General features: G+C 37.5%; 7 protein-coding genes across 8 annotated transcripts; all 7 read right to left on the bottom strand.

Moving 5' to 3' along the window:
- Positions 1-3,703: 3,703 nt before the first annotated feature.
- On the bottom strand, positions 3,704-6,111 carry LOC134653721 (uncharacterized). The gene is made up of 3 exons (XM_063509115.1): positions 6,040-6,111; positions 5,408-5,544; positions 3,704-4,453 (listed from the first exon to the last, which is right to left on the bottom strand). Exons 1-3 carry the CDS (start codon positions 6,065-6,067, stop codon positions 3,704-3,706), a joined length of 915 nt encoding a protein of 304 aa, XP_063365185.1. The 5' UTR covers positions 6,068-6,111.
- A 1,042-nt stretch (positions 6,112-7,153) lies between these two features.
- On the bottom strand, positions 7,154-10,218 carry LOC134653558 (UDP-glucosyltransferase 2-like). Its single transcript, XM_063508940.1, has 4 exons — positions 9,303-10,218; positions 8,709-8,931; positions 7,919-8,135; positions 7,154-7,476 (listed from the first exon to the last, which is right to left on the bottom strand). The coding sequence occupies exons 1-4, from the start codon at positions 10,113-10,115 to the stop codon at positions 7,173-7,175; spliced, it is 1,557 nt and encodes a 518-aa protein (XP_063365010.1). The 5' UTR covers positions 10,116-10,218; the 3' UTR covers positions 7,154-7,172.
- An 8,557-nt stretch (positions 10,219-18,775) lies between these two features.
- On the bottom strand, positions 18,776-22,005 carry LOC134653608 (UDP-glucosyltransferase 2-like). Its single transcript, XM_063509007.1, has 4 exons — positions 21,214-22,005; positions 20,803-21,025; positions 20,152-20,368; positions 18,776-19,043 (listed from the first exon to the last, which is right to left on the bottom strand). Exons 1-4 carry the CDS (start codon positions 22,003-22,005, stop codon positions 18,776-18,778), a joined length of 1,500 nt encoding a protein of 499 aa, XP_063365077.1.
- A 1,758-nt stretch (positions 22,006-23,763) lies between these two features.
- LOC134653559 (UDP-glycosyltransferase UGT5-like) lies at positions 23,764-30,060 on the bottom strand. Of its 2 annotated transcripts, none has more exons than XM_063508942.1 (4): positions 29,201-30,060; positions 25,138-25,360; positions 24,412-24,628; positions 23,764-24,063 (listed from the first exon to the last, which is right to left on the bottom strand). In XM_063508942.1, exons 1-4 carry the CDS (start codon positions 30,017-30,019, stop codon positions 23,787-23,789), a joined length of 1,536 nt encoding a protein of 511 aa, XP_063365012.1. In that variant the 5' UTR covers positions 30,020-30,060; the 3' UTR covers positions 23,764-23,786. The 2 variants fall into 2 exon arrangements, with proteins under 2 accessions (XP_063365012.1, XP_063365011.1); XM_063508941.1 differs by lacking the exon at positions 29,201-30,060 and adding an exon at positions 27,790-28,659.
- A 2,221-nt stretch (positions 30,061-32,281) lies between these two features.
- LOC134653509 (UDP-glucosyltransferase 2-like) lies at positions 32,282-38,712 on the bottom strand. The gene is made up of 4 exons (XM_063508879.1): positions 37,524-38,712; positions 36,592-36,814; positions 34,259-34,475; positions 32,282-32,653 (listed from the first exon to the last, which is right to left on the bottom strand). The coding sequence occupies exons 1-4, from the start codon at positions 38,337-38,339 to the stop codon at positions 32,341-32,343; spliced, it is 1,569 nt and encodes a 522-aa protein (XP_063364949.1). The 5' UTR covers positions 38,340-38,712; the 3' UTR covers positions 32,282-32,340.
- Positions 38,713-44,569: 5,857 nt separating this feature from the next.
- Positions 44,570-47,748, bottom strand: LOC134653720 (brachyurin-like). Its single transcript, XM_063509114.1, has 5 exons — positions 47,524-47,748; positions 46,843-47,107; positions 46,348-46,443; positions 45,465-45,658; positions 44,570-44,680 (listed from the first exon to the last, which is right to left on the bottom strand). The coding sequence occupies exons 1-5, from the start codon at positions 47,746-47,748 to the stop codon at positions 44,570-44,572; spliced, it is 891 nt and encodes a 296-aa protein (XP_063365184.1).
- A 1,143-nt stretch (positions 47,749-48,891) lies between these two features.
- On the bottom strand, positions 48,892-51,963 carry LOC134653719 (brachyurin-like). Its single transcript, XM_063509113.1, has 5 exons — positions 51,740-51,963; positions 51,253-51,520; positions 50,698-50,793; positions 49,899-50,092; positions 48,892-48,996 (listed from the first exon to the last, which is right to left on the bottom strand). The coding sequence occupies exons 1-5, from the start codon at positions 51,947-51,949 to the stop codon at positions 48,892-48,894; spliced, it is 873 nt and encodes a 290-aa protein (XP_063365183.1). The 5' UTR covers positions 51,950-51,963.
- Positions 51,964-70,920: the final 18,957 nt, after the last annotated feature.

Genomic DNA, 70,920 nt, shown 5'->3' with positions numbered 1-70,920 from the left:
TTTAGACGGGAACACCCAAATATTCCGAAATATGTTTTTCCGACTTTCATAACCTCGATTTTCATAATCCCGATTTTTTATATGTCCGAAATATCGAAATTACGACTTTGAAAACCACGAAAGAAGAAAATCACGACTATGCTATTACCGAAAACTTAAAATCCGATTGTCATATGCACGAAAGCTTAAAGTTCCGATTTAAAAAAAATCCGAAAATATTTTTTCCGAATTTGTCTATTCCGAAAAAATCATTGACCGATCGGAAAAAAAGTAATTCGGTATTCAGAAATTCGATCTTTTGTAAACTCGGAATAATGAAATTCGTGATTTTCAAAATAAGATTTAAACGCACTTAGACTTAAAAGTCTATATGTATAACTAACGAAAATCCGATCCGGAGCACCCCACTATCCACGTGGTCTTGTCTGTCCTACCCCTAGAGTGTATGTAAAAAGCCGGAGGCGCGGAGGGGAAGCAGCCCTCGCCCGCTGTGGCAAAGCGCAGAGCACAACGTGAGCCGTAGCGGCTGAGGCTGGTCGCCGAAGGCGACCAGCAGGCCGAAGCTGCGGAGGCGAGCATTAGTGCCTGCGCTTTGCTACGCAAGGGCGAGGGGGCTGCTTTGCCCGTAGCGCCGGAGCAGATGCGGAACACGACTCGATAAATTCGGAATTTTAAAAATGGGGATAGTTAAAATAAGAATCACGTCAAATCGGAATTCACAATTTCGGAATAATGACAATTCGGAATTCGTGATTTCAAAAATCGAAAATGTTAAATTCGGTGTTTATCACTATCGGAATTTTTATATTCGAGATTATGTGGTTCGGAATTTAAAAAATCGTGTTTTTAGCTATTCGGAAATATATACCTTCGTGATTTTCATCCTTCGTAATTACGACAGTCGGAATTTTGATGGATCGAGCATTTAAAAATCGGAATAATAAAGTTCGATATTCTAAAATTCGGCATTAAATATTTCGGAATTATGTAGTGTACCCATTTTAGACATGAAGTTTAAAGGAGTGAAATGAGCCCCAACTTGCCACCCACGCCCCCTCGGCCGCTTAGCCTGAATATATTAATATTAAGTGAGCGTCAGGATGACAGGACCATGATGGCTATTTATAACGAGTGTTACTCCAAGATTTAGTACCTATTTAGTACTATTTGGTACCTGACATCAAATATTTAGTACCTGAATAGAAATCGAGAAATATTGAAAATAAAGTGGCCAGCCATTCTGACGTCAGGTTGACAGGACCAAGTCCAGTTCCCCTATTTGTAGGCGTTATATCGAATCCATCTTTTGACAATGATTTAGTACCTATTTAGTACTTTTCATAATTATTCTTCTTATTTAATTTCGACTTAACGTAAAAAAGTTACAGCTAGAATAAACTTTCTATGTGCACAGTGGTGCAGCCAGTCAATGTGAACCGGGCCTAAAAGTTTGTTCAAAAGTTAATATTTTTGACTACAACATTTACTTTACGTTGTTTGGCCAATCCAAAATTAACCACGAGCGTAGTGAGTGGTTTGAAAGTGGAATCTTGAGCATTGCGAGGATTTCAAGGCATGAGGTTTAAACAATGTTTCTACCGAGTGACACACTACATTTTAAAATTTAAAAGAAGTCAACATAAGGAGGTTTTACCAGCCAACATAAGGAAATAACTCGAATTTATTACATACATACATATAATCACGCCTATTTCCCGGAGGGGTAGGCACTGCCTACCCCTCCGGGAAATAGGCAGAGACCACGGATTTCCATTAAACGGTCGCGGTGCGGTGCACTCTCGCTCACTTTCATGAAAAATCACAAAATTGAATATTTTTTACTAAAATTTTACCCACAATCAATTTTTCTGAGCAGATATGAAAGAAATTATATCATACAAATGAAATAAATCCTAAAACCGCAACTAAATACTATATTTAACCTCTTATGCCACTTTAAACTTACATAACAATAACGGTATTAAAAAGAAAGAAAAGGTACCTTGTGGTTAAGTTACATGATGAGGCATGATGATGATGGAATAGTTAAGATAAACTAATCTTATTTTGGGGTTAAGTTAAGATAGTATAATATATCATCTATTTCTTATCAATAATATATTTTGGTTGCCATTGAAGACAAGCGGCTTTGAGGTTGGATGACCTATAGCAATGCGTCGGATGTTGGCATTTTTCAGCAAAGAAATGGCAGATTTATTGCACCAAATGAAGATTATTCTAGTCAAGAAAGACTTGACGAGGGTAACTTTGATATAATAGCAGGCTACATGGATTTGTAATGTAGGTCCGATGTACGGTTATACCTAATAGGTATTGCCTAGGCCCCCCGACCAGAACTGAAATTATCAAATTAGTTTTTCAGAATGCTAATACAGTTCTTTACCAAACTTCTTTTCCCGTATTGCCTAGGTATTTTTGGAATTTTCAGTCACTCCTCCATAAGCTACCTTTTCTACTAAACTTTGAGAAGACATTACTAGGCTTATAACTTACTTATAACAAGAATAAAATGTAATATGTAAATAAACGTTAAACATTAAGGTTTCAGATCACATAATAATAATAAAATGTGGGATGTTGATTCGACGATCATAGTTGTTTCAGCGAACGGTCTGATAGCGAAGAGTCTCGACCAACATCTTAAGAGACTCTCGCTAAGTGGTTGGATCAATGGACAGATGCAGAAGGTGGTGATCATGGACACGGCGCGGATAGTCCGCCGGTTCCTCTCTCTGCGGCCCTGACCACCGGTAGCTTGGGCCTTGCCCCGCTGCCGGCGGCACCCTAGGTTAGGTTTTTTATAATGTGTTTATATGTATTTTTTATTGTTTTGTAAGTATTTTGATATTTTACTTTTATATTCATATTATAAATAACCTAATCTAAGAAATTAAATGAATAAAAAAAATAGCATTACTTCAACTCTTTTTACAAAACATTTAATATCTCCGAAACTAGAAACCCTCATAAGGTACCTTTTCCCGTGGAACGTTACAAATTGACTTTAAGTGATGATTTTCAATTTTAAGTGAGTATTTCCCTCAAGTTGGTGTGGTCAAAAATGTAGTGTGTCACTCGGTAGAAACATTGTTTAAACCTCATGCCTTGAAATCCTCGCAATGCTCAAGATTCCACTTTCAAACCACTCACTACGCTCGTGGTTCATTTTGGATTGGCCAAACAACGTAAAGTAAATGTTGTAGTCAAAAATATTAACTTTTGAACAAACTTTTAGGCCCGGTTCACATTGACTGGCTGCACCACTGTGCACATAGAAAGTTTATTCTAGCTTTAACTTTTTTACGTTAAGTCGAAATTAAATAAGAAGAATAATTATGAAAAGTACTAAATAGGTACTAAATCTTTGTCAAAAGATGGATTCGATATAACGCCTACAAATAGGGGAACTGGACTTGGTCCTGTCAACCTGACGTCAGAATGGCTGGCCACTTTATTTTCAATATTTCTCGATTTCTATTGAGGTACTAAATATTTGATGTCAGGTACCAAATAGTACTAAATAGGTACTAAATCTTGGAGTAACACTCGTTATAAATAGCCATCATGGTCCTGTCATCCTGACGCTCACAATATTAAGTAAAGCAAATGAAACAAATAGATGCTCGATGTATTAGAAATCTTATGAGAACATTGTGTCTACAGTTACGTACATTGTAGTTACCTATGTATTTATTTTTACTTTCGAATTGTTGTAGTCTGCGACACAATTATCAGCACTGGGATCACGTTTGGGGCCAGTCTTGGCAGTGTTGGACATGTAGTCTGACACACGTTTGTCACCACTTGCAACACTTTTATGGGTGGTGCTGACAGCAGGATCTGTCTTGTGTTTGGTATGATCGTTTTGTTGGGGTTTAGATCCATCATCATCGGTTGCTCCAGGCGGCCAGGAACTGGCGCACTGTCCATACATGCATAAAATACTCCTCTTCGGGCAAGGTCTCGCGCATGACGTCGGCGGTGGACTGAAGTCTAATATAAACGAAGTCTGCGAGCTCGTGCAATCATATTGATAATCGTTAAATTTCGCCTCGATGCTAAATTTCGTTGTCGACGAAGTGTCGGCGTCGGCGTTCAGTACGTATTTCAGAGGATACGGGCCGGAAGGCGAATTGTCGAGGTTAGAAGGCTTTGTGCATATTTTGTATTTACCTCCGTGTCTCACGATTCTGATTAGCGGCATTCCAGCTGGGCAAGGTGGTCCAGAGCAAGAAGGCGGCGGGAAGCAGGGTTTTAGGCAAGGCCTGGAGCAAGGACGGGAGCAGATGGCTCTGGATGAGCATCTAGATGGGCAAGGTCTGCTTGAGCATCTCGACGGGCAGACGGCGCAGATTTCTCTTGAGCCGTTGTGGGCTTCGATTCGGCGGAGTACTGTGCAGGAAATATGGCCGGGCCGCCAACCACATCTTTGCTGCGAATAAAAAATATGATAATAATATGAACTGATCTATAGCCGTGGGCGAAGTTGCGAGGCAGTTTTCTTTCATTATCATCAAGGCTTCCTACTTCCTTTGAAAAGGGTTGCCTCCCGCGATTCCCGCCATCTACCCGAAAATAGGCCAAAGGTATGGTGCAATCTTTTCGAGCGATGGCGCCATAACCTTTGGCCTATACTCGGGTAGATGGCGTTAATTTCAATATTTAACAAATTAACACATGTCAGTGAAAGAATAAGGGTCAAAGTCAAATGGCAAACAGTTTTAATATTCTGTCAAAAGATTGCAGTAAATGTACTGGGGCCACATAATTTACCATTTACGTAACTCTGTTCACTTTATTCTCTTTGATAAAAGGTAAGCATTTGACCACAATCTCATCTGACGGTAAGGCTGCGTTCCCATCGTGTATAGCGAGGGATGTTTGTTAAGAAAAGAACCAATACCAAATTGCCGACTAGAGTTGCGCTGCGATAGGCAAATGAAGTGATTCTATATTGGTTCTTAACAACGCAGTCTATTCACTGATCACTCTCGATTTGAAAATATCAGCTGATTTATACCTAGTGGGCCGGGAAATAGAATAGCAGGAAGGAAGTACCACTCCTTAGCTGTTCACATAACAAAGCTGGACGCAAAACGTTTAGTGCGAATGCTACGAGACATACGAGTGTTTTACCCATAGACTAGGAATCCTCTAGACGGAGTTTAGAGCAATTATTTCATGAAACCGATGCTGCCAAAAATACTGGGGTGCGGGGGACGAGGTGAGCGAGTCCCGTGCCGTGATTGGTCCGATCAAAGACACGTACGTCACACAAAGACACTGACTCGAAAATGGAGTAAAACTACCTACCGTAGGTATATTTGTGGCAGAGGGGGTAGCGATACTATGCTCAGTCTGGAGGATGTCTTGTCTTTGGTTTTACCTGAAACCGAGGAGAAGATTTAGCGCAGTACATCCATCCCATATTTTTAGGCACGGGTCCTGGCTTCACCTCCTCCTTCTCCAGGCACCTGTGCTTCGGCATGTCGCACCGGCCGAGACAGCTGGATGAGGATTTGTCTGCAAACGATTATGGTGATAGGTGTTCTTACTTCTTAGTACTAGAAGTAGGGAACATCTGTACCTACCTGACTATATCACGCAGACTTAGCTAACCTTGAATGCAACAGTGTACCTACCTATAAATATTAAGATAGATTACCATTAAATTTTACAGCTAGTAGGTATAGGTACCTAATAATAATAACATTTTGTGTCAATTCGATGTCAAAGTATGGAAGCGCCAGATGAGTGCCTACATGACGCAATTGACGCAGCACTTCATTGGAGTGGAAACTATCATGGTCACACTCTAGCTCATTAGCTGCTTATTTAGCAGTAGATAAAGATGTAAAATGACGATGCAGCCTATAGCGCTTATAAGGTTATCTAAACTCTTTTCCAAAGTGACTTGAAAAAGGGTCGATGTAATAAGTGCTTAATTACGGTAGTGTTTAGCAACAAGGGGCTAAATTTGGTCGCAATAATACTAGGCGCTAAAATGTAGGTACTTACTTTTGCAGGACTGACAGCAACAAGCCATTTTTGCGATAGGTAACAGGATTTAATAGGGTTCCTATTGGATTCTTTTGGGTTTGGATGGGATGGTTGACTGGTTGGTATTGTTAGAGTAGGGAACTGTTAGTCATGTTATTTGCTAAAACCTTGCCCGGAATAGGTTGTTAGGTCCGCGGTCTTAGTGGTAATATTTTATGATGTTTACATTTTCCATTATTTTAAGGAAATTCTAGAATTATTAGGTAGGTACTTGTTTGATACCTACATTCTGTTTGAAGTGTTATGTTTGACATAAAAAGATTTGTCATTGGAATTTATTTCTTTTTCTAGAAGTTTTCAATATTTAGTGATTTAGTAAGTAGTTGGTGTTGCTTATAAAAGGTTCAAGAATCATCTTGCACACCATGGATCACCATGCAGCAAAGATCTTCTACCTAATAGATTTTAATCCGAGTCCATAATCCTTAAAGTTTTTTCCGTTCGGTCGGGAGTTAAAGAAGTAATCATGCTTTTTTTTATAAGGGCTCTATCTTTACTTAGGTCGGTCGCTAGTTAAATAATAGATGTTTCAGGTTATGGGCCCAGCCCAACACCCTTCCCATGCGAAATATAAAGCAATAAAAAACTTGTTTTTATAAATTCATCTATGTTATATTTCGAGTAAGTACCTACATCACTTGGAGGATACAACTAAACGGAGTAGCCATTAACAGGCTTTCCCCTCTGTCGAAAATGTATGGACTGACGTTTATCTGACATGGCTATTTTTACGTTACGCATACATTTGACGTTCCCCTCCCCCGCAAAAATCGGCAGACTGTTTTGTACAGAAAATTACAGACATGGCGTCTCCGTTTGATTATATCCTCCAAGCTACATCACAATCAGATCACAAATATAGTTCAAAATATAGATATTACCAATCCTTGAGATACCAGGGAGACAGCCTACCACGAGAAACGAAAATTGAAAATTCGTTACGTTATCTACCTCTCTATCACAAGGAAGCATATTCGTACGATAGAGAGACAAATTAATTTCCGTTTTTACGTTTCGTTTTAAGATGTTCATGCACCTAAGTAAAAGCTGCTATATTATTACCTAATATTCTGTGAAAAACGTACCTATTTTCATTCACGCTTTGACTTCTTACTTGTCTTTTTGTCATTTGCTTTGACAGTTTTGACTGTTGGCTTCGATTTGCATAAACTTAACAACAAACTGAAAACTTTTGTTATAACATATAAAGAGATGAACAGTACGCCCATAATATCTAAGTAGAAATGTTGGTATAGAGGTGTATCGGCAGCCGCAGCCCTAAATGTGAAGTTACGATGCCGAGCTGCGTACTCGGTCCAGTAGATGGCTGTGTCTAGCGGACGCATTGGCCGATCATGCCATGCTTTGGAAATCTGCTTCACTCCTTCTCTAAACCTGAAAAGAGGAAATCAATATTAAGGTTAGGGAATGAAACTGTTATTTTTAGGGAATGAAAACGATTATTTCCGAAAATATTCAGTTTATCAAAATGTTTGTTGAAGACCCCTATTCGTTTTGAAAGACTTATCCAACGATACCCCACACTCTAGGGTTGAAGCGAAAAAAAATGACACCCCCAGGTACCCCAAAAAAAATATTTTTTATTGTACGACTTTGCTGAATTTATTGATTTTTATATCCATGCCAAATTGCAACTTTCTAGCACTGATGATCACGGAACAAAGCCTCGGACAGACGGACAGATAGACAGACAGACAGACGGACATGGCGAAACTATAAGGGTTCCTAGTTGACTATGGAACCCTAAAAATTATAGCCGTGATTGGGCGCCATAAGTTGATATTATACCTAAGCCTTGGTAGATATAGAATCTTACTTGGGGTCTAAAACTTTCCGGAATGCTGCCAGGAGATTATCTTTATTTAAATCTTTTATTTGAACTTGTACTCCTAGTCCACTTTCTTCTATCGCGGCTCCATTTGCTGGCTGGTCGCCCAAAACTGGCATGGCAACCATCGGGACGCCGTAATGTATGGCCTCAGTCGTGCCACCCATCCCGGCATGGGAGAAAAAGGCCAACGTATTTGGATGACCTGTAAATAAACATTAATAACAGTCTTATTTTAACGTTTAAAGTGGAGTCCAGACTCCAGACGAGAAAATTTTTCGCCAATCTGATGAAATTGTCCGGTCGAATCAGGCCGTGCGGACGCAAACGCCGATTTGATTCCCCGATCAAATCAGCAGGTGCGGACACAAAAATGCCAATTTTCGTAGTTAGAAGCCGGGGTTTTAAAATTGGTGATTAAATTGTGTACGTGTGGACGCTAGACGAGATTGGCACCAATTATTTTCCTGATCAAATCGGTCGATTTGCCCAGCTCGTCTGGACACGGCTATAGTCTTTTGGGTGGAACTTTGTGGGGGCCGTTTCTATCAATACATTCCCGCTTCCCGGTCACAAATAACAAGATAATGGGGATACTTGGGGGAACTTTAGCAGGAGTTGTTTATTTTTTGATAATCTCTGATACATTTTGAATTATTAAATTTTTTAGAACTCTGAATATCACTAAAGAAGATGTTTAACGTCTGCAATCAATCGCATTACCTACTAGGTAGGTAAGTAAATATTTACAAATAAGTGTCATATCTACTATGCTTACCCAAAATATCAATCTGAGGCAGCCAATTGCCAGTGTAAAGTTTATCGTGAGCCACAGCTAAAGTTTTGTTATTCCACTTCCAGATAAACCTTTGCGGCAGTTGCGACATTACGTCCATAATGGCCTGCACCTTCTCAGGAGACAGAGAGGTTGGATTGATCACGGATCCGAAGCTTATGTAAACTACGCCATGTTTCGCTCCCTCAATGAATGTCTTCAAAGCCTGTGAAAAAACAACGAAGAAAGGCTAATAACTCAGGTAACTGTAACTTTACCGTTAACTTTACGGAAGAGAGCAAAAACTGTTTGCAAATTAAACAAAAAAGCTAATAGTTAGTAGGTAGGTACCTAGAGTTCGCTTTAAAGTAATTGAACGGAACGGGAACTGGATTTACTACTTAGTTAATTACGCGGCAACAGTAGGTAACCTATTAGTCAAAAATGTATGAATAATTTAAGATAGGTAATGATCTAATGATGCGAAGTGCTATGCTGTTCTAGTGGCTGTTATGTTTATCAACACAGACCCTAAAATCTAACATTGGCTAATCAATGATCATCTTCCGGGCGACTATTAATAGTTTAGATACTTACGCCAGCTAAAGATTTTGCCCTTGCGACGTGGTAACCGCCGACTTCAATTACATTAGGCGGGAAAAGCCTGGATCCAGTTAGCACAAAGTTGTGGTACACAAGAAGGAACTTCATCTCTCTAGCCAAATCTTCCAAAGGCGGAATATCATCGTAGTACTGAGCGAGGGTATTCTGGTCGCTTCTTTGCGTTACAAAATAGTAAAGAGTTCTGAAGTACACATCAAATATTACTCTTTCTATTCTTTGGTATAGCGTAGGCTTAGAACCTCCTTCTAAGAAGTGAAAAGGCACGTAGGCCGTGTTATATGGGATGCCTAGTCTCCTATAATGCCAAGGCATTAGTATGTGAGACATCATACCGACTACGGGAGCATTCAGTTTGTATGCAATGCCGAATGCGCAGTCGCTGTTGAATTGTTCGACGACTATCACATCGAATTTAGCTTTAGAATGAACTAAATCACGCACTTTTTTATTCTTGAGCATCACTTCACAGTTCTCCTTACCAGTGGATGTTAAGAATAGTCCAGTGTTGAAGATGGTTTTATATGATTTTTCTATCGGCATATCATCTTTGAGTATTTCTAAGGTACCCGCCAAGCTGATACTGTGATAATTAGGCGGCGGATTCTTTTCCGGAAAGTGCGATATAACGGTGACATTATGTCCTTTATTAACGAGTCCTAGAAGATACACGCGGAACACTAAGAAATGGCTAGTTCCATGATACGGAAATATACCTAGAATGTTGAGAGCATTAGCGGTATGCACTAGAGCGATAGATAAAGTGAATGCCAATATGATTGACTTCATTGCGTTCAAGGCCAAGGATGTAACAAAACACTTCTGCTAAAAACTTTTGTATTTGTTTGTAACTACATCCATGCAATCAATGTCACTAAATAACGAAGTCAAATTTTAATTGTCTCACTTGTTCATTAGGAACTGTTAAATGATATTTATGGGAAGCAACCGGTCAACGCGTGAAACTATAGGTACGTCGTTCGTGTCTTAGAATCGAACCAGACTGGCCATGGCAATGAAGCTCTGAGGCTAACATAATGATCGTAACGGTAAACATGTTGAGGGAGTGTACGGGGCCTGCGCGTTGGGTTCAGTACCCTGTTTGGGCGTAGAGTTGCTGATAAAATTATAAATCATTCAAAAATAGCGCGTTCGAATAGTTATCTAAACGGAATAAATATATAATAAAATAAATAATAAATATTTGAGGCTATATACGTCCCACTGCTGGGCACAGGCCTCTCCTCTCATGCGCGAGAGGGCTTGGGCTATAGTCTCCACGCTAGCTCAATGCGGATTGGGGACTTCACATACGCCTTTGAATTTCTTCGCAGATGTATGCAGGTTTCCTCACGATGTTTTCCTTCACCGAAAAGCTAGTGATAAATATCAAATGATATTTCGTACATAAGTTCCGAAAAACTCATTGGTACGAGCCAGGATTCGAACCCGCGACCTCCGGATTGAAAGTCGGACGTCATATCCACTCGGCCACCACCGCTTATATTTTTTTCTTATTTACTTGTTGGTTTGGAGTTAGATTTATCATAAATTTCTGTTTTTATTTGACTTTATTTCACTATAAAAAGATTACATATGGTTGACTTTTCCTCAAATGACTATCAGTCAACCATTTGGCTCAAGAAAAACATTCACTTTGGTCTAGTACCGGTAGTCGGTACCATGAGTTACTGACAGTGTCAACTATCTCTGCAGCAGACTGTACGTAGGTAGGTACGAGTACCATGGTTTGCATTGCAATAAAGATTTACTTACTTACTTTACTACGTATAATCAATGAACATAGACTTAATAATGGTCATTAGAATAATTACTAAAGGTATTTAAATAATAAAAAGCTATTCAAATTTATATCGGTTTATGAGTAGAAACTCTTGAACCTACATAATTTATTTTATTTTATTTACATGCACTTAAATATTAAACCACGTTACCTAAGGGGTCGTCCAGAAATCATGTGATTTTAGAGGGGGGTGGGGGTAAGGAAAATATCACGAATTATCACGATATAAAATGTAAAGAATAGGCCAAATATGATCACATAATTTCTAGACGACCCCTAATACTAAGTGGCTACGCCATTGTGATTATTTCATACATTTTATATTTAATTTTAAACTTATTTTTTAATATATATCATACATACTACTCGAACGCACCTTTTATATATTTCATACCTGGCAATATCCTTTCCTAACCCCCCACTCCCCTCACCTGCAACCGCCAGTGCAAAATAAAACCTCACCGCGGGCGCGTCCAAAAAGTTTGCATTCCTCCAATTAATCTCAAAATCAAGTAAGAAAGTACTCTAATAAGATCAGTGACGTCACGTGTAACCCTGTGCATTGTGAATTCATCGAAGTGTCGTGTTTGTGCCGAAATACGAACTCAAAACTTGGAGTCGGCGGTCTACGTGCTATCGAGGTTAGTCCTGCCCCTCCAGTGTTGGTCCTTCGAACCGGATCCTACCTATATATATTTCAATATTTCACACATATTTAAATTACTCATACACTCAAAAATATAATTTATACGTATATTTCTTAAAATCACACAACGTGCCATCAACCCATCGTACTTTAATTAGTTCGCATCACGCTTGTTTCATCTTATTTCGCAACTAGTTATCAATAAATACAAGTTATTTAACTCATTCTATAAGATTTAAAGCATATTTTTGGTAAATCACGCATATTTCATATAGTCAATTGTAAAAATTTGTTCGCCGCTTGCACCATCTATACGTACCTACCCGCCATCTTACATTTTAATACGCGCCGCGCACAGTTCGTGTTCGTGTTTTTGATTTTGCTACTCTCATTTTATAATTTTACGCAAATTACGCATACCTAACTTATTACTCATTGACTTATTACCAATATGGGGGGAGGCAATAAATCGAAAGATGGTTCAAGCGAAGATGATGTCATGATTACTTTTCTGGAACATAAAAAACAATTTCTGTTTCAAATAATTCAAGAAGTCTATAACTTGAGCTTAAAGGTTTCCGACGATGTCACACGCACTCAATTCTTAGCTAGGGCTCAATCCGCTGATAAAACGCGTTCAGATTATATTGAAACAGTTGATAAACTTATGATTGAACAACTCAAAGAAAATCCTGAGGCTCTGCCGAGTTATAGTATTTTAAATACATTTGACGAGTTATATTGTTACATTAAACAAAAGGAAACTACACTGAGGCAAGAGCTTGAGGACCAAAAGAAAAATAATAACTTTAACACTAAGTTGCCCCCGCTTCAACTCATAGGTTTTGATGGTACTCCTACTAAGTGGCCAGTATTCTATGAAAATTTCCGCAGTGTCATACACACTAATACTCGCTTAACCAATGCTGAAAAGGTCCAGTACCTAATAGGATGTCTCTCCGGCAAAGCACTTAATGTTTGTTCTGGAATAACCGCTACCTCTGAAAACTATGACATCATATGGCAAGCTCTTCTAGCAAAATACCAAGATACTAGGGTACAGGCTTCTGTCTATCTAGACCAGATGTTACAACAAAAGACTGGACAGTCAGTCGATAATATACTTGATAACTTTTGTTCCGCTGAAGCAGCATTGCAGCGCTTGAAAATTGATAACTTATCAGATTTTATGATAACTCATATTGCCTTAAGCAAATTGGACAAAACTATGATCGACCTGTTCGAACAGGCTCATAGACACATTGACATTCCTAAATTTAGTGATTTGAAGAAATTTCTAACTGAACAGAGTAAACTCCAAGTACTCCACACGCCGTCTCGCTATCAAACTCAAACTTATAATAATAATACTCGCACTCAGATCACTAACAAAACCGCACCGCAAATTAATAAAATTAAAACATTCTGTACTCAAGTTACAGTTCCGCAACCTCAAACTTCCAGCAAGTCTAACAGCTCTGACACTGTCACTCAATCTCGCCCATGCAAAGTGTGTAACTCTCAACTCTCTCACCCGCTATTTAAATGCGAATATTTCTTAAAACAAAACACTCAAACGCGCAACGACATAGTTCGTCAACACACATTTTGCATAAACTGTTTAGGTTTTCATCATATCAATACATGTAAATCAACAAATAGGTGTTCGATTTGCAATAAGAAACATCACTCTCTGTTACACTACGAGACCCATTCGAATACAACGCATTCCCCGCGATCAGCTGATTCAGCAAATGATAATAATAACAACAGCTCAGCTGGCGCGCGCGCTTCAACAGCGCCGCTTCCAAGCACTAGCACCGCGAATCTTCCGTCTCTGTCTCACCCGCCGCGTCGGCCGCGCTCGCCTACGGCGAGTGCCGCTCGCACGCACGGCGGCCAGACAAGCGCTCAGGTGAATAACGACAACATCGCGTTATCAGTTACCATTCCCGCTCGAAACTCAAACAGTGACACGTTAGTCTTATGCCCGACCGCGTCTGTCAACGTATATAGTAACAATCAAACACATCGCCTCCGCGTATTTTTGGATACTGGAGCGGCTACTAATTTCATAACGAGGGCTTGCTGTGAACGCTTAAATTTAAAAATTATTCCCGCACCTGCTATTATTAATGGCATAGGAAAAATCAAAGACCGCACGTTTGGAATAACGCAACTTACAATACACTCTCGATTCGACTCACGCTGTTCCTATACCGTTTGCTGCCGCGTTATGAATGAAATTACGGACATTTTACCTAGCGCCGAGCTAGAAACCACGCAATTAGATCATCTTCAAGGTTTGCCGATGGCCGATGACGAATATTACTTACCGGGTGAAATAGATTGTTTGATAGGTAATGAATTATTCCCCACGTTACTCGGACCAGGTAAGGTGACCTCACCGACCTCCTCGGTTGTAGGTATCGAAACTACGCTCGGATACATCGCCGGAGGAAGGGCGCACTGTTTTCCTAATTCGCTCGAAAATGAAACTCGCGCATTAAACTCTCACAACTTGGAAAAGACTTTCTTTTGCCAAACTGAAGATTTCGGTCTAGATCAATTAACGCAACGCTTTTGGGAAATTGAAAATATCCCAGATAAAACCCATTTTAGCCCAGATGACGAAGCATGTGAAAAACATTTTCAGTCAACTTACACGCGCGACGACGACGGTACCTACACCGTTGCTCTTCCTTTCAAACACTCGCCTGCCGAATTAGGATCCTCTTATTCCGCAGCGAAGCACCGCTTATTAAATTTAGAAAAGAAACTCGACTCAACTGAATTACGGTCAGATTATAACGCAACTATTCAAACTTACATAGATCAAGGTTATTTAACAAAGGTCCCAAATTACTTTCAAAGCACTGATTCTTATTACATACCGCATAGGGCCGTTTATCGTCCCGACAAAGAAACTTCAAAGACGCGTATCGTACTGAACGCTGGTTGTAAAACCACCTCAAAATCCCTTAATGATTTACTATATGTAGGCCCAGTTCTACAAAATAATATTTTCGAACTGCTTTTAAATCTCCGCATGTTTTCAATCGCAATATCCGCAGATATCGAAAAAATGTATTTTCAAGTGAAACTTTCTCCTGATCATCACTCATTCCAAAGAATTTTATTCAGGTTTGACGCTAATTCACCGATCGAAATATATCAATTTAATAGAGTTTGTTTTGGTGTTTCCAGTTCACCATACTTAGCTTTGCGTGTCGTGCGACAACTTGCCGCAGATAGCCGCGATTCATACCCGCTCGCCGCTTATGAAGCCGAAAACCATATGTACGTTGACGATTATGTTACCTCCGTTGATAACGTTGATACGGCAGAAAAAATATATAAGGAAATGACCGCTATGCTCAAATCGGGAGGTTTCAACTTAGTCAAATGGATTTCAAATGATACTCGCCTCATGTCACGCGTCCCATACACGCAAAAAAGCCCTCTCGCTGTCAAATTTGATGACGACCCCAACGCTGATACTAAAATCGTAGGTATGCAATGGCAGCCTACTGACGATCAATTTCACTTTAAAACAAACATTGGTTTTCCAGAAACTTGCACCAAACGCTCGATTCTATCTGTCACCGCGCGCTTGTTCGACCCGCTAGGTCTAATTAGCCCGGTCGTAGCTTATATGAAATTACTCATTCAAGAATGTTTTAAACTTCAACTCGATTGGGATGATGAAGTGCCCGACTTCATTGTCTCCAAATGGAAACAATTCCATCAGGAACTTCCACACTTATCGGAAATTAAAATCCCGCGCCACATTGGCATCACGTCAATAAACAGAATAACCCTAATCGGATTCGCCGACGCTAGCCAGCAGTGTTATGGAGCTGCGATCTATGTACGCGTAGACTCAGATGAAAACTCAACCGCGCATTCAGTAGAATTACTCACCGCTAAATCCAAAGTTTCCAATCCGAATAAAACCCTCGCTCGCTTAGAACTCTGCGCCGCTGTATTACTCGCAAAATTGATAAATTCCGTTCGCGACGTCCTAAGTAAACGATGCACTATAAATAGAATATACGCTTTTTCAGACGCTACTGTAACACTCACATGGATTCATTCACCCAAGTTTCACACATTCGTAGCTAATAGAATCGCTCAAATAAATGAGTACTTACCCGCTTCCCACTGGTACCACGTCCGTGGTGTAGAGAACCCGGCAGATATTGTTTCGCGGCCTGTAACGCCAATAGGATTAGTAAATAACTCACTCTGGTTCCACGGACCGCAATGGCTGTCCGATCCGATTAATACTTGGCCTGTAAAAGAATTTAAAATAAATAATAACAAACATGAAGATTTACAAGAAATTAAAATTACATCGCTTCCCGCGCAAACTGTATCTACGGACTTTGCTACGGATGAACCCACTCACCCAATTCATGACCTCGCTGTAAGATGTTCGACGTGGACTAAATTCATTCGCTCACTCGTATACGCATTCCGTTTTTCAAAATTACTTCACTCTCAAGGTTCCATAACTCCATTTGACTTAGAATATGCAGAATACCGCGTACTACGCTACGAACAAGAAACACATTTCTCTCGCGAGCTTGACGCTATTAAAAATAACAAATTAATTCCCAGTAAATCAGTTCTAAAACTGCACCCATTTATTGACGACCAAGGGCTCCTAAGAGTAGGAGGTAGACTCACTCATTCTCAATTAGGTTTCGATCAAAAACATCAAATACTGTTGTCCGCAAAAAGTAGAATAGTATCGCTTTTAGTAGATTATTATCACTCGTCGAACCTGCATACTGGTCCCGCCTTAGTACTAGCACTAATTAGACAAAAATATTGGATTTTATCCGCTCGAAATTTAATTCGTCAAAGAGTACACAAATGCAACTCCTGTTTCAAACTTAAACCGTTGTCTACACAACCGCCGATGGGTGACCTCCCCGCCATCCGCGTCTCTCAAGTAAAGGCATTTGTACACACGGCTGTCGATTATGGCGGACCGTTTTATATTACTCATATACGCCGTCGCGGAGTTAAAAGCCATAAGGCTTATATCTGTCTGTTTGTTTGTTTAACAACAAAAGCCATCCATTTAGAATTGGTCTCCGATCTGAGCACGGACTTATTTCTCGCCGCTTTTAAACGTTTCATTTCACGCAGAGGTCCGGTTTCAATTTTATATAGTGACGGAGGTACAAATTTCATTGGTGCGAAACACAAATTAAACGAAATTTACCCACTTATACAGTCCACTGATTATAATAACTATTTGAGTAATTATCTTGCGCAACACAAGATTCAGTTTCAACACAGTCCACCTTATGGTCCTAACTTTAACGGTTTGAGCGAAACTAATGTCAAGTCAGTCAAAACTCACTTATATAAAGTTATAGGTAATCAAATTTTAACCTATGAAGAGTTTAATTCAGTTTTGGTCCAAATTGAAGGGCTACTTAACAGTCGTCCGATTTGCGTCCTATCATCGGATCCTTCTGATCCGACCGCGTTATCGCCAAGTCATTTCTTAAATATCACTCCACTTAAGTTTTTACCCGCGGAGAAAGTTGATATTAATATTCCAAATCATATGTTAACTCGCTATCAGCTTCTAAATAAAATTGTACAGAGTTATTGGAACCGTTTCAGCATGGAATATCTCACTTCCCTTCAACAACGCGATAAATGGAATTCACCTTCCAAACCTGTGAGTGTGGGAACAGTTGTTGTCATTAAAGATGATAATGCTCATCCTATGTTCTGGCCTCTCGCCGTTGTCTCAGAGGTCTTCCCAGGAAAGGACAATGTCATTCGCGTCGCAAAAGTAACTACTTCTTCAGGAACTTATGTCCGTCCTGTAACTCGGCTCTGCCCGTTACCCACGCAATAATTAAATTTAATATAGTACAAATTTAGTATTGAAAAAAAAAAAACTCTTAGTATTAGCTTCTATAAAAATATTCATTTACTTTTAACGCAATGTAGAGGAAACCTCTAGGCGCCCCGAAGTTGGCTACGCCATTGTGATTATTTCATACATTTTATATTTAATTTTAAACTTATTTTTTAATATATATCATACATACTACTCGAACGCACCTTTTATATATTTCATACCTGGCAATATCCTTTCCTAACCCCCCACTCCCCTCACCTGCAACCGCCAGTGCAAAATAAAACCTCACCGCGGGCGCGTCCAAAAAGTTTGCATTCCTCCAATTAATCTCAAAATCAAGTAAGAAAGTACTCTAATAAGATCAGTGACGTCACGTGTAACCCTGTGCATTGTGAATTCATCGAAGTGTCGTGTTTGTGCCGAAATACGAACTCAAAACTTGGAGTCGGCGGTCTACGTGCTATCGAGGTTAGTCCTGCCCCTCCACTAAGTACTATGTTACGCAAGACACGTTGATACCTAGATAAGTTAGAATGATTATTTCGGATTATTTTAATAGACATGCTCGATGAATAATGTATTTATCGGTCTAACGACGATTTTACCTACATTGATAATGATAGCATATTTATACGTCATAAATTACAAATAAACGTTTGTTTAAATTATCCTTAAAATGACTAAGCTATAAAAAAACTAGCTCAAATCATTCAAGCAATAAAACATATTTACAAGGTATAAATTACAAACATTCAAACATCTGATACCTTTATGCGTTAATTAACACATTTGTTGTCAGTTGTTATGCATTACTTGAACTGCCAACTTATGGGACATCAGCACATCAATATACTACATATCAAACGCTTTGTTACTGGTCTATTGATAATCCCTTTCCCAAATTTGTACTACTTACTTAGTCATGTCATGTTTTGTAAAACAGCCATGTATTTTACTTTCCTCGTAGATATTCGAAATGAATTTAACTCAAGTGAAAGGCACCCATTCTAACTCGAACTAGTATGTAAAATATCTAGCCATCAATGGGTGCTTTTCAACTATCGGTTAACAATTTACTATTATACTAAACATCCAATCACGCGACCTTAATCCTTCTTTGATTTTGTACTCTTTCCAAGCACAAAGTACTTAATAGCAAAAACAAATGCATACAGATTAATAAATAAAATAATCAAAATAGCTAATAGGACATCCCATCCCGAAAGTTGGTAGTAAGGCTTGCCTACTGCGGCAATTCTAAGCGTGGAGTTTGGATGGCGGACGGCGTACTCCGTCCAATAGATGACCGTGTCCATCGGAGACATGGGTCGGTCGTGCCATTCCCTGGAGATTTCTTTTGCTCTTCTTCTGAACCTAAAATCACGAGAAACTGCGTGTTAAATGCCATTTATGACACGTTAGAATGCTGATATCTAAGGCTGGTAAGACTGGCGAAACCTCTAAATCTTGATAGAGGTTTCGCCAGTCACTATGACATATAGTAGGGGAGCCCAAGAGGGGATTTTTGTGTTTACTCGAGCGCGTCAGATTAAGATATGAGTGATATCTTACCGTGTAGTCTACCTTTACCCTTTTAGCCATCTATGTTGAGTCCTAGGTTGGGGTTGGTGGGGGGTTCAACAAATTGTTAAGCAGATTGTGGATTTGGTCATATTAATCCAAATTAGCGCTATAATTGTGCTATTACTAAATATTGCACGCATTTCCTTAATCTGACGGTTAAACTGTAAAAATTAGGTTAGGCGTCAAACTTGTGTTCGTCAGATTAAGAAAATGCCTACAAATAAGTGTTATATTAAGTTATAGAAAAAATATAGCATTAACGTGGACAAAAACGACCAAACCCACAAACTGCTTAACGATTTTTTAACCCTCCACCAACCTCCCGAAATTTAAAAAAAATTGTAGACGCTTTCCGGCTTGCTCGAAAAAAAAAACCTTTATATAACTTTTTATTCTTCTTATCATCTAATATTTCGATTCCAATAGGTCTGTACGACGCTCGAGTAACTACACATTTAGCATCGTCGGCTCCCCAACTAATAGTATACCTACCTATATTAGAAAATCTGTGATTATGTAGTAATTATTAGGAATGACTGCAAATTTAGTTATCTGATAATTCGACTAATCGGAATTGATTCTAATGCCGTCATCGATTTATTTCCACAAATATAACGTTAATAGTCCGACTCTATTTCGGAAATAAGTTTGTTAAGACATGGTTAAGACTAGAAAAATGTCTGCACTTTGCTCATTTGACTACAACAGTAACGCACAAATGCATATTTGCAGAGCAATATAAAATAAACATGCATTTAATACTATTAAGTAGGTACCTACCATAAAATCTGTACCTACCTAGGTACACTTTTTGTTTTTATTGATATTATTGTAGCATGGTACAGTCAGCCAAAACATCTAAATAATTATGAGTTTTATAATCACAAAAAATACTTACTCAGGATCCAAAACGATCCTAAATTTTTCAAGCAGCGCGTCTTTGGTAATTTCATCAAACGGCATTTGAACGCCAAATCCCTTCTTTTCCAAAACCAGCGCGTTTACCGGCTGTTCGGCGAATACTGGGGTGATAACCACGGGGACGCCGTGGTGTAAGGCTTCTGTCGAACCAAGGAGCCCGCCATGGGAGTAGAATGCCACCACATTAGGGTGAGCTGTAAAGATTTCAGGGTTTGTTAAGAATTTACAAGAAAACAATAAAATCTCAGAAAAATACGTATTTTTGGTTTTTAAACTGTGTTTCTTAGTTACTGTACTTTTCATTGCCCAACTATCAAATAAGGTTGATAAGGTTTTGTTAAGAATTTACAAAAAAACAATAAAATCTCTGAAAAAAAGTATTTATGGTTAAAAATTGTGTTTCTTAGTTACTGTACTTTTCATTGCCCAACTATCAAGTAAGTACTTTATAGGTATAAACCTTTTATTTCAAAAAGAAGACAATATCTCTGTCAAAACATATTATTATTTTTGGTTCTTAGTTGCGTTGCCTACTGTATTTTTAATTAAAAGTCATCAAACGATTCATTGAAACGACTGAAACGTGCGCAATACCGATGTGTTTAAGTATGTTGATATTTTGACGTACCTAGAATATCGTTTTGCGGTAACCACTTCGAAATATAAATGTTCTTCGGATTCCCAGGCAACTGTTCCGCTTCCCATTTAAAAACCACTCGTTGCGGTAGCTCCGACAACGCTCCAACTATGGCCTCCAGTTTATGCTTCGGCAGACTTGTCGATTGTATCATTGAACCAAAACTTACGTATATAACACCGTGTTCCGATTGTTCTATAAACTCTTTTAATTTCTGAAATAACAAAAGTATGTGAAAACAGCTTTCACCACAAGAAATTTGAAAGAAAACATTTAACCCATTAGCCAATAGCGGTGTCCCAATTGCCTCAAGTTTGAGGATTGTATTTTTTATTAAATTCTGGGGTTAAAGAGTTACAGAAAATGCCGCATTGGCAAAAGAGAGTCCAGTTGGGGACTCACCTCAGGCAAAGGTTTCGGTTTGGTGACATGGTATCCCCCGACTTCTTTTATATTTTCTGGCCAGGCTTGAGGACCGAACATGGAATTGTGAACGTATCCAAGAAGCAACCTGATGTCCTGCCCTAACTCTTCGAGCGGTGGGATGTCGTCAAAATACTCTGCAAGAATCGCTTGTTCCGCATTTTGATAGTATCGATAATACCAATTAAGTGGTGCTGAAACCACTGTTAATAAGAAACGTGTTAAGAAATCTGGATTTGGCCAAAGCTGTAGAACTTGATGCGGAACGCCAAATCGATCGTAATGCATTGGCATTAAACAATGCGTCGTAAGGGCTACCACCGGGGCTTCCAATTTGTAAGCTAGTCCTAGGGCACAGTCACTGAGGAACGCCTCTACTAGCACTAGGTCATATTTCGACCGGGATTTCACTAATTGCTGCACAGCCTGGTCTTCCAATAGTATCCTGCAGTTTTCCACAACACTCTTGAAAACAAAATCCGTCAGTTTAATCATTGACCATACAGTCTGCTCCATATTTACAACACTTTCAAATATTTCCCTTTTACCAGCCAAACTGATGTCGGTGTAGTTTTGTACGGGTTGTTTTTGAGGGAAATGCGATATGACTGTGACATTGTGCCCTCTTTTCGCTAATTCTCGCAGGTACGGTTCGAACACAAAGAAATGACTCTTTCCATGGTATTGAAAGATTCCAAGTATGTTCAAAGAGTCCACTTCATTTAAATTAGTTGTTACTAATGTTAAGAATAAAGCGGTGACGATTTTCATTTTTTATCGAGCAACACAATTATTAATTAGATTCTAAGCAGCAATTGTTGTACTTATACTATTTCGTTTGCTTTATCATGCCGATAACTGGAGATAAAAACAATTGATATAGGTAATATGTTAATTGTGTATTATAAAATTATTGAACATGCGTAGAAGTCGCATCGCACTAGAACAGCTATACATGAAGAAAGCTAGAGATAGAGAGATAGTTCGAGTCAATCAATCGAGGGAATCAATCAATAACCGCTGAACCGATTTAGATGAAATCTACGCCTACATCTTCGATTTCGCCACAGCGAGTCCGACTCTCACTACTTACTTCTCTTAAAAATATTTAAATAAAATTAAACTAAAGTCCGTCAACCAAATCTTGTCAGTAGTAAAAGGCGGCAAATTTGAAAAATCGCAGGTTAGCAACACTGTGTTCAAATAATTCCAAAACGCGTGTCATCAGTGTTTTATCTGTGGAATGTGGATCGTGAATGACAGCCGTCACCTTATTTGTTTTCATTTGGTTTTCATTCTGAATCGTTTCTGTTTCAAGAGATATTTCTGCTGTCACCATTAAATAAGAATAAGCAAAGCTAAGGGGCCTACAATGTACAATCATGCTCGTTGATGGTAAACATTACTAAAAATGGAGGTTATGACAAGTACTGGAAGAACTCTTTCGAACTTTTAAGATTATGTTCAGTTTTTTTTGTTTTAGGGTTAAAAGGCATAAATAAAATGAAAACGTATGCCTAAATCTATCCAACAAGACCATAAATTGTGTCCTGGAAACCGTCCATAGGCCCACATGTCTAATATTTTCAGCAATCAGTTGTGACTATTTACAAAGGTAAACCTTTTAAACAGTATTAAGAGCCTTGATTATATCGCCGTTCTTTCGCAATATCTACCTAATCCATACATGTTTGTTGCAGGATTAAATCTTGCCCAATATAAGGCGTTCGTAGTAGAAAGTATCTCTTCAGACAATACTTACCTATGGCGGTTTATATACGTGTACAACGCAACCAAGTCGAAAAGTGCCCCTTATCTTATTTACCTTTAAATTAAATAAACACCCAAATATCAGTTGTTTTATTTTTAATATGTATATTGTACAATATATACCAATCAAAAAAATTACACAGGTATGTCATATTCATTCAGAACAGTACACTAATTTACATTAACAAGTGGCATATTATATTGTAAATAACAAATATATGCACTATCTAATTATCTGCATTTTGATATGATTTTATAATAGTAAACTTAGAAGACATAGGGAACAAAGAGAATATAAGCACTACGATAGAGAGTTGTTTTTGATATCTTCAAATTTGTTCATCATTTTGATTAACATTGTTTTAACATCGCTTTTAAATTGTCCGTCCATGTTTCAATTTTTTTCAATAAACCGCGAGTGACAATTTGAATTGACGTACGCAGGGCGCGCTCAGCGGAAAAAAAAATCTTATGGTTCGATGTACATTGCTGCTTTTCTTAGCGCAATACTGCTCTTTGAGTGTTGCCCTACTTTAGTTTGCTTTACATTGCTACTGACAAGATTTGGTTGACGGACTATATATAGCCAATTTAATAAATATTTACTGTTTATTTTTCAACAATATTTCTAAGGACCCTTCTGTTGTGGAATGCCACAAATAATCTAAATATTCCACCTCAGCTCTTATAAAACAGTCAAACAATTTTTCTGCATTCACAAAAATATGTAAATAAATAAATAAATAAATAGGTCTGTACACGCACATGAAAATTTCACAAAACTACGCCTTCTTAGATTTCTTACTCTGCTTGCGCGATTGCGTTTTTCTTAAACTAAACACAGATTTAATAACATAAATCAGGACGTAGATTATACATGTAAATATAGCTATAACGTCTAGGTTAAAGTATTTGTAGAGAGGCAGATCGGCTGCGGGCGAGCGGAAGTTGAAATCTTTGTTTCTGACCGCGTATTCTATCCAGTAGATAGCAGTGTCCATTGCAGACATTGGGCGGTCGTGCCATGCCTTGGAAATTTGTTTTACTTTACGCCTGAATCTGAAATCAAAAAAGTAATTAATAAGTATGTCAAGGCACAAGTCAAGTCAAATGTTGGCATAAAAATACTTATAGAATACAAAACACAACGGAAATGAAACCACCAATGTGATTTCTAATAATTATGTTTTCACTTTCCCCGCTTGCACCTGTGCATTTGCATGTATTTAGGTACAATGCGTTTGGCTAGTTGTGTTGCATTACAAAGTTACACCATGCGTAGTCAGTGTCCTTCATTGTAGGTTGGAATAAATTAGTGAAACTACTAAAATGCGTAGTTCAATTTTCTGCTACCTTATTGTACAGGTACCTACTAGTACGGTTTTCTAGACAGATGACAATACTTACTTAGGATCTAAAATTATTTTGAACTTGCTAAGCAATTCTTCCTTAGTCAGGGTCGTAATGTCGATCCGAACGCCAAGGCCGCTTTCTTCAACCGCGGCTGCGTTTGAGGGCTGATCCCCAAAGATTGGCATGCCCAACACAGGCACACCATGGTGGATGGCTTCTGTTGTGCCCAATAGGCCACAATGGGAGTAAAAAGCTATCACGTTCGGGTGGGCTGAAATGAGAAAAATAAAATATTTGAATGAAAACATGATTTAGGTACTTACTTCCATAAAGTATAATAATATTATAGTAAAGCATTGATAACAGTTTGTCATTATCTTATAAAACTAGACTGTATGTATATACATATAAATCCGCGAAAGACTGCTAGAATAATTACTTCGATTTTAAAACAAGTACCTACACAATATACATGACGTAGTTTATGAGTTTGTACTATACAACAGTGGCTATCATAGATGTTTGATATTTTATACCCGTAACGTACATATATCACGTTAACTGAACACGCCTATTATTCTAACAATATCACGATCGAGGCAAGCGCCTTTACATATCTTATTACATGACATAAACTGCACCAGTTTGAGATACAAATGATACAATCCGCTTCTCGTAGCTATTTAAATTAAACCAACCCTAGAATGATTGACATCAAACAGTTTTACTTTTTTCCGGCGTAGGTACCCTATAGTAATACTTTTTCTTTAACATAGGTACCTAAAATGTCGTTCTGTGGCAGCCAGTTGGAGACGTAAATATTTTTCGGGTTTCCAGGGAGGTTCGGTTCTTCCCACTTGAACACGATCCTCTGGGGCAGCTCAGACACGGCACTGATGATGGCCTCCAGCTTATCACGGGGAGTGGTGGTCGCCCGCAGCATCGAGCCGAAGCTGATGTAGATCACTCCGTGCTCTGCCTCGTCGATGAACTTCTTGAGGTCCTGGAAGGTTTGTGTTGTGTTTGGTTATTTTATAGTACTGTCAGGCGTGTCTCACTCCGCGATTTCGTCGCTTTGCTACAGGTAGCTAAAAGTACATCCGTTCGGCCCCAATTTTGAGGAAAGCCATAAGCCGCGCGTGGCGCTGTCGCCACCTAGCGGCCATATCTGTGCTGATCGTAACAGACGCGTTTTGTTAGAGAGTGAGTCTTCTGTACTTAGTACTATTATTTATTCTGTGGTACTGTCAGGCTGTCAGCAGCAGAAGTTGATAAGCGGGCGAAGGGTTCAAAATTACAATACAATACAAATCCTCTTTATTGCACAACCTCAGAATAAATGTACATGGAAACACAAATAATACATGAAGACAGAGGTAAACAACAGGCGGTCTTATCGCTAAAGAGCGATCTCTTCCAGACAACCTTTAGGCAGTGGAGAAATGAAAAATTATATAATTAGGAAATTACCTTGACACGCTCTTATTCTCTTAACAATAAAGTCGCGTCAAGATCATTTTAAACACCTGGCCCGCTTAGAAATTTCTGCTGCTGACTGTACTGGTACATCTGAAGTGTTGGCATGAGGTTTGAGGATTTTTAGACCAAGTGTATGGAAAGGCAAGAGAGGCTCTCTTGGATTTTCATGTCATGCGCTAACGTAACTTGGCAAGAATTGCGCCCATTGGGATATACGTTCAGTAGTGGACTAGAATAATCTGATGAATGTAATCCCAATCTATGATTTTACCCTGGTATATTTTATGTAAATTCCGAAAATTTAAATAACATTAATCTGTATTCGGCGTTTACCCGTACACATCTTAACATTTAAGTAAACTTAAGTTCAAAGCTGACCATAACAAATTCTTATCAACCGCCTCCGTTTAGCGGAAGACCTATTATAGGATATTATTCGATGCCTGAATATACATTTTAGGCATGTTTGATGTGTCTTGCATTATCGCGGATTTGCTCAAACCACCTTGCTAGAATATTATTTTCACGTTCATATATGTATAAATACTTAGAGAAGTTTACGTGAGCTCGCGGTTTAATATAAGTGGGTCCAGTATCATTTTAAATCACCGACCTTAATGTGTTCTAATGTTACCAGTTCAAGTGAGGGCTAACTTATCATTTGCCGCCGTTTAAGTTTTGAGCTGATCTATCTCATTTAAAAACCGTTTACCATAGTGACTTAAATTATCGCTAGATTCAAGGTATGTCTAACTTGATACAGAATGTAGGTACCTATTCTGTAAAAAAATCAACCGGAAACTAAGCGATATACCTGCTTACTACCATATTTTGACAATATAATATTATCTATTTAGTGTTACTGAATAATAAAATCATGTTATCGCTTAGGTACGTATCTTATCACCTAGGTACTTAATTCGTCCATACATCATTATTCATAATAATGTAGGGGTCAGTGATCTGATTTCAAGACTGACATAATTCTCTATCTAGTTCTTCATTATATAACGTCCAAAGTTCAACCCATACTTAGTATTAAAAAATATGCGAAAGAGGCTACGGGGTCATTCGAAGCACGATTTTTGGATGATTTTAGGGGTGGGGTCAAAAATCGTCAAAAATAGATGACGTAATTTATGGACAGCCCCAAAGTAACTCTGTCTGTCCGTTTGTTACGGTTGAACAGCTGAACCGATTCAGATAATATTTCGTATGGAGATATTTTGAGTCCCGGGGAAGGACATAGGATAGGTTTCCTTTCGGAAGTCATCTCTTAAGGAGGTGAAAATGGGGGTGGAATTAATACGAAAGCTGTGTTATACTGTACGCAGACGAAGACGCGGGCAGAAGCTACTACAACATAAATATTGATGAACGTGCTAATACGTATCTAAATTAAATTGTAAATAGTTGTAGAGGAAAAAATCATGCATTATCCGCTATGCGATTTCTAGGAAAACGATTTTAATCCTATTGCTCCTATTTACAGAAGCTTAACATAATAAATTGAGACGTGTAAACTTATAAGTACATTATTTCCCTGAGATGTTGGGTTTTTTGGGTATGATAGTGATTGCCTTAAGTAAGTCAACGAAGATTTATTGTGTGAACTTTCAGATAATTGGCAAATTTATGTCTTCGCCACACATGGTAGCGAGAGCGACGCGTGTGGCGTACTTATACCACGATTGAAGTTGCTTCATAGATCTGATCTGATACCTAGTCAGTTTTATTTAATTTTGAGCCTTGTCTGCTTTTAGCGCGGAGTCGTTTTTCGTATATATCTATTTACTTTAGACGGGATTCGATCCTATAGTTTTAATGCAAGTCACAAAGATCTAATAAGATCAAGGCTACGCATTCGTAGTTCAATTCACTTGTGCTATTAAGTACAATCTCTAATTTATTAAACTAAAGATTCTTGAGGTGAGAATAAATGTAAATACTTACGCCTGACAACGGTTTTGGTGCCGCAACGTGATAACCTCCAACCTCTTTGACATTTTCAGGAATCAACGACGACCCAAACAAGATAGGGTTCTTGTACGTAAGGTAGAACTTCATTTGTCTCCCCAACTCTTCCAACGGAGGCACATCATCGAAATATTGCGACAAAGTATTCTGATCGGTTCTTTGAGCGTACCAATTGTATAAAGTATTGAAGTAAGCATTGAAGAAGAAAGCCTCAATACGTTGGTATAGAGTTGGTTTAGTTCCCCCTCCAAAGAATAACGATGGAACATATGATGGGTTGAGGGACATGCCGAAGCGGCCGTAATGCCAGGTCATCGGAGTATGTGAAGTCAGACCAACCACCGGCGCTCCTAACTCATATGCTAATCCCAGGGCACAATCACTTTGGAACTGCTCAACTAATATTACATCAAAATTTGTTTTAGATTTCCATAAGTTTAGCACTTCTTGATTTTGTAACAATACTCTGCAATTATCCGTACCGCTGGTAACTAAAAATATAGCTATGGATAATACACTCAAGTACGACTTTTCAATAGGAAATACATCTTCCAAAATTTCCACTGAACCGGCTAGTGAGATGTCGGTGAAGTTTTTGACTGATTGTTTCTGCGGAAAATACGATATGGAGGTGACATCGTGTCCCCTTTTCGCCAGTTCGAGCAACAAAGGTTGAAATACAAAATAATGACTCTTTCCTTGATACGGGTTCACGGCTAAAATTTTCAAAGAGTTCACATCACTAACTGCTAAACTACACACTGAAATTGCAAACAAAACATTCACTATTATTTTCATTTTATTGGTGGTCTGTACCGCGGCAGGAGACTAACTGAGCGGCCGCAAGCGCTAATTCTATTTAAGTGTACAATAATTGTTTGTGTAGACGGTTTTTTCATCAAGAGCTTATAATGATATGAATACCTATACATTTCACGTTGAGCATAATTTATCCATGCTAAGTTCTCCTTGTTCAAGGTTATAATATATTTTATTGAAGCGCATTAGCGCATAACAAAAGCTTAAAGATTAATATACCTAATAATAATTAGATAGATTTTGGCACAAGCAAAATGACATATTTACAGCGTGTCCATTATGTACATTGAATTCTGAACAAAGCGAAGGATTCTGTAGTAGAATGTTGAGAAATTGTATGTGTATTCTATTGTCATATTTCATTCTGTTAATATTTTATGCTGCCAATAAAGCTGTCTAGTCCAGAAAAGTGCCACTTTGGTACCTCTTGTCACTGGCAGGGAAGAAAATTGCCAGGTTCAAATCAAGGATAATTAAGTACATTCTTTAACTCGCTTTTGCTAGTAAGCAGGTACCTACACATATCGGATGACTTGCAATCTAACAGATAAATGGATGGAATACTTACGCCTGATAACGGCTTTGGTGTCGCGACGTGATAGCCGTTAACCTCTTTGACGTTCTCAGGAATTAACGACGATCCAAATAAGATTGGGTTCTTGTACAAAAGTAAGAATTTCATATCTCTTGCCAAATCTTCCAGTGGAGGTACGTCATCGAAATATTCAGCCAAAGTATTCTGATCGGTCCTTTGCATAAATTTGTACAAAGTATTGAAGTAAGCGTTGAAAACGAATGCCTCTATACGTTGGTACAGAGACGGTTTTGTTCCTCCATCGAAAAACATAAAGGGGACGTATGATGGGTTGTATGGCATGCCAAACCGGTCGAAATGCCAGGGCAACGGAGTGTGTGATGTCATACCTACCACAGGCGCTCCCAACACATATGCCAATCCCAGGGAACAGTCGCTTTGGAACTGCTCAACTAATATTATATCAAACTTTGCTTTTGATTTCCATACATTCTGTACTTCTTCATTTCGCAACAATTCTCTGCAATTTTCAGTACCAAAGTTAGCCAAAAACATACCGATGCTTATTACGGTTTTGTACGATCTTTCAATAGGGAAGACATCCTCCAAAATTTTTACCGAACCGGCTAGGGAGATGTCGGTAAAGTTCTTGATGTTTTGTTTCAGTGGAAAATACGAAATAGAGGTGACATTGTGCCCCCTTTTCGCTAGTTCTAGCAGCAATGGTTGAAACACAAAATAATGACTTTTTCCTTGATACGGATTCACTGCTAAAATTTTCAAAGAGTACACATCACTAATTGTTAAACTATATACTAACATTACTAACAAACAATTCACTTTTATTTTCATTTTATCAGCGGTCTGTATCGTGGCAGAAGATTGACTGACGAGCAACAAGCATAATGATAATATATATACCTACTTGTATGGATGATTTTATGAGTTCATGCAATTTTGATATTACGTTTTTATGCTGGTAAATTGTGAATGGTTATCAACTTACAATACAGGGTGGACCATTTAGATCGGTCAGTATGGGATAGTTTGAAACTATAAGACATACGAAGATCTGTTCTTAGGAACCATGTCATCGATTTTAATAACAAGAAAAACTGCAATCATATATTAAAAAAAAACCTGTACCTGTTTTATTTTTCAAAACGTCCGGTTCGATTCTCGAGCTGAGTATAGGTTTTTTTTTAATGTATGAATGTAGTTCTTCTTGTTATTAAAATCGATGACATGGTTCCTAAGAATAGATCTTCGTATGTCTTATAGTTTCAGACTTACTGACCGATCTAAATGGGCCACCCTGTATATTCACTGTCCTACCTACCTCATGTTATCTTTGTACAAGGTTTCTATTTACGATTACATATATTGTTTGCTGAAGCGTTATAGTAAATGCTTGAAATGTCGATCATTGATTGTCATTGCTGCGCCTGCGCTTAATCCTAGATAATTACTTGAGTAATTGGGTTGGCAATTAAGTAATTAATGTTTTTAGTTCATGACGTCATTGTCAATTAAATAGTCGCTAGTAAATTAATTATATTGATAAAAAATACGTTGAGTATCCAGAAAGCGATTAAATAATTTGTTTTTAGTTTTTCAATAGGCATTTCTATGGAAAGGATTATTATATTATTAGATGTTTGCACTTACAGTTTACGGTGCTTATACATATAGGTAACTGCAGAGAGGAAATATCGCCATCTATTCAAGCATAATTATTTGTTGATATTTCGAGGCACGTTTTTTTCTTAGTCTCTATTTATCTTATACACTGAATAGACCTTTGATACTTGTATATACTAGGATATACGAGTATCAATGAAGGTAAGGTTAGGTTAGAGGTTTTAAGGAAGGTGGCATTGAATTAAATAATAAGAAGTTTTTTCCATAATAACATGTCTTTGACTAGCATCCTCTTCCGCTGTGTGGATTTTCTTTCAAGTATTTATATTATATTTGTATAAGCGCAAGTATGCATGTACTTATGTCAGATGTAATAGGTACCCTAGTTTATTTACATATGTACTGAGATTTGTTTGTCTTCAAATCCAAAACAGGTAGGTACAGCTAGCCAAAAAAATATTGGAATAATACGCAGACTAAGAATACATTTTTATATAAAGGTGATGTTTGTTTTAGATAGTATTTAAATAACCTATGTGTGTAAAGTAATATTTAATTTTATGTAAATTACAAAAAAGTTAACAAAATAAATTATCTCAAAATACTTATTTATTTAACAACTGTGTTGATAAATAAATACACACTAGGTTTCTTATGAAAATTGTTAGTCCTTTAGAAGATACTTGGAAGCAGATCATAAGCCCATTTATGCGTCCAAAATTACAATTACCCATGGAAGTCAAATAAAAAATGAGCATTTTCTGAAATAGTAAGTATTTGAGTAAAGTCTTATATTAATATCTTATATTTTTACACCGCAATTAAGATCAACATAACATGACGTAGAAACTCAACCGGACATACCTAAGTCATAAATACAGTGCAATTAAGTGTAATTCTATTGAACTTGCTAATTATGTAAACAAAAGTTACTAATAAAGTAACATTTAGAGACAACTTCAATATGGCGGTTTGTGTACATAGTTAGCAAGTTCCATAGAATTACACTTTAGGACAAAATATTATCTACCGGCGTTTGAGAAACCTATTTTTTATATAAACTAATTAGTTTAGTAATTGGTTATACCACTTACTGTTAAGCCACTATATTCCTTCATACGTTACATGTTTCTCTTTATCTTAAGGAAGGCAAAAAGCCACAAATGCAAAAAATCGATATGAACTGTTTACTTGAGTCATAAACAAAACATAAATAATGCATAAATAAGATAGTTGAGTAAAATTACTATTAGTAAGACACAACTACCTAATTGAGTCCAAGCTAACCTTGCACCGACTTGAATAGAACAAAGTAAGGGATTATTATTAACGTCATATTTTTAATAAAATTTGACATTAATTATTACATTTCCACACTTTCAAATGCCATGCAGAATTATCTTGGCCCGTCTCTATTACTTCGCCTTCCAAATTCTGTACACGATAATGTCCCAGTAATCAAAAAAAGGCTGATTTGAGTCCTCTGTCAATTTCTAGCACATATTTTTTTATTCTCCGACTTCTTATTGGCTTCATTCGAACTTGACACGTTTAGTTCTCCTTTCCTCCGCCTCAGCGCTGATTGTCTCGGCATTGGAACAGCAGCAGCAGAGCGCTCCAACGATTTTGCGCAAAACGTAGCTCATAACATACACTACTAAAGCTATGAAAGCCAAGACGTCTAGCTGTAGTTGCTGGTACCAAGGTTTGTTCACAGATGTCGCTTGGAGGTTCGGCGCGCCGTTGTATCGAGCGACGTACTCTGTCCAGTATATTGCGGTTTCTAGAGGCGACATTGGACGGTCGTGCCATACTCTGGACAGGAACTTAGCGTGCTGCTGGGTACTGGAAAAACAAAAAAATATATATTAATACATACATATATAGTTTGTCAAAGGACTGTCTCATTTTAAACAGACAGAGAGAATCATACTATCTTTATCTTACACTAGTACTAGCACCCAAAAGAAAAGGATGAGTACCTATTTTTTTTGGTCTTATTTACTGAAAATTGGTTTGACCAACTATAGTTCTTGTTTTACAGGAAAGGGCATTTGAAAACCTGACATTCTGTTTGATTGACTGACACAATAGGTCGCATTATTAAGATTTAGTTTTTGCATGAAATTGATATTCAATTAAAAAAATAATACATACAAAAATAGCAATATTGCCAACAAACATTCTTAATATGTTATTATAATAAAATAGTTGTTTACGATTTAACTAATTTGTTTATTTTGTCATTTGTCACGATTTGAGCGTATTGATAGGTACATGGATTACCTACACAATAATATTACATTGACAATTAAAAACAACAAGATCAATATACCTACTTACATCAAATGAAGTACATGTACCTACACCTAAGTACATTGTTACCCAATGTAATGTGACACAAGACACCTTTCTGCGTAAATAAACACCTTTAAAATAAAATAGGTATCAATCCTACAAAGTTTAACCTTGTCTGCCATTGAGGAAGGTTATTACAAAGTAGTTTTCTTTGTTCTTCAATTGCAAATCTAAATTTATTACGAGAAATACAATCCTGAATGATTTAATTACGAAGGTCGGCTAGATGTTGAGTAAACTTAGTATTATTATTATTTGTTTTTAAACATAGCTTTTAAGTTTTATAGTTTAGTTATCTTGATTAATAAAATTAGTTAAACTTAATTAAGTCAATGTACCTAATTGGATAACGGAGGATATGACCATTAAATTAATAGACTAATTTCCCATAGAAGAAATCAATTATTTTATCAGCAATCATCAAATAAAATTTACGAAATATACACTGGAAAAAAAGACGTAAGTAACGAATGTTTTTGCGTTTTCATTATTCTAAAATGTAAAACTCGTGTAACTAAACCGAAGCTGAAGAATTCATTACGACGATACTTGTTGCATTTTTTATAATGTGGTTTATATAATGTGTTTATATGTATTTTGTAAGTATGTTTTTATAGGTAAGTATATTACTTTTATAATCATAGTATAAAATAACGTAATCTAAGAAAGAACAAGAAAAATAACTAATTCATAAATTAGGTAGGTATTAGCTGTTTTTAACTAGTTATCAGGCAACTAACCTATTGTGAAGCTCGTTATTTTATTATATTATAGGTAGTCCAAGATTGAATGCTTGAAATACTCGTAAATACTCCATCTGACCAAAGTATTGCAGGGTTGCAATTTTTTTTCTCTAATACGAATAAAATAAGAGTTTTGAATGATTCACAGTTAGTTTCACTAGACTTATATAGACCGGGATATGAACCGTGATTACCTTTAGTATTGTTTTCGAGCTCCCGATATTTATTTATGTAACTGCGTCGAAATATCGGGAGCTCGAAAACAATACCTACTAAAGGTAATCACTAATCACGGTTCATATCCCGGTCTATATGTATTAAGTCTAGTGAAAATAAGAGAAGTACTTACACGGGATCCAAGACCTCATTGATAGCGTTCAAGAGGTACTCCTTCGTCAAATCCTGGTAAGAGACGGCGGTAGCCACCCCAGCGTCCTGGAGAGCTGCCGCGTTGCCATACTGGTCCCCGAAGAGAGGGACAGCCACCACTGGTATACCGGCGTCGAGTGCTTCTACTGTGCTGAGGATACCGGCGTGAGAAATGAACGCCTTGACGTTTTCATGTTCTGTAAGAAAAAAAATTAAAAGTCCAAAAATTAAAAATAAATTTAAAAGTCAAAATTTTTAATAGAAGGCAACAATTTTTTTAAATGTGAACATTTATTTATTTAAACTTTATTGCACAGTAAAAATTTTACAAAAGGCGAACTTAATGCCAGGAGGAATTCTCTGCCAGTTAACCCTCGGGCCAAACAGAGAACAAGCAGTAATAGGTGCAAGAAAAATTAAAAGAATTAATTTTTTTATATTAAACATAAATTTTTGATGCCAATTTGAACTAACATTTTGATATAAATATTATGTCCTTTTGGTATCATTCACGCGTGAATTTTGCTCGTAGGTACCTATTTGTTCGTACATGAACTGGCGCGAGCGAGTCGTATGGGCGAATCATAACAATATTACATCATATTGACATTAAAAAACATAAGTTCGAATTGGCCTTCTGTTAATTCGTACCAGTGACGACTGTGTGATATGATAAAGATAATAAAATTATAAACATTTAAAAATATAACTGTACTTGGAGCTAAACCTTATACTTATTATGTAATACGATAACCTTTATTGTAATATGTAAATGGTGTCTGTCCATCATACTTCCTGTTTATCACTTGCGTATTAGAAACATATCTACATTTAGTTCCAAAGTACCACAGACTAAGATATAATATCTGGGTGACCGAGTTTCGCTCGGAAAACATATAATAATTCGGAAATGCGCGTTTTCCCAGAGATAAGACCTAGCTAGATCGATTTTTCGCCCCCGAAAACCCCTATATACCAAATTTCATCGAAATCGTTAGAGCCGTTTCCAAGATCCCCGAAATATATATATATATATATATATATAAATAAATAAATAAACAAGAATTGCTCGTTTAAAAGTATTAGATGTATTGAACTATATTTGGTAATTATATAGGTACTTAGTATTATACCATAAACCAACGATTATATTCTCAAGTATGCGTTCGAGAGACACTTCTCTGAAGGATGCTCTGGAAATTAGCATAACTTAATCTAATGACGTGGATAGATAATATAACATTAAAGTAGATAATATAACGTATTAGTGAAAACGTCGTTTATCAGTAAGTAAAGTGTATAAGTGCATAATTTAATAGTTAAGATTAACTTTAAATAAATTGAAATAGGTACGAAAATAAATACGAGTATGTGGAGGAAGTTTCTGAACGCAATAAAATTGCTTTCAAATGTATGTGTATATTTTTCATCAATAACGTCATGTTCGCAAATACAAAGTCTATTTGGAGACCGCGTCTCGTGTTTGCTTTTTGATGTGGTTATTAATGTGGAACTAAAAGTAAGATAAATAATCAAGCAATGCAGTGGAAAGTACTGTTAACATTTTTCCCATTAAGGGCATTAAAAGTATGTCGATATGCAACGCAATTAAATTTAATGTGGTATATACTTGTACTCGAATATGCTGATTCTGATAAGCGGTCAGCAAAATGAACCAATTGACCCCCGATTAACTTGTCAAATTATACTTACTATAATATAATATATTACAAATAAAGAGGGAAAAATATTGCTTACGCTTTTATTTTATATATTATGTAACTAGCTATTTTGCTTATTAAGTAGGTACCCAGACTAAAACTAGTGCCCACGCCAATTACTGGGATTAGTTGCCAAGTGGACCCCAAGTTCCCATGAGCCGTGGCAAAATGCCGGGACAACGCGAGGAAGATGATGCAGTAGGTACCCAGACAGGTACGTAACGATATACCTACTGTCAAACATGACGTAAAAATTTCAAATATGTAATAAATAGCTATGCACTTACAGTTAACAATGCAGTGTAGGTCATAACAAAGATTCTCAAAACTTTTCATTGCTCTGGAACCTAACATAATTGGTATTACCTAATTTTTTTATCGAAAATTAAAGTGTTTTTTTTTGTGACTCCGGTCTTAACGACAATGTTCGAAAAAACCACGTTTCGAACATTGTCGTTAAGACCGTTAATTTACCGTTATCTTAAAAACAAATGAATAAACATTTATAGGTACATTAATATACTCGATCACATAACTTTATAAACCTCTGTCGTGTTTCCTAACTCTATTACTTATTAAGTAAATAACTCACTTAAAATGTCGTACTGCGGGAACCATCTCATAGTCATCACGTTTCTTGGCAAATTTTCAATACTGCCTCCGTCCCATTTCCAAAGTACTCTTAAAGGCAATTTATTGAATGTTGATAACAGTTCACTTAGTTTTTCAGCTGGCATCGTCGACTCCTTGGTTGTGGAGCCCAAGTTTACGTATATAACGCCGTGCTCCGCTTCGTTTATGAATCTTTCAATTTCCTGGAAAGATATATAGGGACGTTTTTAATTTACGTCAACTGTGACGTGTGTGAAGAAGTTTCCTGTTAAGATATTGGATGAAGATAATGATGATAACGTTACTGGATGAAGTAAGTAGGTAGGTAATGTAAAAACAATGAGGTTGTTTAATATTTTATATGTATTATTATGACCCGGCAGAGATAAGTGATGAGTATTTTTGACCCTTGTATGGAATCCCCCGTATTAATCCATTTTTTGAAAAGTTTGTCGAAAAGTACCTAGACTGCTAGACTATAATTCATTAATTATGTAAAAAACAAAAGTGGGAAAACATATCCCATCACAAGACATTCACAAGGGGGCAAAGTTGTTTAAAACTCCTCGTGCTAATATTGATAGGGAAGCGCAAGGTTCCAAAATTGAATCACGAGCGCAGCGAGTGGTGTATAAAAATGGAATCATGATGGTTTCACCACATCAACGCAAGGAAAATACAAACTGTAAAACAATAAATAAAAATCAAATCCAAATGAATCCAAAAGAATATTATGCATGCATTTACCAATCGGGTGCACTAATGTATAATAATGTATACAGGTCCGTTAGAGGCATGCTAATTGACTGACGAGTAGTGATAAAAAACTATTTACTTTATAAAATAAGAATACACTCATTGTATTTAAATTAATTGATGAAGTAGACCAAATAATTAGCGAGATATACTTACAGTTGGTAATACTTTAGGCGGATTTACATGAATGCCACCGATATCAATAACGTTATCAGGCCTGGCAACACCGCCAAACACTGACTGATGCGTGTTTACAAACACCAAACTGGCATTCGCCGCCATGCTCTCCAAACTAGGCAAATCATCCCCCAAATACTTGTACAAATATACGTGATCTGTCACTTGCGATCCAACGTAGTACACCCAATTGGTAATGTGATATAGAACATAGCTTTTCAATCTGTCAAAGTACCAAGGATCCTTTCCATACGGAAGGCTAGCTAAAGGTACGGATGCGGAATTGAAATTGATTCCGAGCCTGTTGTACTGCCACGCTTGGACGGGCTGAGGATTGAAAGCGATGTACGGAGCGCTCAGATTGGCAGCCAATGCTATGCCACAGTCGCTGTTATACGACTCCACTAAAACGACGTCGAAGCGAGGTCGCGCCTTTATCATGTGCAGTACTTGATTGTTATTCATTAGCTTCTTGCAGTCGTCGTTGCCAGTCTTAGTCGACACAAGTGTTTCGAACGGCACTCGCGACACTTCATTCACGATCACAGATTCATAAGATAATCCTTTATACACTTGTTGATCACTTAACAGCACTTCTTTATACGAGGCTGGTGGGTTGGGGAGTTGGAAATGTGTAATCAGAGTCACTTCATGCTCGCGTGTAGCTAACTCTCTAAACAAACCACGGTAAGTCAGATAATTATTCCGGTCCAACGATGGGAATATGCCGAGGATTCTGTAACAGTCGGCAACGAATAGGGTCGCAAGGAAATAGGAGAGAACGTATTTTCCCATTTTTGCGGACGCGTTCGTTTTATTGCACTGAGAATTGGTTACTAGGGCGTGAATAGATGCCGGCGTGCGTAGTTATCTAATAATAGGTAGGTATGAGGTAATCGTTGATGACGTGGTCATTTCGTAACGGATAAAAATACTGGTGACGCCGTTAATAGTTTGATCATGACCTCGATCGTCGTGGAAAATAGTGAAGACGTGATGCCATGCCGACGGCGCGGCCGAGACTGTTTGAATATAATGATGTAGAAAGTATGCGTACGAGTGGCTAATGTACCTACTTATTTACTTGCAGATGAATTTTGATAACGGTATCTGCAGAGTGCAACGCTTGGACTATGACACAGTTCACTGTTTTCGAGCTGTTTATCTACCTAAGTATTGATTTAATTACTTATTGTCTAAGCTGTATTTCTTTAATTACTTTCATGTATTGATGTGCCTCCAGAAAATTCCAAAATTTTGTAATTTCCACGCATGCATATTTCGGAAAAATCGAATATTTTTGCATCGGAATAGAAATTATACTTACCTATATACCTAGTGATAATTTCCTTTGTTTTACATTTTTTAATTTTCCGCTAGTTAGTTTTAGGGTTCCGTTCTATTACTGAAGGGATTTCACGTAGACAAGTGCGACCACCGCACCGTGTCCGTTTAGGACGGAAACATCCCGGCGAAACCGTGACGTCACTAGACAATGCCCACACCAGCATTACCATTCTAATTAAGATTCATGACTCGATGAGTAGTAGCGGGGTCTTAAGGCCTTTGTCCGATGCAAGATTTCGACGTTTGGTGTATACAATTGTAACACACAAAATATTGTCAAATACTAAAAAAAAAGGATTAATTAAAATAGAGTTAGACCAAGCTAATTTGGCAGCGATTTTGATAGCCTACACTGTGCACGTGTTATTTAAATGTCATTATTTCACAGAAGTAAATATTTAATTAGTTTTTGTGCATGTCAGATTTTATAAAATGTAAAATAATTAATTATTAGCCTTATATGTAAATAATATGTAAAATTTTAGATTAGATTAGTATATGTTTCCCTATGCGGAACTATATGTTGCTGTGCCCTAACAGGGCGTCACATAAACAGCTTATACTTAAGAACACCTGTACCTGCTATGTGATAATAATAATAATAATAAGGACAAGTCCAGTAAGTACCTAGACTTGGCTCACGAGATAACCGCCATGTGGGATGTTGATTCGACGATCATTGTCCCGATAGTCGTTTCAGCGAACGGTCTAATAGCGAAGAGTCTCGACCAACATCTTGAGAGACTCTCGCTAGGTGGTTGGATCAAGGGCCAGATGCAGAAGGCGGTGATCTTGGACACGGCGCGGATAGTCCGCCGGTTCCTCTCTCTGCGGCCCTGACCACCGGTAGCTTGGGGCCTGCCCCGCTGCCGGCGGCATCCTAGGTTAGGTTTTTTTTATAATGTGTTTATATGTATTTTTTATTGTTTTGTAAGTGTTTTTATATTTTACTTTTATATCCATATTATAAATAACCTAATCTGAGAAATTAAATGAATAAAGGAAATAATAATAATATATTCTTTATTGTGCACCACATGATGAAAAAGAATACTTACAGAGAAAGAACAGACATTACATTAAATGCAAATGCAATAAATGATTTCAATTTCGAAGTTTGACGTTTAAAATAACACTTGCACCGTCTGGGCTATCAAAATAGCTGCCAACTTAGCTTTGTCTAACTCTACCCAATGTCGGTCTTTTAAAGCAGCAGTGTTGGTTTTCCTACAAAAATAATATTCTGTATGATATTATGTTACTTAAATAAAGATCTTATATATAAAAGAACCTGTATGAAATAGGTATATTTATTCAAATACAGGTTCAGGTAAAAATGCGACCCAAATGATGGTTATTTTTGCTTGCTTTTCAGTGGATTTCACTTGAGTGGTTAAATTACACATTATTAGGATTATGAATATTCTCTCTCTACTTTTCAGTCCACTTGGCACGTTATTCGGCATGTAAGACAATTTACAGTACATGGCTACTTTTCCGCACTAGTGCGTAAAATAGCACTTTTCGTGCGTATGTCGAAACTTTAAAGTGCCATATGTACTGTAAAACGTTGTTCGGTACACGTGCGAATAGGTAATTCGCAACTCGTGTCGATTTAAAACACTGCCTTCGGTCGTGTTTTAATTTATCGCCACTCGTTTCGAATTTCCTCTTTTTCGCACTTGTATCGAAAATAACTATTAGACAATAGCCTCTGCATACCTAAATACCTACTGAATGTTAATAAATACGGGGTTATTTATAGGTAATAAGTTAATAACACAAATCTTTCAGGATTTGGTTTTAGAATTTAACGGAACGCCTGTTTAAAAGTGTTCGCAGTGTTGTTATTATAAGCGAAATTTGCTATAAAAATCTAACATCGGAATAGTTTTTGTTCGAAGCCTATTTTCTTTTTAACGTGAATTGATTAAAATTAATATAGATAAGTTCTTTATACCTAATAATTAAAGTGAATATCTTGTTATCTCAATTCATACTAACTTTATATTTTACCAAGTAATGCTGTAGGTAAATATGTTTGCCTCATAACAGTATGACGTATGCGGTTTGTTTTGTAGTTAATTATGTAACTAGTCATTGGCAGAAAATTAGGTACTTTTGAGGGCGTTGGGTTTATTTCAATTTATTTTTTGTGAAAGGGCACCTCACACTGATTTGTGCCTTTGATACGTGGGCCTTTTTCCTCTCTTTTATCTTTGTAATATCTGGGAGACCGAGCTTTGCTCGGAAAACATGTAGAAACTAAAAAAGCGGCCAAGTGCGAGTCGGACTCGCCCATGAAGGGTTCCGTATTTAGGCGATTTATGACGTATAAAAAAAAAACTACTTACTAGATCTCGTTCAAACCAATTTTCGGTGGAAGTTTACATGGTAATGTACATCATATATTTTTTTTAGTTTTATCATTCTCTTATTTTAGAAGTTACAGGGGGGGAGACACACATTTTACCACTTTGGAAGTGTCTCTCGCGCAAACTATTCAGTTTAGAAAAAAATGATATTAGAAACCTCAATATTATTTTTGAAGACCTATCCATAGATACCCCACACGTATGGGTTTGATGAAAAAAATTTTTTGAGTTTCACTTCGAAGTATGGGGAACCCCAAAAATTTATTGTTTTTTTTTCTATTTTTGTGTGAAAATCTTAATGCGGTTCACAGAATACATCTACTTACCAAGTTTCAACAGTATAGTTCTTATAGTTTCGGACAAAAGTGGCTGTGACATACGGACGGACAGACAGACGGACAGACAGACAGACATGACGAATCTATAAGGGTTCCGTTTTTTGCCATTTGGCTACGGAACCCTAAAAATGCGCGTATTCCCAGAGATAAGACCTAGTTAGATCGATTTTTTGCCCCCGAAAACCCCCATATAGTAAATTTCATCGAAATCGTTAGAGCCGTTTCCGAGATCCTCAAAATATATATATAAATAAATAAATAAACAAACAAGAATTGCTCGTTTAAAGGTATTAGATAGATAGGTAACGTAATATATATATACATATTATAATTATCAACGAAATAAAATAAAATAAGAGGCAAGTGTACATTTCGCCCTGTCGTAACCACGACGAGACACTGTCATACGGCTTCGCAGTTAGGGTTGTCAACTGTAATAGTTATTTTTCTTATTAAGGTGGTGGCTAACAACCGCACGGCCTGTTTGAAGGTACGAGGGGCGGCTGAAAAGTTCGCGGCCTTAATTTTTTTTAAAGAGTGTATTAAAGTAAATCTTAATCATTACTCGTTAATAATGGTTAGTAATGGCGGCAATATTTAAACTGCCAAAGAGGCGGGGATATAAGTAGCATAGTTTTTTTAAATTTTCTTTTTTTTTTCTAGCTTAGGCTGTGTATATTTCAGCCTCCCAATGGACAGTGTGAAATTTGAGGTTATTTATAAAATCTGATAGATTATGGCGGTGCGAAATCCCTATGAAAACATGACGTTTACCTATAGTGCACTAACACTTAGTCAATTCAAAAGCTCTGCAGAATTAGCTTAGGCGGACTCTATTTCAAATTTGTTAGAATTTGGTTTGGATAATGTGCCAAAGATAAAAAATAAGGTAGGTACAAAATACTACACAAATAATGAAATAACATTAAAAAATATTATAATTGTGTAAGAAAAGGAACGCTCGTTCTTCCTCGCAGAACTTGCATTACTAACAACTAGATACTTTAAAAATAAGAATAAGTGTAAATTTATTTATAATAACTAACAATACAGCATGTATAAATGGTGTCTGGTCAGTCCCAAACTAGGCTGAGCCTGTATCTTGGGACTCACAAAAAAGAGTAAGTAACAGATAGGACATTGGATAAACTAAACCTAACTTAAAAATTATGTGTGAGAGTACTGAGAGTGGGTGACAAGTTGTGTTATGCTTGTAGGGTGTGTGTGTGTGTGTATGAAAATAAATTCATCAATTAATTGATGTTTTTGCCGTATGCGTGTTATAAAAGTGTCAACCCTATTAATTTGATAGGGTATTCCAGACTGTTGGATTACTTGGAATTATGGTCGTTGTTTACGTGTAAGTTTGCCTTTTGACCTTTTCTAGCCTCCATTGTTGTTCCATCTGTAGGTATTTAGATCAATCTAATGGGAGTGTTATATTACAGCTATACGAAGTTATTATGCTTGGGTAGTTGGGCACTTATACAATTATATAAGAAACATTAAAATTTTTACTTTAAACGTTAATATATATGTGTGATGGTCAAAAATCGTGGGTTCAAATCTCGGTCGTACTGTATTGAGTTGAAAAAATCGTTATCGATAAAAATGCAAAGCAAAAAGATGTCTAAAAATTTCGTCAGGATCCTCATCATATACAGACAAGAGAAGTGTTTAAGTATTTAAATGCAATATAAGTCATTTTAATAAGGTCTTTTTATAATGATAAATATTACAGAACCGTATGTTAAAACCTATTTAAAAAACCTTGCTGGTGTATCACGTTAAACCTTTACCGAAATCCGCAATCAGCTAAGATACAATTTAGGAGATAAATGGGAACATTAGGTAATTTGTATTCACAAATACATAAAGCAACAATAATAAATAATACCATCTGAATAAAGAATCGCATCACATTACAAGATTTATTCTCAACCAACAAAACGACACGTCCAATAACAAAATGTAAACATTTATACGAAGAAAGATCTTAACAGAGCCTGAATAAGATCTCAACCCAGCGGTCTATTATATTCGTATTTGTAAGGGGCATTAGCAACCCCGGGCCTTACAACATAAAAATGTAATTACAACCAAGTTCTCGAGGCACTTAAATATAGATTTACCCTTTGAAGAGCGATTTGATGGGCCAGGAGAGGTGTGAGATCCATCATATCTCGATTGTGCGAGTTCTCAATTATTCCCTTCTCGGGTTTGATAACTTCATTCATTTTTCAAGCGTCTGACGGGTGCATTTTGTTCGATTAGGGGAGGTGGGGCTAAGTTTGACGCAATTTAATTGGGATGTGTACGTTTTATAATTTGCATGATTATACTCTAAGAAAGTTTAGGAACTTGTTACTTGATTGTTAGCTATTTTTAGGCGGAAATAGGAATTTTATGGTCGGTCCATTGATTCTCCTGTTGACAAGTGAAGGCAATATCTTAGGCAGAGCACATAGGCAGAAGTACCTATAGGGAGTTTTATTATTTGCATGATTATACTTTGAGAAAGTATAGGAACTAGATCAAATCAATTTATTTTTATTAAATATTTTGATTTGTGTTTTTAAGTAATTACATTACCTACTATAAATATATTGTTAACTAAAAACAGGCCCTTTAGTATGACATCTAAGTATTTCAGTTTAGGAAATTTTGTTTGTTATATTTTTAGGCGCGGAAATAGAAAATGGCTGGTAGATTGATTCGGTCGACAAGTGAAGGCAATATTTTATAGATACCGATAGAGCACATAGGCAGAAGTCTAGATCGATTTTTCGCCCCCGAAAACCCCCGTATAGCAAATTTCATCGAAATCGTTAGAGCCGTTTCCGAGATCCCCGAAATATATATATATATATAAATAAATATATAAATAAACAAGAATTGCTCGTTTAAAGGTATTAGATTTATAAATACCTAATTAGTATTTGTAAATACGTAACACCTCAGTCTATTATATCTGTGTAATCTGTGTTGATATCCAATCCAAGAACTCGGTTACTCGGACATAGGCGGACGCATATGATAACGTGCAGAACTCGGCTCCGAAAGACGTTATGCCAATCTGCAAACAGAAAAATTAGGTACATACCTACCATACGTTTTGTGACCTGTAAAATCTGCTTTTACCAATAAAGATCTGTATTCTGTATTCATACTCATTTTTTGTACGAGTTAACGTCTACAACGTTTACAACATCTCAATTGTTTAACTCTTTAACGATCTGATTGCTATTTTATAGTCCTAAAAATAATTCTTACGAAAAAATACAAAAAATTTATGTTATATGTTATGGCACTTACGCATTTACCTACCAGCCTACTTGTTCGCCAGTTTGCGAAGGCTATTGAATCATTCAATAACCTAATTATTTAGTAAGTACCAGAAGATCATTCCACCACTATGTTAATGACGTGACGCGTATGGCAGCTACCATAATCAATAATCATATTAATCATCTACATAATTATTTACCTAAATGTGCAATATACTTACCGTCGAATTTAAAGCAAGTTATCAAATGTTATTAAAGTTATCATGGTCCGGGTTCTTAGCTCAAAGTACAACCCCGTCCGGTTGGAATCATGAAACAAGTAGCTGCATGATGCAAGTAGCTGATGCAAAAGCAGGTACAATTTGTTTTAAGTAGAAACTACTTGTCAACTCGTTGAAGGTTTTAAAACGGTTGAAGTTACGATAAAACTGCCAGTAGGCACAACTTTTATCATTAAATTCTTTTCAATTGTTGTCTTTTAAGTATATTACTAAGACTTATTTTTCAAATGATGTGTTGTGAAAATTTTGAAAATACAAGACAGCCGGCTATTTCAGTGGAATGCCGACTCACCAAAACGGTCCTGGAGTCGAGGTCTACTACCAACGGGCCCCCAGAGTCTCCACCACATGTACCCTTGGCACCCACACCGCTCGTGCAGATGTGCTGGCTTAGGATGAAACCTCCGTATACTTCTGCACATTCTGTGTTACTGATCACAGGAACTGTCACTGAACTAACAGTTTGGAGTAACTCTATGTCCTCATCTGAAATGGAAATTGTAACTCAATTAAGTTTGATGTGCCATTTCTGAACTTAGGTGTCACACATTACCTATCAATTTAAACCTTATATTAAAGACAAGTCGTCACTACTTTGAAAAAATCTCTCACACTGCTCCTCTAAGTTGTACGCAGTAACTTTGTAAACCCTGTATGCATCCCATACATAGTACCTAACTACATTTTTCTTTTTATTTACGACGATATACGAGTTTTTTTCAAAGTGCCTAATCACGAAGTCCTTTTATAGAGAACGAGTCCCCATTACCATGAAAAGTAAAATTGAATGGTATGCTGTGGTAACTACTTCCTGATTGAATGTTATGCATGATTCCCGATTCACCTTTTTTATTAGTCTAAGAACTCTAAGAAATGCCGCTAAATTGCCAATACGATCTTTATATTACAATATTAAATCGTCATGGGTCACGTAATAATATTTATTAAGCAGAAATAAATATTTTACGACTTGTTTAAAATTTTTGGTAGTACAAGGATTCGTTGTGTTGACTGTAAGTACATCGTTTGAAATAGTCTAGCAACATTATTTTCCTAAAAAACTCAGTTCAAAATAGTTATCTCCTGTAGCAGAAAATTGGTTAACAGCTGAACTTTAACTATTAATATTTAATTGCCTGAGATGTCGAAGAGTTTCCGTAAAATAAATTACTAACCGTCGCTTGTCATCCCGTAGCCGGAGGCGAGTGCCTGGTATCCAGTGAAATCCATATTTACTTCGCCCGAAGGAAGGGCAACCGGTTGGATCTGCGCTGGAAATTTTAAAGTAAGAGCAAACTTTTAGTATTCATTTTATTACTACATAAACATATTTTACTTAATTTTAGGAGAACTGTAGAACTAGCGACACCTACCATATTTTGATATAATATGCGCAATTTTACATTTTGTTACATATTCTTTTCAAAAATATTCATTTGGATCAACACTTATATTTATTAATAAAACGGAGATTAAATAACAAAATAAATAAGTAAGTGTAAGTTAAATAACGATAAATATTTTTCCTACAACAAAGTTATCAGAATATAACTAAACTCGCATGTCGTGTGATTTTATGATTGAAATTTTAAAGTTAGTTCAAAATTCTTCAAATTTTATGTTTTAAATACATAGTTGATTCAGTACTCTTTGAGAAATAACAGACTTACAAGAAAATACGACACTTGGCACTCGTATAACGGCGATATCATTTTCTGCCGTTACGGGATTGAATCCAGCATGCGCTACCACGTCTACTGCATCTATTCTTGTGCCTCCAAAAAACAGTTGGTTGGAGCCCAGGACAACCAGTATGGCTTCAGCTGTTGCACTGCCGTCAGCATAGCAGTGGGCAGCCGTGAGGACTGTAGTGGCGGAAATTATGGAGCCACCACAGATAGAAAGATTGTTGAGGACTGAGATGATGAGACCTGCCTGAAAGTAATAATTAATTACAGGTTCACATTTTTAATTACCTATTTGTTAACACTTCTAAGGGACCTCGGAAATACTTCAAATTGCTCGTGCCCGTATCCTGGGGATTTATTCACGGAAACTACGGACAGTGCATACCAGGGTGTAAGAACTGTTGGACTGGGGAAAGATGGAATAACTTCTAGGCATGATATTTTGGACCCCTATTACTTAATAACATTAAGAGGCATATTAAGTACCTACTAGTTTATCTTAGCCGTAACTAGTTTTTTCTTACGCGCCCTCGCCCTGGCATAATTATTTTGGCTTAGGACAAACTAATTTGGTCAAAAATTATATTTCGCAATTAACATAATTATAGATCTTTATTATGACACTTAGGGATACGGATTTAAATACTCCTAAATGGTGTTTACCTGATAAGGCACGTCATCGATTTCTGTCATTAATCCGCCAGTAATCCGCTGCATGCTGATTTCACTTTCATGCTTCTGTATCTTCTCAGCCAGTGGTATGCCGATATTTCGATGATAATCATATACACCAATGTTTAATGGAAATGCCTTGTAATTTATCACGAAAGAATTTGTTACCACAGGCATTAACATGACCAGTGAAGTGAGTATCATGTTGCTGAACATGTTCTTCAACTTTGCTTAAATGTGATGCTACGGTTTGTTGATAAAATAAATATTAGAACACAATTTTTTGTTACAGTCTTATAATTTAAATTATATTGAAGACGTTTGACTCTTAGTGATCGAGGAGAATAAGTATTTTATCATGATCACGGCTTATCTTCTTCAGAGATAAAACGTGTGAAATTTTTAGGCTATCTAGAGCACTACTATGAAGTACTGGGAACATGGGAACACGTTGTGTTCCATGAGTAACAACCACAATCACTAATGTGTTACTTCCTCTACAGCAGTAACTGATAACTTCTCTAGTGCCCCATAAAGGCACTCAAACCTGTAACCGCGGTGCACTTAGCGACAGAACGTACACGTGAGCTTAATTGCCTAATATTCTTCCTTCATTACATAAACGACACATTTTAACTGAAAACCACGGTCTTTACGACCTTCTGCGTTTGATAAGTAATACTGCTTTCTTTTCAAAACCTCTTATCTTAGTCGCCAGGTTTCGGAATAAACGATTTTGTTGTGGATGTCATAAGGATTATTTTTTGTTAATGGCGTGTAACAAGATGCGCAGTAAGCTAATTAACTGTTAGGTTGCACTAATGGGGAGTGAGAACTGAGAAGTGAAGCAATTGTAATTTTCATGTCCGCCCATTAGTTTCAAAAATATAGATAGGTATGTACATGTACTTAATTTTAATTAATTAAAGTGCGCTTTTTAAGAATATGTTACAATTATTTAGGCAATAAACAATAAGATAGAGTTGTTTTACACAAAATCAAATGTTTCAAGAACGAAATATGTGTAAATTATCCATGGCAAATAAGTACCTACTTTCTAGCATGGATTTTTTACTCTATTTTACTTGTATTATTACGTCCTATTCGATTATAATAATTATCTCGTTTAGCTGCACCTAGTCGTTGTTTTTTACAGACAAAGTATACCTATAAGTAGTAGTAAAGGTGTAGTTTAGTGTAGTATAATAAGGTACGTACTAATAAGTTAGTAGTATGTACGAGGTAGACTGTAAGTAGCAGTATAGGTATTATTAGGGATAAAATCATAGAAATTAGAAATAGTTAAAACGAAAAAAAAAAAACACAATTTATATTCGTTATTTTCATTAAATCTAAAAGTTAATTCACGGAGGCAATCCAAGACACATAGGACGTAACTCTGGCGTAACCAGCAGGCAGACCGATTTCGCAACCTTGAGATGAGCCGAACGATGTCACACCGATCTGAAAAAAAAAACTTTGTTAATAGGAACTGTGCAAACTCTAGATAAGTCATGTAAAAAAATGTATATTCTTTTTCTGTTTTAATAAATAAAGCCATTGTTTTAGAAATTAACGGTATCATAAAAAAACCTATTATAAAACATATTGAGAGAGTTAAATTGTTACTTTCAATGATTATCAGTATGAATAGACAGGGATACCAATAGTGCGCTTTAAAAAATTTCAGCTTGTCAGCTTAGCAGATTATTGTTTAGCGAAATGTGTCAAAAAATTATGAATTTGGCGAATAATCGAAATTAATAGCATTAAACTAAGGTGCTGCCAGCACCTAAATGTTGAATTATTGAGAAAAAGCTCAGTTTTCCTGCGAGATTGAATTAGAAATAAAATATAGAAAACCTAGGACGTCAATACAACTCAGTACAGTGGGCTCATTTTGTTCGCAAAATCAGATCAATATCCGTTCCAGCAAAAATAAACGTACTTCAGGAGCCAATTTAGGAAGGTCGTTGTCAAAGTGTATCATCAACTAGGAGTAGGTATATAGGTATGGCTCGAATCATATTTTTATTGGCATCGGTCCGCAGTTTGAATCACCTTTACTCATCTCATACCCAAGAAAACAAACCCATCTGTTTCACTACTGAACGGCAAATTATTCTAGAGCTAAAACTTCGGAGCCTCTCAGGCATCATTATATCAATATAACACTTTAAAATATCGCGTTTTGTACACATATTTAATTTCACAAACGAGTCTACCGCGATATAATTTCATTGTTTTTACCTTAAATTCCGACCTTTCAGCTAAAAATCGCAATATATCGCGGTAGACCCGTTTGTGTAATTAAATATCATCATATCAAAAATTCAACATTGAAATTGAAGTAAAATTCAGTATACCAGTGTTGGAAGGCCATTAATGTTAAGAGCCAGAGGACCACCAGAATCCCCACTGCAAGTTCCTTGACCACCGGCGCCGCTGGTGCAAATAATTGTATCGGTGATATAGGGTCTGTAGACTTCATCACACACACTGTTGGGGATCACGGAGAGAGTCACGGCACTTAGGCGTTGTAAGATGCTGATGGTTCCACCTAGAAAAGACAATTTACGGTTTTCAATTGTTTTTGGTAGCGGCAGTTTTCAGAAACAAAGAAACTGTGGAGTATAAAGTAGTACAAAAAGAAGAAAGAAATGTGCAGTGTCCGAAATTTAACAATACCTCATTTATTTAGTTTTTATTAATGTACTTGGTACCTATCTTAAGTATGAAGATTTACATGATTCCAGCTGTTTCTGTGAACTCATTACCGTGGCTACCTTACTCCAAAATTTGCTCTATATTTTAAATTTAGTTAACATTTTAAAATTATGATATGTGGTACGTATGTTGATTTATACGTCGATTTAAAGTAGACCACTCCTATCATGTTGTGTCATGTTATACTTTGAGGTTGTGAAATAGTTTTCATATGCAACGCGCATGTAACACCTCTGGAGTTGCAGGCGTCCATAGGCTTCGGTGACTGCTTACCATCAGGCGGGCCGTATGCTTGTTTGCCACCGATGTGGTATAAAAAAACCAGTGGGAGCAAAGGAGGCACATTTTAATACTGAACTGAACATACTGGCTTCGTTATGTTGCTTTTTTATTTGCTTACATTATGATTTCGGTATTTTTTTACATAGGAATACATACCATCGGAACTAAGGCCGTATCCAGAAGCAAGCGCGTGAGATCCGACAAAAAGATTTGAAGCATCGTTGAAAGGCAGAGCGATCGTCTGGATTACATCTGTAATTGAAAATTTCGAAATATACCTATTCATAAAAAAATACAAGCATGAACTAATTGATCATTTATGTTTATTCCCTTTCTTTAAGTTCAAAGGACAGATGAAAACAAACGATTAATAATAGCTGATTGAGACTTGAAGAATGGTCACAAGCTGTTAATTTATGTCATGAAACTCATATTCCTTTATTATCAAATGTCTATTATTTTGCATATTCTGCTGTATTAAAAGTTTCATGTCATTATGCTACCACACATTTTCTATAATAAATACCTAGACTGAACTTATTCCTGGACAAAGAAGACGGACAAAGGGGTTAACATGAAGTCTACTAGATGAGGTATATAAATCTCTGCAGGCCTTTGCATTAGTGATGCATAGAAGCGGAGAAATAGCTTAAAAACTATGTCACGATCGTCAATCTTTAAGGGACGTTAAGTTGTACAATGAAAACTTACTAGAAAGGGTGACTGCAGGTATGCGAAGGATAGCAATATCATTGGAAACCGTTTGGGGATCCCAGTTAGGGTGGACCTCGATATCTCTAGTGTTGACCCGCACTCCGCCGGTGAACAGCAAGTTGGATCCATGGACAGTTTGGAAGGAGTTGGCAGTGAAGATCCCATCGTGGTAGCAGTGGGCAGCAGTAAGCACATGGGTAGTGGAGATGAGGCTGCCACCGCAGACTGATGTCAGAATCCAAAGGATTGTGATGACGAGACCAACCTACAAGAAATACTTATTCTCTCACAAATATGCAGTATAGAACAATTAGAAAGAAAGACCGTTTTAACATATTTCGAGCGGGTTTATAGTTGTGTATAGAAATAAAAATGTATTTAAAAGTAGTTTAAATATCCATTTTCGCCAAGACGTCATTTAGAGAACTCATTGAGTAATTCAGAACATAAGTAGACCAGTAGTGCAAGATAATGCAAGACTTACTTGGTAAGGAACTTGGCTGATATCAGCAATAGAACCGCCCACAATCCGTTGACCTTCCAAAGTTAACTGTCCTTGTTCTTCAGCCAGTTTGATCTTCCTAGCCAAAGGAATACCAATCTTTCCATGGTAACCTGTAGCAGATAGCTCTCTAGCAGAATCTGCGTATGACGCAGCAATAGCCAAAGTCAACAATACAGTTAACACCTTCATTATATCGAAGAACTGTTTTTCAATATTGAAATAGTTTGTTTTATATGTAATCTATATCTAATCTTTCAGACGAGTTATTGATTAACTCGGATTAAGAAATTTCATGCTTCAATTTGATTGATTTATTGGATTTGATTGCAAATTATCGAATTGAAATAACGCAATATTTTAGCTGTAACGTAAGTTAAGTACCTATACTATTTACTAGCAGATTTTAACTTTCGTATGTGTAAGTAGGAACTTCGGTCATCATCATTGGCCACAACATCTTTGCTGATGATAGTCTAGTCTACATTGACTGCGATGACTATAGACTTCTGATGACTAGAGTCTTAACACCTGGGGTGGTCCAGCAGCTCTGCGAATTCGTTTCTGCTTAAGGTGGTAACTTCGGAACTTCGGTATACCTAATTATTATTATACGTGAGACATTTGTCCAATTTTTCTTAATATGTTGTTTAATTACCCCCTATTTGTGCCTACTCAAGAAATTTAACAACACACCATGACACCATGGTCTAGATTAACTTAGGTTTCACTTTACACGTCCTGTGTTTGCAGACTTATAAAATAAACGACGATCTGGACGTTAGTATAAACGGTGAAGTTTGAAATTTAGAAAAGTAAGTCATAATCATTTAAAAATCTAACAAAACAAAACTTTCATTATAACTAAACTTGTACCTAAACAAGTAAACACAGGATGTTCGCGCCATCCCCTACATCAAGTATCTCGCGACCTATTTCCAGACTTGGACTTCCCAGCGCTTACCTATTCACACTTACGAACAAGTATGGGTTTGAGCAATAATTATATTATGCCCATGCCCCCGGCAGCATGTTACTCAAAATTCTACCGCAGATCGCCAGGCATGACCGACAGCAGGGAATGTAATTATGTATATTATGCCCCTACCGCTACTGCCCGCTAATTAGGGCCTGGTAAATATATTTCCGCGTGTGATTGGTAGGAACTAACTAACCTGATTGCTGGCTGGTCCTTTGACCGGTAGCGACTTGAGTTGCCGCAGCGGTATGAAACATAAATACAGCGTTTATATTTCATTATTGTTATTATAAACGTCATATTTTCATAAAAATTACATCAATAATTATGACATTGCCATACTTTGTCATTGCAAAAGCCAGCAGAGCATTCCTAGCATTAGCTTGGTCCGTCTCTACGTAAATGCATAAAGATTATACACACCACGGCCACGGTAGATCGCCTAAAGGAGATATTTAGATCGCAAAAAGCAGCAGTATGTTATTACTGCTACATCGTCCGAGTATATTAAACAGCGCTAAATTGCATGCTGCACGCGCTAACGCTCGGATCCCTTTGTTTGACATAATTATTGAAAGTCATAATGTAATAATTGTCAGATTATTAGTTATAATTCTGGAACCGTTAACTTTTCAGGAGTTTCGTAAAGTTCGCCTATAGATAGGTTAGGTTTGTTTTACGGCAATCCCGAAAAGTTACGCGTTTCTGAGAAAAACCAAATTATGACTGACGAAAATGCGGACAAACGATAATTATGACTTAAAACTTTATGGAAAACAATAGAGAACCGCTAACGCTACAACAGGTGCAGTCAACTTAACGCGAGTACTTTCTTGCGCTAGGAAAGCGGTTGGAATACTTCCTGGGCTAGTGCACTTTGCACCGCACATTCACAGAAGTGTCAAAAGTACACATCCCTTCATCTGCGGTGGAATCGGGACGTAACCTCGTTTTTACAGGTACTGAGGGCCTACCGCCAACATCAAACAATTGAAAATCGTTATCTGCCTCTCCATCGCTCTTGCGTAGGTATTCGACCGGCAGAAAGGCAGATAAAGTTTTTTGATTTTTCGATGTTGCCGTTCGACCCTCAGGTCCTGAGTTATGAATCATTTACAACGATATGGTAAAAAATGTTTATTTTATCTACTCAAATTCTAATGCAAATAAAAATGTGTGCCCCGTACAGACTAAGTCCCAAATATAGGCAGTAAAATTAGCTCAGTTTTTCAATCGAATCTCGCAAGTTAAAACTGCGTGAGATCACTGAGGAGTGCAATAAGGAGTAAGTACCTATTAATTGTGTTATACCTATCTTAGTTTTTAGTGTTTTTAACAATATCTCTGTTATGAACGACCAACACGGGTAATGACGATACCAAACTAGTACTGACATCATTTATTATTAATACAATTAATACTAAGTATGCACGTAGTTCTCTTACAAAGCCAAATTTTAGATAAACAATATCCAACTCTCACCGCGAGTTCGTTCGCAGTAATTATTATTGTAATAGAATTTTATACTAGGTAATCTGCAGCGAGTTGAAACTTTAATCCCGACTGTATTCATATCGTGCCCGCAACTTCATCTAACCGCCACTTTAATGAACCCTTTGATTCTTTGTGTGCACTATTCACTAACTCACTTAGCTCTAAAATAACAGTTTTTAACTTCGGAATATTGTTTCAGTTTTGTAGACTTTATTAGGCCTGTGGCCTCTCTGGCCTAGTATTTTGCTAGTGAGTGTAGTGACCCTGCTTATGTAGCCGATGGACCCGGGTTCAAATCCTGTAAGGGCATTTATTCGTGTGATGAGCGTGAGCACGGACATTTGTTCCTGAGACATGGGTGATTGTGGTGATTTTTATGGCGTTATTCATAAACGGCTGCTAACTTAATCAGTTGATGATCGTCGTTTGTCCCTATCTGTCGTTATGCCATATAGAGGGAGAAACGACGATCATCAGCTGATTAACTTAGCAGACGTTTATGAATAACGCCGTAGTATTTAACTATTTATTATATATTATCGTTGTCCAAGTACCCACAACACAAGCCTTTTTAAGCTTACGGTGGGGGTAGGAGTCGTGGGACTTAGTAAATTTGTGTAGTAATGTCCTATAATATTTTTTTAAATTAATTATTTATTCAGGTAAGTAATAGTAATAATTCAAACTGACAACATAATAGCGCTAGAATAGTGACACTCATTTCTGGCCAACATTTACAGAAAACCTACCTTTGAAAAATATCACTAGATTTACCTATTTTTTTGAACTAGATATTCTGTAAAGCTCATGTTACGCTTCACGAATATGATATTAGAGTCTGTGCGGAAAGAGAAGAGTCGTGAAATTTATTGGGCCCCATACATTCCACGACTCTTCTCTTTCCGCACAGACTTAATATCAAAATTCCAAACATACAGCCACGATGCTGTTATAAAATTACAATTTACTTGGTAAAAACAAAACACAAACGTAAAAGCGCCACGAGAAAAAAAGAGCGTCATAGGTTACACTTACACGTAAATGGTATTACAAAAACGTCCGCACAGAAGGGGAAAAATATGACAACGCTTTTTTATATTAATTGCGAATTCTTTTCGCATTATAAGCCGGGTGCACGAGAGTGTAAAATTTGAAAACAGACGAGTGTTCCCTTCATAGAAGGTAGCATCCTATAGAAGTGGTCTACGCGTGCCTCCGTGAGGGACAAAACATACGCAATGCGACGCTATAATTGGTCGAATTTATTTGTTGCCCACCATAATCCATACTAATTTATGGTGGGGAATAAAAAAATGTGAGACTGTGACAAGGACAAACAATAATAGCGCTTTCGCTGCTACTCCTACTGAAATATTATCCCCACCACTCATGCCCAATCCAGTTTAATATTAGTAATCTAGATTCATGGTTCCCTTTGTTTTTTCAAAAGAAATAGGTGGAGATAATAAAATGGCACCGGGCGCGGTGTCGCATAAGCCATGCGGGCGTGGGGGCTAGGACAGGACACCTTTGTGCAAACAGTATTGCAATTTTTAAACGTATAATAAGTAGGTATATAAAATTTACGGATTTACGAATGCTGCCACGATGTAATTGTCTTGCATGGCGATGTCATATACATATAGGTACCTAAACACAGACAGTTGAAGTCACTTTTCCAAATGTTTAGCCCGGTCAGATTATGTAGATTTTTGCCCCCGACTATTTCTTCTTTGATTGGATTTTTTAGTTAGTTTAGTTAGTTGTGTAGTAGTGTTAGTTTTCATTTTTAATTGATCTAGATTATAAAACAATACGTACACAATAAGTACATATTCAAGAAGTGTTTCATTATGTGTCTCAAGGTATCAAATATAATCCTAATTTACAAGTGTCATTAATTCAACGGGTAAATCATTTACTCCATATTCAGTTTAAAGTTAAACATACAAATAACATAATGTACTCCTTAGAATAATAGTACCTAAACGTAAAAGTGACAAGAGCTCTTCTATTATGAATATAACACCTTTTTCAGGTGGACATCGTACTGTTTGCTAACATGTAGTGTGTGCTATAGACATAGAACGGACACGTCCATAGAGAAGCGAGTGTAAAGTCGTTAATCCAGTTTGCGGAAAGAGAAGAGTCGTGGAATGTACGGGGCCCAATACATTCCACGACTCTTCTCTTTCCGCAGTTTCCGCACAGACTCTACATGCCGATGAAGTATAATTTACAAACAGCAATTGGTAAACATGACATTTCTAACTAGAATATGTAGGTGCAGGAGTGGCCTTGTCTTGGGTAGACATCGTGGGTGTTTGGGCTATGAGCGTGATTAAAACACTATGTGATCAACTAACATTTTAATTTACAGGATAACAACCAATAAATCACCAGATATCCACAATATTCACACTCGTTATCAATTCAGGTAAGAACTACTAAGAACTTAAGTAAATTAGGACGTACAATGCAACAATTAGCGATTCGTCGAGGACGTGGTGCGCGGGCGACCGTTAGGTTTTTCTTATTATTTTTTACTTGATTAGTGTTACGTCATAACGATCGCCCCGCTACCATCGATACGACGCTTCGCTAGAGCGAACCACTACGGCAGGCGAGCAAGTTCGCTCTTGATCGGATAGATGGCGCCACTGTTGTGCGCCGTTACCTCACGGCAATCAGCTAGCAAATCCACTATGTTTAACGGAGTAGGTTCAATCTTATTTGGGTAGATGGCGCTACTGCTAAGCGCCGTCACGGCCAAACTGACTGTCGACCGTCCTCGGGCGTTATTCTGTCTGCGAGTGGTCCTGCAACAAACCAACAACAGACCCATCTATCCGCTCGTCCAACCTGACAAGCTTAATTAAGCAAACATAGTAATCAGCTTACATTCAATATAATTTTTCCTCTTTTTTTTATCGTTATTCTCTACATAGTTGATTTGGACCGGACGAGTGTGTCCCTTCGATCAGCGATAACTTATTGAAAAGTAGGGCCTGAACCGGACTACACTGTCCCTTCGACCAATCAACGCACAAGCAACATATGCAAATAGAGAAGTGCATCCCTTCAACCAAAGACCCTTTGGCCCGGACGACACTCTCTAGCAACCATCACTTCTAAAAGTCTGGACCGGACGAGTGCATCGCTAACCAGACTCTGGCGTCGAAAGCACTGTCCTTTCGACCAACTTTACAGCACCATTATAACAAACAAATTACATATAAATAATCAAATAATAGCTAAAACTACGAAGTATCTTGTTCAGCATGAACTTCAACTTCGCACTGTACTTCCATCGTCTCAGGATCGGAACATACACTATCGGTATCGGAACCTGCAGTAACTGTTTCAGATTGACTTACAGATATGGTGTCTGAACATGCAGTTAAAGTGTCACAACTATTTCTAGATATTTCATCATTACCGCCTAATTCTAAACTATCTTCGACATTTATTGGCGCCGTCACGGTCTCCTCTTCATTTAATAAACTAGTTGAAATCTCAAGTAAACCTTCGTGCCCTGGAGGTACCGCGCGTAAATTTTCATGAGCATATTTAAATATACGATGGGGATTATTTAAGCTTTTTAGCTCATACCTGTCATTATCAAGGACTGCGGTTATAATATACGGACCCTTGAATTTTCTAGCTAGTTTTGTTTGACTGCGTTCACTACTTTTTATAAACACGTACTCTCCTTTAGAAAACGGTCTGATGATCGCACGGCCGCGATTAAAACGTTCGATTTCTGATGTCGCAGCTCTGTTGATATTATTTAAAGCATCCTCTCTGATAACATTAAGGTCTAACCGTGTGTGAGAATTTGTTGGAACAGGATCTATACTCGATATTCCTAATGATTGAGCCTGAATTCCGAACATCAGTTCCGTGGGGGTATATTTAGTTACAGCAGACCTAGTGCTATTTATCGCGAGCTGTACATTCCCTAATTCGTCACGCCAGGTTTTATTTGCATCGTTTTCTATAATTGTCAGCAAGCTCTTTATGGTTCGCATCACACGCTCGACCTGACCATTAGCCCTACTGGATCCCGTCGCAATAAAGTGAAGTTCAATATTGTTCTTAGAACAATAGGTTTTAAATTCTGAGCTAACATAACAACTGCCTTGATCTGCTATCAGCCGTTTCGGGGCCCCAAAAAGGGAAACAGCCTTTTCAAGTGCTTTGACAGCACTATTTGCATCGAGGGATGTAGTGTGCTCAAGAAGCACGTACTTAGTAAACGCGTCAATTATAACCGAACAGTATTCCCTCCGATCACTCTTCCCACTCAACTTTCCAGTAAAGTCCACATGAACAGTGTGCCAAGGCACCGGGATTTTTGGTATCGGATGTAGTTGAATAGGTTGAGCACCGGAAATACCTTTTGATGACTTGCAAACTATACAAGAGTCAATAAATTTGCGTACGCATTTTGACATTTGGGGGAACCAATACTGTTCATATAATTTGTCTAGAGTCTTATCTTTTCCTAAATGTTGTATTTCATTGTGAATATGATTTATCAGTGTCCAAATCAGGGAACGTGGAACTACTGGCAACCACGAGACGATTTTATTTCGCACTACTTTTCTGTACAGTATTCCATCCCGGACGTCATATGTATGTGCTACAGTTTCAGGTAGCTGATCGTTATTGAATTTAGTGATCAAATCCTGAACTTCACTGTCCCGTTTCTGCTCGACTGATAACCAACCCTGGTGAAGTTCGACAAATTGAACCGATTTAGTTTCTGCTTTAGCACAACTCGAAGGATCTACTAAGGGTGTCAAGTTTCGAGAGAAGTAATCGGCATGCTCCATTCCACGGCCTTCACGGTAAATGATATCAAAGTCGTACGACTGTAAATAAGCCCACCAGCGATGAACACGTGGCGTAAGGTCGACCTTAGATTTTGATGCTTTAAGGGAATTGCAGTCAGTATAAACCTGAAACCGGCGACCATAGAGATAATGGCGGAAGTGTTCTACTGCGCGTACTACAGCAAGAGTTTCTAGCTCGTACGAATGATACCGCGATTCAACTTCGGACGTACGTCTGCTAAAATACTCTACAACGTGAGGTAAATTATCCTTCTTTTGAATAAGGATCGCGCCGTAACCCTCAGAACTCGCATCAGTGTGGAGTTCCACAGGCAAATCAGGGTTGAAAATTGTCAAAACCGGCTCAGATGTTAAAATACTAACAATCGAATTACGAATCTTTTCGTGTTGTGAGGTCCATTGAATAGGTCCTTTCAATTTTGTTAAAGGGTACAGTGGACCGGCCAACTGAGAGAAGTTTGGAATGAACTTGCGGAAGTAAGAGGCAAGACCCAAGAACTGTCTCACCTGGGTTGCCGTTTTGGGTTGGGGGGAGTCTATCAGAGCTTTTATTTTTCGAGCGTTCGGTCTGACTTCCCCAGATTGTATGGAATAACCTAGGTAATCAACGTTTTGTTTCATAAAGTGACATTTTCGCAAGTTAAATGAAAACCCAGCCTGAGAGAGCGCTGCTAAAACATCGTCAAGACGCTGTAATCCCTCGGTTACAGAAGTTGAGTGACACAGAACGTCGTCCATGTATATCAGAGGCCTGTCCTTAAGGTGTTGCAATGCCTTCGTAATACACCTCTGAAACACAGAAGGTGCATTGCGCAACCCGAAAGGCATAGCAAGGTATTCATATTGGCCCTCAGGTGTTACGAAGGCCGTTTTTTCTATAGATTCAGGATGAATTGGAATTTGGTGGAATCCTGATGCCATGTCCAAGGACGAGAAATACTTGGAACCTGAGAGATGGTCAATTTGTTCCTCAATACGAGGCAGCGGGTAATGTTCCGGACGTGTGTTGGCATTGAGTCCGCGATAATCTACACAAAGCCTATCTGAATCGTCCTTTTTCTTCACTAGTAGTATTGGGCTAGCAAAAGGTGAAGTGCTTTCCCTAATCACCCCAGATTCTAAAAGCTGCTCAACTTTTTCCCTAACTATTTGCTTTTCAATTGGTGCTAATCTATAAGGACACCGTTTTACAATTTTGCTCTCATCAATTAAGTCTATTTTGAGCTCTCCCGTTTTGACACGATTAGTAGGTACACCATCAGTAAAATGGTCAGCATATTTATTAAGCACTTTCAGAAGAGCCTCTTTATCTTCCCCTTGTAAATCAGTATCGACATCTGTAATTGCCTTTTTGGTAGATATATCACATACGTTTGCCCTTTTTTGGTAGTTAAATACTAAACTATCATCGTCCATATAAACGCTAATTCCTTGCTTTAAAATATCCCTGCCAATTATAGCCGGCATTGATAAAACGTTATCAGGCACGACATGAAATAACAATGTCGCAGCAACTTTACCAATTACAACCTTACTAAGGATCTGGGATGTACATCTTACATCATCTTCTCCTATACCGCTAAGATACACTAGATCATCGCTCGCAGTACCCGGGAAAAACTTACAATAGCTTTCTCTTACAAGGCAACAAGATGACCCGCTATCAAATAAAAAGGAGACACGCTCACCGGAAGATGTATCCAAGGTTGCCCTCGAGGATCGATACTCACACAGGTTGACAGTCTTGACCACAGCCGCTTTACTGTTGCTTCTGTCTGGACACGCAGGAGCTAAGTGCCCAGGTTTGCCGCATGTGTAACAGGATACAGCAGGTGCTTTATCAACCGGACGCGTCAATTTCGAAGAATCCTGTGACGTAGATGTTCCAGGCGCGGAGTCTTCTTGTCGTCGTTTCCTACAATCAGCTTGTCGATGCCCTGCTAGGCCACAATAATGACATTTACCAATAAATTTATCATTGGCAGTGCGAGGGCGTTTTATTTCTGGTTCCAGCTTATCAGTTCCTTCATACCGTCGCTTTAGAGATATTCCACCGAGTATTCTAAAAAGTTGGGCTCTGGTTGTGATCGTATGAGCATTTAATTCACGACGTATGAGGTTATCTTTTTGACATAACACCGATATCACGAAGCCAGTTGTTATTTCTTCAAGCATTTCTAATTTGGGGATGCGATCAATCAAATTCCACAAACGCATAGCTGCTTCAGATGCTGTTTCTTTGGCACCAATTTCAAAACGCAATATATCATCAAAATGATCTTGATATAATTTTGGTTTAGAGAATCTGGCGATCAACGTTTGCTTAACAATATCCCATGTTAATTTACTGAGGTTAAGCTTGGTAAGACATGTGGATGCACGTCCCTTTAACGCCCTTGTAAGAGCGACAAGCAAATCAACACCTTCAAGCTGCTTGCTTTTAATAATTAATTCCGATACGTTACACCAACCATCTATGTCCGCATCCGAATCATCAGGATTAAATTCCAAGAGTTTAATCGATGTATTAGTATTACTCACAGTTTGGGGCGCCGCTAGCACGCGCGATAATAATGCTTCCATATTGCTCAATAGTTTTGAGGCAGATGATTCTTCAGTTTGCGCCTCTTTTTGCTCATTTTTCTGCCCAGTGTCTCCAACTTCTGATGTAGGTGCAGGAGTGGCCTTGTCTTGGGTAGACATCGTGGGTGTTTGGGCTATGAGCGTGATTAAAACACTATGTGATCAACTAACATTTTAATTTACAGGATAACAACCAATAAATCACCAGATATCCACAATATTCACACTCGTTATCAATTCAGGTAAGAACTACTAAGAACTTAAGTAAATTAGGACGTACAATGCAACAATTAGCGATTCGTCGAGGACGTGGTGCGCGGGCGACCGTTAGGTTTTTCTTATTATTTTTTACTTGATTAGTGTTACGTCATAACGATCGCCCCGCTACCATCGATACGACGCTTCGCTAGAGCGAACCACTACGGCAGGCGAGCAAGTTCGCTCTTGATCGGATAGATGGCGCCACTGTTGTGCGCCGTTACCTCACGGCAATCAGCTAGCAAATCCACTATGTTTAACGGAGTAGGTTCAATCTTATTTGGGTAGATGGCGCTACTGCTAAGCGCCGTCAAATACTTGTCTTGTGTGTTACCTATTTGAGAATAAAAAATGTTATATTACCTACGTTTCAATGTGAATTATATATTTTTTAAACCATTTTTTTGCCACATAATCTTACGTCCCGCCCGCCAATTATAAGCGATTACCGCAGCCTTTGGAAATCAGAATAATTATACTTATGTAGTACGTGTGGCACTGGTAATAAAGTCTCATTCTATGGAACTTGCTAAATATGTACCTAAACTAAAGTTACCAGTAAATTGTCATTCAGAGACAATTTCAATATGGCGGTTTATTTACATAGCAAGTTGTATACACGTTTGACATAGTACATAGTATCTAATACCTTTAAACGAGCAATTCTTGTATATTTATTTATTTATATGTATATATATTTCGGGGATCTCGGAAACGGCTCTAACGATTTCGATGAAATTTGGTATATGGGGGTTTTCGGGGGCGAAAGATCGATCTAGCTAGGTCTTATCTCCGGGCAAACGCCAATTTTTGAGACCTTATATATTTTCCGAGCGAAGCTCGGTCTCCCAGATATTTTAATATAAAAAAAGGTACTCCATGCCACCCATGTCCATACTAACAGGTCAAGTTTGAAAGAGGTTGCACTAAATTTTGGACTCGAGCGACAAATCTACAGCGAAATACTGGGGCACTATTGTGGGTATTGTTTTAATAAGGGTAAACTGTCGTTGCACAAACATCGTGGTGAAGTCCGCCTCGTACTTATATAAATTAAATTTCCTACGAGTATTTTATTTTATTGAACTAGGCTAGGCTCCCAGGTGACAATCGTATATTGACATAAACGCAAAACTAATAGAAAAACTGTATCGGTTCAATAGATGTTATACGAAAAGTCACGTGACTATGTCCTTGTTTTAATTTAAGTTTGTGTTTTCTATCAAAAATTGTCATCATGGCTAGGCCCCCGATACACAGGCCGCGTAGCCAACATGCCAATCGCTTACGCTCCGTAGCGATCGAAACGCAACTGTCACTGTCGCACTAATATGGAAGAGTGATAGAGAGACACAAAGCGTTTCGTTGTCGAAGCGATAGCGATTGACACCTTGGCTAGGCTGAGTAGTGGCGGTCGATCAATATGATTCAAATTTCAAACATCAGTTTATGTTTTTCACATTATTATTGTTGCCGATTTACAGTCATGATGATAGTTTTGGGTTTTTGCTGATACCGAGCTGTTGGGTGTGTTACAACCTTTAGCAATTTAAAAAGCAGTGTACTAGTAAATAGTTTAAATTTCACTTTGATACGGAAAGCTCTGAAAGTTTTCTTTTGACAACTTTGAGAAGTTTTTTAGTGATTCAAAAGTTTGGAGTGCGAGTTTGTTATTGGATTTTATATTTCTAAGTGGTTTACAAGTATTAATATTTCAGGGTTTCGTAGTTGCAAAAAATATAAAGAAAACGTGGAATAAGTAATTCTACCGTTGCTTGTAGCTTTATGATAAAAAAATAAATAAAAAAGGCTTTTACATCATTTTATTCATTGTTTGTTAAACAATATCAACTTACTTTGGTCACTGAATACCTAAATAGATAATAGTACTATTTACGTACAGAATATTTTAAAATAAGGAGGAAATGGAACCAAAATGACCGGTTCGGACAAGATTCCAGCTTGCGTGTTTCAGAAGGTGGCAAGTTCGAACCTTGCCCGAAGCGGTGAATTTGACGATTTTTTCCTATTTATAAATTTGTAGTATACGACTGCGAAGCGTCGAGCGATAGCTTGATTAAAACGCCAGTTAAATTATCTCCGGCTTTGCCCAATATGTACGATGTTCGACGTTCCGTCAGCGAGTCCAAAGCTGTACTTATACGTATATCTGTTTTATGTCGTGAAATACAATCAACGATTGCTCCCACTCCACCAAAAGCAGAGCCGCATGGCGACAGATCACAAGAGCTGCGGTGGCGCAGAAATCAACCTTGACATGACCACGACCACACTGTCAAGAGTTCACGACTAAGAAGAAGAGTTTTATGTCGACTATCCCGGTAAATTACAACATAAGTATTTCTGCCATCATAAAGCAAAAGTGCCAAACCAGTAATAAATTCGAGGTACCTATCTGTGAAAGAAATAAATTAAGCCTGAACATAATGCACCGAAACTGATTTTAATTAAGATAACTCTCTCCCGCCGTGCAGTTTTAAATGCATTCAGAGATGAGAATAAATGACCATTCCGACATATATATCTCTAGTACAAAAAGACAGCGAAATGACAAAGCCATGTAATTCATGCAACCAAGAACGTTGAGAACGGGCACTGACAATCCAACCTCTAGACTGAGCTTAGGCCAATTCTTTCATGAAACCGATGCTGCCAAAAATACGGGGGTGCGGGGGGACGAGGTGAGCGAATCCCGTGCCGTGATTGGTCCGTTCAAAGACACGGACCAATCACGGCACGGGATTGACTCGAAGATGGAGTAACGCTACCGTATGTGTGGCAGAGGGGGTAGCGCGACTATGCTATGTCTAGAGGTTGGATTGTCTGTGAGAACGGGTCACATTGCATTCCTTTTAAGTGAAGGTTTGCTTATATGCCTCTTGTTCATTATCTGTATTATTTTACAAAACTGTCTATTCGTACTTACTGCAATGCACTTTTTGACGATGTCAATGTCATTACGTTATGCCATGTCACCATCATGTCACTAAGTTCATAAGGAGAGAAAGTCAATCGCTATTTTGTTATTCAATGTTGACATTTGCAAGGAAAAATAAAAATAAAATATTGTTTTTCACTCATTTGTTTGTCAGTATTAAATAAATATTTAGTAATTCTTTACTTACTTACTTACTCCGTTGGCTCAGCGACCCAAAATGAGACTTGACCTCCGACACAAGACAGCGCCACTTTTCTCGGTCCTGTGTGACCTCTCTAGTAATTCTTTAGATGCTTGATATTAATACCTACCTACTCGTTGTGATCCATGTCAAAACTATAAAAACGCATTTACAATTTAATAAATAAGTGAATAAACAGAATAGTATAATATTGACAACTTCAAAAATGACACCTTTACCAGATCATTTCCTTTATGTCCGACGCCCAAATATTTGCTTCTTTTGCATGTATTTTATGACAAGGAACGAAGCAAGTTTTATGGCACGTAAAATAGTAATTTTATGCCCAAGCGGCATAATTTCCCCTCCAGTTATTTGTAGCTAAGAAGAAATTATTGCCTCATAAATTTGTTGCGCTAATCTTCCCTACTTTATTTGCTTTAGTGAATTTTCAATTGATTTTACTACGAGTCCCAATGCGTATGTTCTCGTCTATTATTAAAAGCATTTTCTGAGGTTCTCACATTTGTACAAAAATAATAATATAATTTTATTTTTTTATAAAATAATAATCATTTAATTTTTTTTTATAATTATTTGGATAGGAATTAAACAGATGTAGAAAGCTATCGTATCACGGCTCGTAACCATGCATGCAGGAGTGCAGAGGTATTAAGAGACTAGAGGATAATATGATTTACACTAGGTTTTTTAAAAGTCAATTTTTTCAACAATTATAGTTTGTCAAAGGACTGTCTCATTTCAAACATAGAGAGAATCATACTATCTTTGTCTTACACTAGTACTAGAACCCAAAAGAAAAGGATGAGTATAGCTTTGTTTGTTCTTATTTACTGACAATTTATTTGACCAACTATAGTCTCGTCCAATTGTATTATGCGATCAAAATAAACTAGAGTAAACATTATTATTATAGTCCCATTACTAAGTTGTTTCATCTACTTGTGTAAAAGGTATTAAATTAATAAAATGTTTGTTTTTCACTAGACGAACTGCATCGGAGCTAGTATGCAGCGTTTGTTAACATATGTATAATGTTTACCTACTATGAAAACAGGGAAACTAACCGGCGCGGATAAACATAGAGGACTTTTGCTATAATATGACTATCCAGAACCAAAGGAGTTCGCATTAAGCTCTCTCATCCGGTAAATGGAAATGCTGGAACAAGTATTAGGTACATTTTATTTTATTAATATGGAAACGCAGTTATGTATTTATGCATGGTATGGTTGTGTACTGAGTAGCAACTTACAGATGCGCAGTTACATAATTAGATATACAATTAGTAAATTTACGAAAAAAAAGAAATGTTAGGGACATGAAGTTATAATGTATACCTACCTACTCTATACTTACTACTAAGAGATCAATCAAGACACATTTAAGAAAATGGACCAGCAAGTAGTTTCAGAATGGAAAAAAAATATAACGAAACATTAATGGTTTCCTTTATAGCGTATTTTTCCCAAAATTTAACCTTTTTGAAGTGAAAACTTCTTTAGCGGCGCTGTGCACTTTTTGAGGTGGGGAAAAATGTTAAACTCGCAAGAGATGACGTGACCGTAAGACAGACACGTGACCTGATCGAAAAACTGTTACATGTAATGTCATTGAGTTTTTCTTTATTGATTTAAATGCCATCTATTAGTTAGTGAATTTAGCTCTAACTGGTATAATATAACTCGAGTACTAACAGTGATGTGCTTAGGGATTTCAAGTAATGCGATGAAAAACGCTAGATGGCGTTAACCTCAATTATACATAATGCATATTGCACTAATCATTGAGTTTTCACTTCTGCCGGCACTCCCTGAGTGCAACCCGTTGTTTTTTTTTAAAGACGACTAAAAAGTTTTCAGATAAAAGTCATCAATATTTATCTGCAATTTGTCATCTATTTTTTGATTTTCAGCTATTTCTGTTCGTACGCTGAACGTGCACCTGTCAACTACTTTAATTACGTCAGCTATTCGCTTCGAGCAGGCGTTTCGGACGTTGAAGGATCGGACTCCGCACATTAACCGGTACGGTAAGGACCTAAACGTACCACAACAATAGCCCTTACACCTTCACAATAAGGACCATCCCAAAACAGTTAATGAGGAAATACGGAAGGGGGCCCGAGTAATCACACCCTATTTGCGGATTCCCTTCGTATTTGTATTTGTCTGTTTTGGAAGCGCATTTTCGGAATTTGGGGATTTTTGAGTCTAAAATAAATACTGATATTTTGCGTGTAAAATGATTATGACTATGAATGGTTTACGATTTGTGTGGAAGTCCATTATGTTAGTGCTGTCAAGTCACGGTGAAACTATTTATATAGTTACACATTATGAAACCTCGATGACATTAAGATACGTCTTCTTACATACCTATACGTATCTTAAAAGTTCGAATTAGGGCGATTGGCGTTGTGATTCTTCCTACACCCAGTCCTACAGTAAATCCCTTAATACCTTGTTAGGTATTAGAAAACAATGTGTATAGTAGACTGTATATAGATAGGCACATAAAAATATCCATAACACATAACCCAAGATTAAACAAACGTGCTCACTGGCTCATCATCAAATAAATGACCTTAAATACCATGATTAGAAGTATTAGAACCCAGGACCTCCAGTTTCGCAAGCAAAATCATTACGGACCAGGCTGCAAGATTTTTATTCTATTTTGACAAATGTAGACCCTTTCTGCCGATAAGTATAAATAATGTATGATTATATTCATGAAGCATCCTTAGGAGGTCACAAATTCTTGGATTATCGCCAGTGGCCTGACGTGGATTTGTTACAAGAGTAGAAAATTCAGTGTTCACCCGCCTTAAGTCTTTCTCCAGAGCAGCAGTTTCTATGGAGGTATTTTAGTAAAACAAATGTACCTGGAATCATAATGATTACTTTCATTTTATTTTTGTCAGAAATGCTCTCTGCTGAAGTAAATGTATAGGTTTACTTGCTTCCGCTCGCGACGTGTATATATCTCTTAAAAAAGCAATTTTAATGTGTAACTAGTTTTGCTCTGCTTCTAGGCATTTTGTATATGGGTATAGTTTTGCAAAATGTGATTTTGACAGAGAATAGTTCGTATTTTTCCTCAGTCCTTCCGTTTTTCAAATCGATATACATCTGTTTGACACGGATTTAAACTTTCACGATTTTTACTCATTATTATTCACAACGACGGTACTTAAGTCCTTTAAATTAAGTTCGTGTAAAACGTTCAAGTTAATAAACAAGTCCAAGTGCGGGTAGTTCGAAAAACTCGCGCGCCTAGAAAATGTTGATGTCAACTTTAGCCAGTCTTCTCCGAGACCACGGAGACAACGCCGTCCTCGAAACGTCGGAGGTAAATGCAAAACTTAATTTTACGCGATGAAGTCCCGTCGTTGTGAATAATACTAACCCATTTGAATTGTTTATTTCAGGAATAATTATTGTAGTAACCGAAGACAGCATTAACTTCACTTTACTTTGGCGACGTTTGAAAAGTTATAATAGTGTCAGTCATTAACATCTACAACCAATAAGTAAGTAATAGTAATAATAATTTTCACATTTTTCTAATTAAATGAGTATGAGTTAGACTTACTAACGACCCTATTAGAATATAAGTTTTTGGCAATTTTTTTTTATTTTTGGTACAAGCTTTTATCGCTGACTGTACTTTTCTTACGACAGACAACTAATACTTATCGAGACAATTCTAAAAACCCCTAACACAATTAGGTTGCGTTGTTTCATCACAGAGTTCATATGGCCTCCTCTGTCTCCATCATCAGATCAGTTCGACAGTACCATATTATTGTATTGTCATCAGAACTACATACAGCTGCAAATTTTCATGACGCTACGATCCTTGGAAGATGGTTAAATTATGAGTGGTTACCTTAGATTCCATTACATAGTTATTACATACAGGTCGACCTAATAAAAGCTTGTTAAAAAGTGGTTACTCCACAGCCTTCCCTGTTCCCACTATTCGGCATAGACAGGGGTGTACATCGGGAAACTGTCGGATTACGCTGGCTGTGGCCTCAAACGGAAACTTTTATCCTTCACCGTTTTTATATTCGCAGCGACGTATACATACTTGAGGAATTAAGCATACGGGACTTTTCGTGGCAACCCGCGCATATATTTTCCAACATTGAATAAGATAAAGCTGCAGGTGTATTTCCGGATTTTGTAGTTCAGGCACGCGAGATAGTTTTATACTGGCGTAGAGTCATTGAGGAGTTGCGAGGTTACACTAAAGTTGCTTTATGTAAACTTGGTCTTTGTGCCTCTACATGTGAAAGGCTTGAAGTGGTTTTAGTTGCATTCAGAAATTAAAATTATTTGAAATAATTAGGTAACGTCATTGCCAATTCAAGAATGCCACAATTCCCTGCAACTTCATAATTGAGTCCTCCGCATAACTCCGCAATGTCGCTGAATAATTAAAAAATGAATGATTAAAAACATTAAAGCCGGTTACTTTGCCAAGCGTGGGCGTAAAAGAAAATATTTTCTCTTGCAAAAAGCGGTAAAAAGACTTTATAATACGTCAAGGGTCATTACACGGTTGTTGAATTCACGGCACACGTGCAAACAACCTCTAAACGAGTAGGTATATGCGCACTTAGCTTTATAGCGAAATTATTTTCTTTAATGTGACAGTCATTAGGATAAACAAAGCTTGAACGGCCATTTGGAAATAGAGAGTAATTTACTCGGGCTTGTTAGGGTATGCGCACACTGGCATTAATTTGGGTCCATTCAGGCGGCGGGGATTTTGCTGATCACGGAATGACTAATAGGTGGACGTATGCGCTTAGCGCCGTGTTCGGGAGATATGCCTCACGATTATTGTTTGTGCAATGTGGTGTTTGCATTTTCAACATTACTGCTGTACTGACATCGGAAAATACCCTTTACCTACTCGTATATACTTAATTACGTCTTATTCGTTTGGAAGTGGTTTCTACATTTGAAAAAGATGGCACATGTGTGCTATATGCAGGTGTAGGGGTTGGCGCTAGTACTTAGATGAAAAAAAAAAACGTTGGTAAGTCTGTACTTCTTCGTTAATACTTTAGTGACCACTGGTCTGGCCTAGTGGGTAGTGACCCTGTCTGTGAAGCCGCGGTCCTGCGGGTTCGAATCCCGGTAAGGGCATTTATTAGTGTGAGGAGCACAGATTTGTCCCTGAGTCTTGGGTGTTTTCTGTGTACTTATGTATGTGTATATTATATATGTCGGAGCGAGACGCCAGAAAGACGTATTGCAGCATTACAGTTCATAGTTAGACGCCTGTATAAAGTCGATTAGCAATGTTTGGCTACGTATTATTTGCTTGTAATGAAATAATAAAGTTGCGTAGTGAATAACGCCACCATCTATTGGCGTATTGATGAACTAAGATGACAGGTAGAAGGCTTTGGAACGTCAAGAGGGGTATCTTGAGTGAACGTAGGCACGAACTGGCATTTTTGTCGTTATGTTGGTAGACTGGTCAGGCAGGTTTGCCAACTTAATTTGGAGGCGGGAGCAGTTGGCTCCGCCGCGGGGACTTTCTTCTTGATCGGACTGCGCTAGAGATCGGACGTTAGCCAAGCTCGTGCCTAATTCGCTACGTTCCTGAAGGCTTATACCTGAAGGATTATTCTGAAAGCTTATAGATTCTCACATTCTTTAACCGTTTAGCTAAGTGTTTTATTCCAAGTGTTATTTTGATTTCTTATGTGCCATTAGAAGCTTACTTTTGTAAAATAAAGAAACTATGTGTTGTTTTGAAAAGATGTGTCCCGCCGAGTTTGTTGCCGGGTTAAATCTTCTCGGG

This window comes from Cydia amplana, chromosome 13 (genome assembly GCF_948474715.1).
Source record: "Cydia amplana chromosome 13, ilCydAmpl1.1, whole genome shotgun sequence".
Taxonomy (NCBI): domain Eukaryota; kingdom Metazoa; phylum Arthropoda; class Insecta; order Lepidoptera; family Tortricidae; genus Cydia; species Cydia amplana.
This window is presented reverse-complemented; position numbering and strand designations above follow the sequence as displayed.

Excerpts from the sequence above, each read along its gene's own strand:
- LOC134653509 (XM_063508879.1), bottom strand. The coding sequence starts at position 38,339 with ATGGGAAAATACGTTCTCTCCTATTTCCTTGCGACCCTATTCGTTGCC. Across the intron at positions 36,815-37,523 it reads CGCCTAAAGTATTACCAACT|GAAATTGAAAGATTCATAAA; the intron begins GTAAGTATATCT and ends ATATCTTTCCAG. Across the intron at positions 32,654-34,258 it reads AATGAGGTCTTGGATCCCGT|TACCCAGCAGCACGCTAAGT; the intron begins GTAAGTACTTCT and ends TTGTTTTTCCAG.
- LOC134653719 (XM_063509113.1), bottom strand. The coding sequence starts at position 51,949 with ATGAAGGTGTTAACTGTATTGTTGACTTTGGCTATTGCTGCGTCATAC. Across the intron at positions 50,093-50,697 it reads ATACGGCCTTAGTTCCGATG|GTGGAACCATCAGCATCTTA; the intron begins GTATGTATTCCT and ends TGTCTTTTCTAG. Across the intron at positions 48,997-49,898 it reads TTAATGGCCTTCCAACACTG|ATCGGTGTGACATCGTTCGG; the intron begins GTATACTGAATT and ends TTTTTTTTTCAG.
- LOC134653558 (XM_063508940.1), bottom strand. The coding sequence starts at position 10,115 with ATGAAGTCAATCATATTGGCATTCACTTTATCTATCGCTCTAGTGCAT. Across the intron at positions 8,932-9,302 it reads GGGCAAAATCTTTAGCTGGC|GCTTTGAAGACATTCATTGA; the intron begins GTAAGTATCTAA and ends GTTTTTTCACAG. Across the intron at positions 8,136-8,708 it reads GCCTCAGATTGATATTTTGG|GTCATCCAAATACGTTGGCC; the intron begins GTAAGCATAGTA and ends GTTTATTTACAG.
- LOC134653720 (XM_063509114.1), bottom strand. The coding sequence starts at position 47,748 with ATGTTCAGCAACATGATACTCACTTCACTGGTCATGTTAATGCCTGTG. Across the intron at positions 45,659-46,347 it reads CTACGGGATGACAAGCGACG|ATGAGGACATAGAGTTACTC; the intron begins GTTAGTAATTTA and ends TTTCCATTTCAG. Across the intron at positions 44,681-45,464 it reads TCGACTCCAGGACCGTTTTG|ATTGGCATAACGTCTTTCGG; the intron begins GTGAGTCGGCAT and ends TTCTGTTTGCAG.
- LOC134653559 (XM_063508941.1), bottom strand. The coding sequence starts at position 28,611 with ATGAAAATAATAGTGAATGTTTTGTTTGCAATTTCAGTGTGTAGTTTA. Across the intron at positions 25,361-27,789 it reads CACCAAAACCGTTGTCAGGC|GACCTCAAGAAGTTCATCGA; the intron begins GTAAGTATTTAC and ends CAAACCTTCCAG. Across the intron at positions 24,064-24,411 it reads AAAATAATTTTAGATCCTAA|ATTCAGGCGTAAAGTAAAAC; the intron begins GTAAGTATTGTC and ends TTTTGATTTCAG.
- LOC134653608 (XM_063509007.1), bottom strand. The coding sequence starts at position 22,005 with ATGAAAATCGTCACCGCTTTATTCTTAACATTAGTAACAACTAATTTA. Across the intron at positions 21,026-21,213 it reads AACCGAAACCTTTGCCTGAG|AAATTAAAAGAGTTTATAGA; the intron begins GTGAGTCCCCAA and ends TTGTTATTTCAG. Across the intron at positions 20,369-20,802 it reads ACCGCAAAACGATATTCTAG|CTCACCCTAATGTGGTGGCA; the intron begins GTACGTCAAAAT and ends AAATCTTTACAG.
- LOC134653721 (XM_063509115.1), bottom strand. The coding sequence starts at position 6,067 with ATGGCTTGTTGCTGTCAGTCCTGCAAAA. Across the intron at positions 5,545-6,039 it reads TTGCTGTCAGTCCTGCAAAA|ACAAATCCTCATCCAGCTGT; the intron begins GTAAGTACCTAC and ends AATCGTTTGCAG. Across the intron at positions 4,454-5,407 it reads AATCTTCTCCTCGGTTTCAG|CAAAGATGTGGTTGGCGGCC; the intron begins GTAAAACCAAAG and ends TTTTATTCGCAG.